The following is a 70,899-nucleotide window of genomic DNA, read 5'->3' as shown; positions in this document are numbered from 1 at the left end:
TGAGTCTGCAGTCTGAAGCTAACAGCTCAGCTAGCTTAGCTTCTGCTGATTAAACAGGCCTCTGCATCAGTCTGACAGCTGATGTCAGTTCGCATGTAGCATTAGCTCCTCTTCAGTCTGTGGGTATTAACAGAACAGAATAGGAGCTGAAAATCTAACGGAGCTAATTAAAACCTAGCAGCACAAACTTTACTAGCCTCAGCACTCACTAGCATGCTGCTAACAACCGTCGTCTGAAACCAGCATACACCTGGCTAACCTGGCCAGCAATTGCAGCTATCAAACACACATGTGTTGACCATCTTTGAAATGTCAAGTGTCTCGTATTAAAGGTAGTGTGTGTCGATGTGACTGCTCACAGACTCTGAGACTTTTAGCATTAGAAGCTAACAGACAGGCCGAGGCTCAGACTCACCTGAAGGAGGAGATCTCTCCGTCTCTGCTCGCAGGACCAAAATAAACTCCTGAAAGCGGCTCAATTATTTCCCCCCGTTTGTTCCTTTAAGGAGAACCGCTCCTGCTGTCGGTTCTTACGGCAAATGTTCATTAAAAAACATGTTTTTAAGACGTTAAATCGCTCCGTAGCTCCAAGAGCTGCCCGCTGCTCCGAGCTAACCACAACTACTGACCGAGCACACCGACGTCCAGCTGGAGCAGCTGCGTCATGACGTAGGTAAGACAGCCAAAGATCGTCTACATTCACGACCAACATCCACCATGAAATATTTTATGATTTTTTTATGTTTCTGAATACAAATTATCTGTATTCTGTCATGTTTAATGTCCTCTCACAACATTTGATATGTTTTATATTTCTGCGGTTTAACTTTGTTTTTAAAGCTTATTCAATATATCATATTTAGTGTATTTCAATTTAACATTTATTTCATTATCGTTTTGCTTCATGTCACACTCTCAGACCAAAGACTTCAATACTCCTAAAACACTGCATGCTAGACTTCAACCTTCAGTTCCTTCAGAACAGCGGTTTCAACTTGTGGGTCGGGACCCAAAAATTGGTCAGGAAATTCCTCTCTTGGGTTTGGGAATTATTGCCTGGGGAAAAAAACGTGTCAAGAAGTCCGTGAAGAGCTTTGTTCTGTCAAGTTTTTCTACTGTCTGACGTCCAAACAGCAACATTAAACATAAAATTAATCTGATTGGTTGAAAAATATCAGTCGGCGTTTGGTCCTGAAAATCAACCAGTCGAGAACCACTGCCTTAAAATTAGCAAAAAAAATGTTTATGAATAATTCATGTGGATTTCCACGTTGAGGTGAGGTGAGGTATTTTTCATGTCTGTTTAAGACATGAAATTTAATGTTTGTTTTCGTTTTATTTGTATTAGAATATAAAAACCCGAAAGATGCCGATTGAAGTCTGTTTGACCTGTTCGTCAGGTTTGAGACTTTAAAAAAAGTTGGACGGAGTTTTTGATCCACAACAACAGAGACATAGTGAGACCTCCTGTCTGTCGGCCTCAAAAACATCAACAACCCAAATAACAACAACACAAACAGTAAGAGCCATATTCGTGTTTTTGGGTCAAGCTGTAAAACATATTCATTATTGTGCCACTGGGTGTCGCTGTCCTATTGCTTAGGGCACAGGTATATAGGTACGTCACTTGTCAAGGTGCGGGATGTGTTTGACCCCGGAAGGGCATGTGGTTTTTGACCGCTGTGGCGGCAGGCAGCATGGAGAAACCACAGCTGTATTGTTTGTTTGTTTGTTTGTTTGTTTTGTTCAATGGATGGAAACTGATGGACGCTGTATTCACTTCGCATGGTGCTGCAATAAAACGGATTGTATTATGCTGCAAAACAAAGACACGCCTGCAGAAATGTTTTTGAAACAACATACAGCAAACAGTATCATATTGACCTACATAGCCTATGACAGACACATCACCTAGGCTACACATCGGCAGCTTTAGTATTGGACTAAGCGTCTAAAAAAGTCATGTGTCTACGGAAGCGTATTGCATTCATGTGGGGAATTTTTTTTGGCCTGGTTTCTTGAACTAGAAAAGATCTCGTTATTACGAGATAAAGATCTCGTTATCATCTCGTTATAACGAGAAAAGATCTCGTTATTACGAGGTAAAGATCTCGTTATAACGAGGTAACGATCTCGTTATTACTAGGTAAAGATCTCGTTATTACGAGGTAAAGATATCGTTATTACGAGATAAAGATCTCGTTATCATCTCGTTATAACGAAAAAAGATCTCGTTATTACGAGGTAAAGATCTCGTTATTACAAGATAAAGATCTCGTTATCATCTCATTATAACGAGAAAAGATCTCGTTATTACGAGGTAAAGATCTCGTTATTACGAGGTAAAGATCTCGTTATAACGAGGTAAAGATCTCGTTATTACTAGGTAAAGATCTCGTTATAACGAGAAAAGATCTCGTTATTAACGAGATAAAGATCTCGTTATAACAAGTAGGTCAGAGTGTGCTTTGCTTTCCGTCTGAACAACGCCTTCAGATGCCTGCGCTAAGTCGACAAGCTCATGAGAATACCATCTGTATTACTCAAAGATGATAATATTACCCAATGCCTTAAACCAAGATGAAAATAAAACACAATCAAATCAATAACCATCATCAACCGTCATCGTTGCCTTTTGATCTTCCTCCCTTCTCTGCCTGCCACAATGCAAACTTCATTAACTTCGCGAGTATCTTTTTAGTCTTTGTAATGTTTTTGTTTTTTTCGTTATAACAAGATCTTTATATCGTAATAACAAGATCTTTATATCGTAATAACGAGATCTTTATCTCGTAATAACAAGAAACCTGGAGAAATCCCCACATGAATGCAATACGCTTCCGTACGTGTCTGACAAAGACCAATTGTCAAAAACCTTGCCAGTTGGAACTTAGTTTGAAAAGCCTTCGGCGCGTTTGGCACGCTAAGGAGGAGGCACATGAGGACTGGGAGAGCTACCGGTAGCAAAGCGCAGTTTCGGCTATCGTTACCTGGTGGTGGATGTTTTCAGGCTTCGGAAGGATCGGGGAGCTGTGAGGATTTCGCCTGCAGTCATCGTTGGACCCGAAGCATTTTCTTATTTTGAAAGGGAAAAGGAGAAGGCAGAACCAGCCATTGCCTTAATCCCCATGGCAAAGTACAAGCCTGCATTGAAACCTTCACAACAAACTCACTCACTGGACAGAAATGAACAGCAACAGGGAAATAACATACCGGCAACATCACTGCATGTGCAATGCCAGCCTATGGTTGCTCAATCAAATGATGGACCAAGGCAATCTACAGGAAGACAACAGACAATGAGTCAAAACTCTCCTACTGGTGACATACTTAACATCGTGCACAGGCAAAACGACATAACAGCGGCTCTGGTGCAGCGACAGCTTTCCTTATCTCTACCGCCACGAGATATTCCCACGTTTGAAGGAGACCCTCTCAAATACAGAACATTTGTAAAGGCCTTTGAGCAAGGAGTGGAAGTAAAGGCAAGTAAGGCTGATTGTCTTTATTATTTGGAGCAGTTTACCAGAGGACAGCCACGAGAGTTGGTGCATAGCTGCCTTTATATGGACCCTGAACGTGGCTATACAGTGGTAAAAGGTCTCTTACAGGAACATTTTGGCAATCACTACAAAATTGCAACTGCTTACATGGAGAGGGCTTTGGCCTGGCAATCAATTAAATCTGAAGAGGTGAGTGCACTCTGAGGGTACATCCCAGTTCCCTTAATTGCATGCAGGTGTCCTCCACTTGCCTCCTCCACTTGCGTCTTAGTCCCTCCCACCAGAGATGCATGGAGAGATACAAGGAAACGAAGCAGAGGAGAGAGGAAATGAGGAGATATGTTATAAGAGACATGAGACGTCCTTTCTTCTGTAGCGTCACATGAAGCGAGGTCAGTTTGGGATGACATCAGCTGATCACGTTCAGCTGTCAGTCGACTTAAACAGCTGTTTATGTCTGCACAAATATGAACTGTATTATTTCTAATAAAATACACACAGTAGTAGTGTTTAATCTCTTTATTTTACCTGATAACAAACACCTGCACAAGAAGAATACCCTGAAGTCTGCTTCAAACCAAAAGGACAATTTCTACTGACAAAAATATTTAATATTGAATTGTTTATTTTTTGACTAATAATTTGATAATGAACTCTGTATTTCATAAAAAACAATGTATTTTATTTTGTCATAGGAATACTGGAAATTATTTATTAAGTTCTAAATTGAGAAAAAAAAACTAGACTTTTTCAAACACGAAGATCATTAATGATCAGTCTGATATGAAACTTCTTTACCATAATGATGAATGTAAAACATGTTTCTGACTGACAGACGACTCCCACGCTGTCAGGCATTCATTCTCAATATAGTAAATTAAAACGAACAGTCTGACTGATCATGAAAAGAAATATTGGCCTACCTGTAATAGTTATGAAGGAATCGTTAATGATCTTTTTATTTTAACACTTCAACAGACTTTTTGTTTGACAGTGAATCAAAAACAAATCAAATATAAAGTCGGGAGAGATCGGTCTACACTCCATTATATTGATTTTATAGAACTTGTGCTTCATATTTCGTTGTTACTCCTCATGTCAGACACTTTTTTAAAGATGAGCTGGAATTAACTTACTCTTTACAAACTGACAGATGTTTACAGTCTATTTAAATGTCCGACGGTCCGTTTAGCGTCTTTTTAATGTCCGTCTTTTCTCCGTTGTTGAACTCCGCTGATGTTGATAAGTTTCATTGAAGTCTGATCCGCTGCAGCGTCCAATCAATGAGTGATATTCGTTAAGGGGGCGTGCCTGTCAGTTAAAATACTTCCGCAAAGTCAGTTCTCGTGTATCCTCGGTCATAGCTCCTCGGATCTCCCTCCTCTCTCCTCGATCCTCTCTCCTCCGTTCAGTTACAAGAGCTTTGGGACGTTCCTTAACATGGCGGGTCTAAAACTACTTCTGGTTCGAGCGAGGAGCGAGGAGACAGCATTTAAGAGAACTGAGACGCAGGGCCAGTCTATGCCTTATTTCTGCGTGACTGCTGCAACGCGATGGAGGACCTCCAGTAGGATAGGATAGGATAATACTTACAGGGGGTTATATACAGTACAAAATGAATGATGAAGTTAACTGGGGGGAATTGAGAATTGAGACAGTATTTGCAGAGAATGACAAGATAAAGTGACAAGTGATGATTAAAGTGACTTGGTATGATAAATAGCAGCAAGTAATGTAAAAAAGCAGAGAAGAGAGGCAGTGTTGTACCACAGTAATGCAGAGTGCAGTTATATAATATAATGTAGTATAATATATGATATAAGCTCTTGTAATTGCAAGAGCTTGACATGCCAGTCAACACGAGAGCTGTTGTTTCCAAATTACCATTCAAGATGAGAGATCAATGGAGAGCCAAAGCTCATGACATAATGGGAAGAACAAACGACAGAGCTCACATCAAGGACTTAGTGGTATTTATTGAACGCCATGTCAGAATTCTTTCAGATCCTCTGTTTGGTAACATACAGGACCCCGGATTTGGTGCTGCTGGGACAAAGACTCTCACCAGGTTTAAAGCACAGCCCAGGGACAGAGTTAAGGAAAGTATTGTTGCTACCACAGTAACATCTACACACCTACCTGAAAGAAGTGAACATCAAAGGAAGCTGGAGAAAGCTGGATGCCTCTGCTGTGGGCACTTACTGGACAAGTGTAAGGAGCTCAATGGAAAGAAGCACAAAGAGTTTGTTTTGCATGTTTATCTGTGGGTCACATGAGCCGTGACTGTGAGAAACAATTGACAAAATCTGTGGTCAAACTCACCCAACCTTGCTTCATATAAAAAGGCGAGAAGCGTCCAATGAACAGCCTACTGTAGTCACAACATGTGGACATACAGGGGCTGGTAAGGACCAGTGTGCTCTATCTATTCTTCCTGTAAAGGTGAAGGCTTCAAAAGGAAATCACATAATCACAACATATGCCTTCTTGGATCCTGGCAGCTCTGGCACATTCTGCTCTGAACATCTCATGAAGAAGTTGAATGCTGCAGGTAAAAGAACCAGCTTTCTGCTACGTACAATGAGGCAAGAAACAGTGAAGACTGCCTACTCCTTGACTGGTTTAGAGGTTACTGGTCTTGAAAGCAGTCATTTTCATGTGCTTTTAGATGTTCTCACACAGGAGAAAATGCCCGTGAATGCTGATGACATAGTGACACAGGAAGATCTGGATAAATAGCCACACCTAGAAAAAGTAAGCATCCCATTGAGAAAAATGTCGACCTGTTAATTGGCAACAATGCTCCCAGGTTATTGGAACCATGGGAGGTCGTCAACAGCTGCGGGAATGGCCCGTATGCCATCAGGACAGTGCTGGGATGGGCCGTAAATGGTCCACTGGATGGAAACGGTGGCGCCATGGAGGCAGAATTTCCCTCTGCAATGGTAAACAGGAGCACTGTGTGTGAACTGGAGGAGATGTTGGCTGCCCAGTATAACCATGACTTCAATGACAACAATGTGGAGGATGAACAAATGTCAAGAGAAGACATGACTTTTTTGGAAATTGTCAGTCATTCAGTAAAGCAGGTGGAAGGGCATTACAGCCTGAAAATGCCTTTTAGGAAAGAGCAGCCCATGCTCCCAAATAATCTATCAGTGACCAAGCAAAGGATTCTTGGGCTCAAGAAAAGGTTTGAGAAAGATGAACAGTTTCATCAGGAGTACGCAAACTTCTTTAATGACATCATTGGTAAAGGATATGCAGAGAAAATCCCTCAACATCAATTGGACTGTGATTAAGGAAAAGTCTGGTATATCCCCCATCATGGTGTTTACCATCCCAGGAACAATCATTTGTGGGTTGTGTTTGACTGCAGGGCAATGTTTAAAGGAAGATCAACAACAAACTCTGGGAGGTCACGTGATGCACTCAGAGTGAGAGGATCGTTTTTGCCTACCTACTACCTCTAAGGCCAATTATTGCTTATTTTTAACTGATTAAACCCCAGCTACTTCAATCATTTTTACTGGGAAACAAGTCTGGAGCTGAAGGAAACATCAATACACGAGAATCCTCGCGAAGAACTGGCTCCAAAGCAAAGAAATTACACACGGCTAACACTGAAGCTAGCATGGAAAATAGTGACGGCACGCTTTGTGAAGACAACGTGGCTAACGCTATTGCCCAGAATGGTACGGAGAAGATAAGCGCCTTAATGGAGTTGAAATTTGCTGAACTGAAGTCCTCTCTGGACAAATTGACTACTTGCATTGGAGACAACACTAAACGTATAACGGAGACAGAGTGCCGCATTTCTGATGGCGAAGACCGCACTGCCTCTCTGGAGAACAAGCTGGCCGAACTTGAGCGGAGAGTTAAAGCTTTAACCGACCAAGCCGAAGACAGCGAAAGTAAGAGCCACAGAGACAACATACGAGTCATCGGGGCTAGAGACCAAACGTGGAATCATTAAGATTGACAGGGCGCACAGAGCCCTTGGCCTGCCGAAGAAGGATTATAACAGGCCTGTTATAATTAAACTGCACAATTTCGGCAACAAACAAAAGATTCTCGCAGCGGTCAGAGAGAAGGGTGAGCTGATCTTCCAGGGCACCAGGATTCAAATCCGTCAGAATCTGTCTACCCAGGTGAGGGAAGCCAGACGCCAATTTAACGGTACATGGGAGCGCCTTATTCGGAGAGGAATACATTTCCAAATGTGATATCCGGCCAGCTTATGCTTCACCTTCAATGGCGAGGAACACACATTTAAAAGTCCGCGGGAGGTTGATGACTTTCTGAGCAGGAATGGTGCCACCTCGGGACACCTGATGTCTATGTTCTGCACACGCAGCGGAGATGAACATTTTTTCCAGGCTGATGGTCATTACGCATGGAGCAGCAATATATAGATGAGGAGGAGACCCCGGCGACTTATGTCGGACTTTAACTGATAGATTTATACTTCTCCTGACTTACCTCTACTATGATCAACGGACATTCCCGTTTGGGAAAAGCAAAATGCGCAAGTGTTGGTATTTCATTTCCAAAACTGTTATTATTTCCCTTCTACGGTTCTATTCTGTGTAGAAGTTACGTGGAGGGAATTTACTCCCGAGCAGGTAAAAAATATATAGATATTCATATTATGGTAAGCATGTAGATACTCATATATCATGCATACATATTTATCCAAATATTACGTTACTGGGGTTTGGTCATATCGATGTTTATGATAGGCTGGGGGGGAGGGATGTGGAGAAAGAGGTTCAGGTGTGGGATGGATATGCCTACGGCTGGTGCGTCATTCTCTCTTAGTGGTGGAGGGATACCTTTCTGCTTCAATCGTCCCAGGACACGTATTGCCAGTGAATGGCTGTTGTTTGATTCTGTTCTTGTTCTTGAGGGGTTCCTTTTTATTTTGGGGTTTAGTCTATCGTTTGGAGGTGGTTTTTCACAGGCAGTCTTTTCTTTTCTGTTATTTTGTGTTTTACTGTATTTCTACACTCTAGCCTTTCTGTGTATGATCAATTTATGGCCCTTTGGTAATCTGTATTCTATTACCATGTCTAAGCTCCCACTTGACACAGAGAAAGTAATAATTGTATGAGTGATTTGAAAATTATTTCACTTAATGTGAAGGGCATTAACCATGTCATCAAACGCCAGAAAATCTTATCTTTCCTTAAGAAAGAGAAATGCCAAATAGCACTTCTTCAAGAAACCCACCTTTCAGATGCAGAACATATAAAATTAAGGAGGGGCTGGGTGGGCCAAGTATTTTACTTGTCGCATAACTCTAAAAGCAGGGGGGTTGCAATTATTCTACATCGTAGCTTGCCCTTTACCCTTGATAGAACTAAAACAGATAAGGAGGGTCCTTATGTACTTCTGTCTGGCTATTTATATGCTGAACATATTGTCATTGGATGCTTATACGCTCCTAATGCATTTGAAGCCTCCTTTATCCCACAGCTTCTCTCAGATATGGCAACTTTCTCCTCTTCATACATACTTTTGGGAGGTGATTTTAATTGTGTGCCTAATCCTAATACTGATATTTCTCCCCCCGTTCTACTCTCTCCAAAAACAGTGCAAAATTAGGTGACTTTATTGGTGACCTTGATTTGTATGATGTCTGAAGGGTGTTACATCCCTTAGATAAAGATTATACGTTTTTTTCATTCCCTCATCAGGTTTTTTCCAGAATAGATTCTTTTCTTTCTTCTAACTCTGTCTTGGATAGATTAGTGGACTGTAAAATTGGATCACGAACCCTTTCTGATCATTCCCCTGTAAGTGTTATTATCTCCCCCCTACAGAGATCCTGCCTGCAGACACTGGCGTCTAAACCCTTATTTATTAAGTAATAATCAGTTTGTAGAGCATATTACTACAGAGTGGCAGCAATTTATGGCTGTAAATAAGACTCCAGATATAAGCCCCTCTATCCTGTGGGAATCTGCAAAGGCGTGGGGCGATTATATCTTTTACATCAGCGCAGAGAAAGGATGCCATAAAAAGACAGCTTGACCTAGAGGGAAAAATACACAGTCTAGAGACTCAGTTCAAATTATCTCGCAATAGCTCTCTGGCAAAACAGCTGGATGTTGCACGTTCTGCTTTTAATCAGCTATTAACCAGAAAGGCAGAGACACAAATATTTTTTGCTAAACACAGGTTATTTGAATCAGGCAACAAACCTCGCAGATTACTCGCACGTCTTGCTCGAGACAAAACCGAACCTAATGTAATTCCCTCTCTAATAGACAGAAATGGGTCCAGGCGCCTCAAATCAGCTGATATAAGTCATACAATGATGCTGTTTTATAAAGATCTCTATAGCTCAGATTGTACATCTTCTGATGTGGCTAGGGCAAATTTTCTTAACAAAATCAAGCTACCATCCTTATCTGATGCGCAGAAAGCAGATCTGTGCAATCCAATTAATAAGGAAGAAGTGTCCGAAGCCATATGTACTTTCAAGGGAGGTAAAGCCCCGGGACCAGATGGCTTTGGTCCTGAGTTCTATAAAAAGTTTAGTAAAATAATAGTTAGCCCCCTCACAGATATGTACTCGGATTCTTTTGACAGGGGCTGTCTCCCCCCCCACTTTAAACCTCGCCAATAGCTCTGTCATTTTGAAGAAAGATAAACCCCCTGATATGTGTGGTTCCTACAGGCCGATTAGTTTGATCTCAGTTGACAGCAAATTACTTTCAAAACTCCTTGCCAGGCGGCTGGAAAAACTACTCCCAACACTCATAAACTCAGACCAGACAGGCTTCGTTCATGGACGCTACTCAAGCAGCAATGTGAGAAGACTTTTGAATATTGTACAGTTCACTTCTCAGCATAAACAGAAGGCGCTGGCCGTCTCACTTAACGCCGAAAAGGCCTTCGACAGGGTTGAGTGGAGCTACTTGTTTGACGTGCTGGGGAGATTTGGGCTGGGGGGGACTTCCTTAAGTGGATCAGAACTATATTTCATTCACCAACAGCTATTATTATAACTAATGGTCGGCGCTCTGAACCGTTCCCTGTGGCAAGAGGTGTACGCCAGGGGTGCCCACTCAGTCCGCTCCTCTTCGCCTTAGCATTAGAGCCATTAGCTGAAAACATTCGGATGCATGGAAGTGTAAGAGGAATAACGATGGGGAATATGGAACACAAAATTGCCTTATACGCAGACAATATTCTTTTTTTTTTTATCATCTCCTAGAATATCAATTGATGTCATCTTTACAATCTTCAATGAGTTTAGTGTCATATCTGGCTGATCCAAGGGGACCAACTGACAACCCAGACCTCTATAATTACCACCACCGCCACACGAGGGAGCTGTTGTCAAATAAATAAAAAGAGCCTTGCATAGATAGAGATGAAAGATACAACTGTCTATTAAATCTATATCTCAAAGGAATAAGATCAGAAGATAACTTTACAGAAAATTAAAGGAACACTGAGTGAACACAGCAGTACATTTTGACGAACTACAATTATCTACAATAACCCCATTGCACATTATCAGCTTTCTCCATAGAGCCTGTTAGCATAGCTACCAAGCAATATGGCGGACATTGAGTTTCGATTCTGGGAGTGAGGTCCCACCCACTGATCTGTGATAGGTCTGTAGCTTCAGTGGGTCCAGTGCAGAGGTCGGGGTGTGACAATGCCCTGCTACACACAGAAACACACACAGAAACATGATGTTTAAGATGAATCCTTTATTTAAATGAGTCAAACAGATTAGAACAAGAGGAAGAACAAGAGGATCTACTGAAGATCTACTGAGAATCTACTGAGGATCTACTGAAGATCTACTGAAGATCTACTGAGGATCTACTGAAGAGCTACTGAGCATCTACTGAAGATCTACTGAAGATCTACTGAAAATCTACTGAAGATCTACTAAACATCTACTGAAGATCTACTGAGGATCTACTAAAGATCTATCTGATGGATCCTCTGTAGATCCAATCTAGATCTTGTGATCTTCTTCAGGGCAGCTCAGGGCAGCGTCTCCACATGGACCTTGGAGAGCGTGACATCGTTGTAGATGTTGAATGATCTGATGGTGCTCAGGTCTCTGACCCGGTGGCTGAACGTCAGCAAGTGTGATTTGTTCACAGCGACCTTGAACTCGGCGTTGGTGCAGAGGATCTTCATCTGCAACAACAAAAACAAAAACCTGTCATCAGAGGCTCATATGTTTGTGTACTGGCCCTTTAAATACACGTTACGGTGCATTCAGGGACCCTTCTGAATGTCATTGTAAGAAGACTGTAAAAGGCTTTAGAAGTTATTTATCAAGGTTGTTTGAGTCAAATGTTTGACCTCGAAAGGTTGTCCCTGAGTGAAGGGGAAGCTGGGACAGTCTCTCTCTTCTTTCCCCCACTTATCGTAGATCCTGCTGTTCCTGACGATCACCTTCTTTCCCCCTTCATTAAAGCGTGGGTTGAAGTGGAAGGCCAGGTCTTTCCCTGCGTGCATATCCAATGTGATCCTGAGAAAACATCAGAGGCCATCAGTTCCTGTTGTTACAGACACGAGTGTAAAGGCAGGTAATCACAGATCAGTGAATCAACACTGGACCGGACGCTCAACTAAATGAACTTTAAATACATATGACAGATGTTCAATATTCAGGTTTTCAACAAAGCATTTTTCATCTTTATGAATTATTGAGATTACTGGGTTCACACTGACTTTTTGGCGTTGGGGTTGACGGTTCCCATGATGGTGATCAGCAGTTTGTCAAAAACTCCATGATTAAGAGACTGAGAGTACGGAACTTTCTGTGGACAAGAAAACACATGTCAACTACATCCATCCTTCAATCATCCGTTCATCCCTCTATCCATCATACATTTATCATCCATCCATCAATCATCCATCATACATTTATCATCCATTATCCATCAATCATCTGTCCTTCAATCATCCATCCATGCATCCATCATCCATTATCCACCCACCCTTTCATCATCCATCCATCCTTCATACATCCATCTATCAACCATTCATCTATCATCCATCAATCATCCATCAATCCATCATCAATCAATCATCATCCATCCATAATCCATAATTCGCAATCCATAATCAATAATCCATAATCCATAATCCATCCATCCATCCATCATTATTTATCTCTTCCTCACCAGAACCTGTTGGGCGGGTCCAGGTGCGGGTCCAGGTGCGGGTCCAGATGCGGGCCCAGGTGTGGGTCCATTCCAGCCACCCTGTTGTGTGTTGGGCTGAGTGGGTGGACCAGGCCAGCTACCTCCACCTCCACCTCCACCTCCAGGCCAGGAGGGGTTGTTGGGTTGTCCAGCTGCGGGTCCAGGTGCAAAGGGTTGTGTGTTGGGCTGAGTGGGTGGACCAGGCCAGCTACCTCCACCTCCACCTCCACCTCCAGGCCAGGAGGGGTTGTTGGGTTGTCCAGCTGCGGGTGGACCAGGCCAGCTACCTCCACCTCCACCTCCAGGCCAGGAGGGGTTGTTGGGTTGTCCAGCTGCTGGTGGACCAGGCCAGCTACCTCCACCTCCACCTCCACCTCCAGGCCAGGAGGGGTTGTTGGGTTGTCCAGGTGCAGAGGGCCAGCTGCCGCCTCCTATAGCGTCAGAGAGCTGCAGATACACACACACACACACAATTTCAATTCAATTCTTTTAACAGCATGATTAAACCTCAGCACTGACAGGAAGCAGCTGACTCAGTACAGGTGAGGGTACTTTACCTGTAGCTACAGGTGTAGTAGAGGGGGAAAGCACCCCTCCACCTTCTAACTGAGAGACCAGAAGCTATACCACTGATCCACAGCTGCCCCACCCTGTGTGTTTGTGTGTGATGGGGGTGTGTTGGTGACAGATTCATCAGGAATGTTCAGTATGAAGGTGTTGGTTTGGAGATGAATGCCACCTTATTTTAACACACACACACAGACAGAGACACACACACACACACACACACACACACACACAGACAGACACACATATAGACACACACACACACACACACACATACACACACAGCGACAGACACATACACACACACTCAGAGACAGACAGACACACACACACAGACAGACACACACACACACACACACACACACACACACACACACACACACACACACAGACAGACAGACAGACACACACACACAGACACACACACACACACACATACACACACAGCGACAGACACATACACACACACACACAGAGACAGACAGACACACACAGACAGACACACACACATACACACACACACAGAGACAGACAGACACACACAGACACACACATACAGACAATGCCCTACAGGTGGAGGGGGTTAGGAGTCTGCTGTAAAAGCACCATAGAAGAAGACAAAGCCATTAAAATAACATGAAAATGTTTGTTACATGTGTAAAGAGGTTAGAGATCATTATAGATGTTTAAAGAACGAGCAGGAGCTGTGAGAGGATGACATCAAATACATGAACCTTCATCACTGATGAAACTGTTGGTCATGTGATCAAACTTGTCTTCTGCTCTCACTTACTAAATCAAAACGTGCCCACACGTCTTTCTTTACTTTGTGTTGGCTCAGAAACACCGAAAGGAGAGAATAAACATCGACATTTGAACAACTGAATCATGAAAGATCATAAAGAGACTCACGTCCATCCTGCTGCTTCGTTTCCTCAAACACAGACAAGTCTGAAAAGAGCAGAAGAAGAAAACATGAGAGGGCGTGGTGGGCGAGTCCCAACTGGAACAAACAACACATTCATCACTTGCTCTCAGGTGACAGCAGGTCACATGACAGTGTCTCATTTTGACCACAGGATCATCCAGATGCCTTTATTCTGAGCCTCATCATGAAAATAATGAACAGAACAGGAATTCATTTCTCTGCATGTATTTTTATGGAGACGCCACATGTTCAGGAAAAGCACATCGGCACCCCCTGTAGGATGATAAAGTACCCACTGGGAGCCTCGGTAGAGAAAATGTGATGAAGTAACCACATGAAGAGAAAACATGATAAAGAGTTGCAACACAAACCTGAATCAAAACACAGCACTGAAAGTCAGAGAGAATAACAGCTGTTGAGGAAATGTCTCTTTAAGTCTGTGTGTGCGTGTGTCTGTGTGTGTGTCTGTGTGTAGAAAAGACTCAAAACAATAAAAGTGTATATGTGAATAAAAACAAGAGACTTTTTAGGTTCAGATTCACTTCCTGTTTGTCTTCCTGGCTAACACACACACGGAGTGTGAGTGAAACTAAGACAACACAGACACACACACACACGGAGTGTGAGTGAAACTAAAGACAACACAGACACACACACACACACACAGAAACTGAATTAGCGTAGAGTAAAGGGAACTTACCTGGGAGCTGAAACACACACAAACACTTCGAGTGTGAGAGAAACATGAGAGTTTCAATCCTGAGCCTCGCCCTGCTCACATCTAGACCACACCCACCCACACACACACACACACTCACTCACACACACACACACACACACACACACACACACACACACACACACACACACACACACACACACACAGTGAGTCAGGGGGTATTTTGGAGGGTTGCCATGTAAACTTTATTTATAAAGCCTTGTTTGTTTTTGAAAACACACGCACAGATCAAAGAGGAACTGTGATGGATTATGTTTGTTATGATGTGTTACCATGGTTACCATGGAAACGTATAAAGGGATTCCAGTAAGACCTTCCCTCCTTCTTTGAGACTTTTGTGGTCATCTCAGTGAATGGCACTGCGTCGCTCATGGGCAGTTAGGACACTCCAATAGGAAACAATTGACTCAGGCTGAGTAACTCACTGACGCTCGCTCGCTGTAGTGTGATTCCTCTGCAGTAGGGGGCGATATGCTCTTTTCAGAGAGTTACATTTGGATTCTTTAAGTTGACCTCTTTCTGAACAGAATCACGGCCAATGTTTTTGTGCAGTCTAATCTAATTTAGACTGAAGTCACTGGATTAGTCATTCATCTGTGTACGCTCCAGGCAGTGAGATCAGACTGTGTGTTGAGGGTCAGGGGTCTTTGTGAGATCAGACTGTGTGTTGAGGTAAGGGGTCTTTGTGAGATCAGACTGTGTGTTGAGGGTCAGGGGTCTTTGTGAGATCAGACTGTGTGTTGAGGGTCAGGGGTCTTTGTGAGATCAGACTGTGTGTTGAGGGTCTGGGGTCTTTGTGAGATCAGACTGTGTGTTGAGGGTCAGGGGTCTTTGTGAGATCAGACTGTGTGTTGAGGGTCTGGGGTCTTTGTGAGATCAGACTGTGTGTTGAGGGTCTGGGGTCTTTGTGAGATCAGACTGTGTGTTGAGAGTCTGGGGTCTTTGTGAGATCAGACTGTGTGTTGAGGGTCAGGGGTCTTTGTGAGATCAGACTGTGTGTTGAGGGTCTGGGGTCTTTGTGAGATCAGACTGTGTGTTGAGGTAAGGGGTCTTTGTGAGATCAGACTGTGTGTTGAGGGTCAGGGGTCTTTGTGAGATCAGACTGTGTGTTGAGGGTCTGGGGTCTTTGTGAGATCAGACTGTGTGTTGAGGTAAGGGGTCTTTGTGATGGACTCATTGGTCTCCTTAACACCAGTCTGATGAAACACATGTCGTCTAATTAAAGCTTTTGATGCTCGATCATTCAAATCACAGACATCGTTTCATTAGGAGTCAGAGCTAACAAAAAACAAGCAGGAGTTCATAGTAACATTAAGTGTGGCTCTCTCTCTCTCTCTCTCTCTCTCTCTCTCTCTCTCTCTATCTATCTATCTATCTATCTATCTCTCTGGAAATTCAAAAATACTCTGAGCTTCTTCAGCCTGAGTCAAATACGTGATCAATAATGGCCACCAAAAGGATCTCTCTACATCAACACGTGATGGTTAATTAGCATATTAGCAGCTGATGAACTAGCAGCTCCGCCCTCTTCTCCAAATATGTTCTTTAAAGAGTGGAGTAACAACTGACACACACGCAGGAATCAGGTGTGTGTGTGTGTGTGTGTGTGTGTGTGTGTGTGTGTGTGTGTGTGTGTGTGTGTGTGTGTGTGTGTGTGTGTGTGTGTGTGTGTGTGTCTGTCTGTCTCTGTCTGTGTGTGTGTGTGTGTGTGTGTGTGTGTGTGTGTGTGTGTGTTAAAATAAGGTGGCATTCATCTCTAAACCAACACCTCCATACTGAACATTCCTGATGAATCTGTCACCAACACACCCCGTCACACACACACACAGGGTGGGGCAGCTGTGGATCAGTGTTAAAGTAGGTAAAGGTAAAGTACCCTCACCAGTATGAAGGTGTTGGTTTGGAGATGAATGCCACCTTATTTTAACACACACACACACACACACACACACACACACACACACACACACACACACACACAGACAGAGAGAGCTGAAAGCCGAGTCTGTCTTTCTGTACTGGTGTTTTTCTGCCCCCTGCTGGACAACAGTGAAGACTGCAACTCTGAGTACAGTAATACAAATCAACTAGAACAAACGATAGAGGAGTCCAGCTGGGGGAGACTCCCCCTGGTGGTGAAATCAGTCTGAATGTATCCAAGATAAAATGTGGATTTATTCCCTCAGTAAACATGCTCTTAATATTTATACATGAACCGTGCAATATATCTACGCTGTTAATGCATCAGTGTATATTCATATTTGTAAATATTGTTTATATTCTCAGTTACCTGCACTTGAACATAGCTTATTATTATTACTACTTTTATTATTGCTTTCACTTGGTACTTATGCTTATTATATTTTATTGCGATTGCTATTTTATTTTATATTGTGAACTTATCTGTACTTCCTACTGATTTTGGTGTTATGAGCAACTGTAGTAAACACATTTCCCCCTGGGATTAATAAAGTATTTCTGATTCTGATTCTCTTTAAAGAGTTTATGGTCTCAATCTCTAGTTTTAAGTCATCTTCAACACAGCATGATGTTCATTTAGTCAATCATTGTCCAATTAGAGTCAAAGAGACCAGGAAGAGGACAGGGGTTGGGGGCGGGGCTACAACCTGGAACCAAAGTGGAGACTCAAGGATGAGGCTGTAAACTTGTGTGATGTCACCGAATCACAGTGTGTTCACTGTATTGTATATGATGACATCACAGTGTGATATATTTGATGACATCACAGTGTGTTGTATTTATTAGTGTATTTCGTTCCTTTAATGATAATGTGACTGTTGTCTGTTTAACATGTTGAAGTGTCTCTGTTTGAGCAGCAGGGGGCAGCAGAGTGACATTAACCCAATCAGGGTGTGATACAATCTGTCTGTCAGCAGGTGTCGCTGCTGAGCTGCAAACGTCATCATGCAGTAACACTTCCTGTTCTGTTTTTCTCATTAAGAGATCAAACTGTGGTCAGACTGCTGACTCTACAAACAGGAAGTGATGTAATCATCTGATCTGAGGTCAGAATGAACCTTAAATACAGACCTGCAGCGAGACAGACAAAGCGAAGACCATTCTGTGTGTGTGTGTGTGTGTGTGTGTGTGCGCACATGTTGGTGTGTGTGTATGTGTGTGTGTGTGTGTGTGTGTGTGTGTGTGTGTGTGTGTGTGTGTGTGTCTCTGTGTGTGTGTGTGTGAGTGTGTGTGTGTGTTGTTAGTGTGTGTGTGTGTGTGTGTTTCAGTAAACCCAGTATGTGGGCCTCCTTTAAACTGGGATAATCCTCGCTGAGCTGCTGACCTCGAAATAAACAAAAAACAGAAACCCAATCACACACATACACACACACACACACACACACACACACACACACACACACACACACACACACACACACACACACACACACATACACACACAGGCTTTATAGGTTAAAGGAGTGTTGCTTTGCTTCATGTTGACAGAATGAATATATCAGATCTATAAGATATATTTCTAGTAATAAACTTTAAGTAAAAGAAGAGTATCAGAATAATGTTCTCAATCTTGTAATCATTTATACATCAGGGTGATCATTAAAGTTAGTTTTGCCCTCACTCTGCCTCTGCCCTCTGAGTTCAGTTTTTATGTGGCGCAATTGTGATTTGTGACTCAGATCTCTGATTGTTGATACACAGTTTGCCACTGTCTGAAATCTCTGAAGTCTGAAATCTCCGGGGGTCGTTTAGGATGTGTTTCAGGACAGAGTCCGTCCAAAAGACAGAGTCTGTGAGATTTAACTCAAATTCTCTTTTCAGCATTCTGTCGATCCTAGTAGCAAGGTCAGCGGCAGCAAGCTCCAGCCTTGGGATCGTTATCACCTTCAAGGGTGCAATTCTTGCCTTTCCCATCACAAATGCTATGTGAATTAGTCCATTGCTGCTGGTCATTTTCAGGTTGGCGGCTGTTCCTTAACCTCGCTCACTTGCATCACAGAAGTGGTGCAGCTGGGAGCTAGAGATGTCAAAGTTTGGCGGTCTTAAGCATCTCTTGACCTTCAGGTTGGAGCTCTGCCGTCCCTCGGCCCTTACTTTGACCTCATTCAGCCCTCACTCTGCCTTTACTCTGCCCTCACTCTCCCTTCGATCTGCCCTCACTCTGCCCTCACTTTGACCTCACTCTGCCCTCACTCCAAATCATAACCATTATATTGATTATGATCTCAAATTATTTTAATACATGATACTTAAACTGAAAACCTGACCAGCTGAATCATCTGAGCTTCTTTTATTAAAACCAAACTCTGAAGAAGACATTTTATAGCTTATCATGGTAGTGACCTGACAATCCAAGGTAGCTCCGTCCCTAACTCAGTCCCTCTTCCTAGTCTCTGTGACTCTAAATGGACCATAATTGTCAAAAAGAACATCATGCTGTGTTGAAGAAGACTTGAAACTACAAATTAAGATCATAAACGCAGAAAAGTTTTTTTTTTTTTTTAAATGGAGTCACCCCCTGCAGGACTTTAAAGAGAATACATTTGACATGTTTTCTTACTTTGAGACCACAGTCAGTAGGGTTACATGGTACTAGATATTTGAATTTCTGATCGTATCAGACACTGTTTGGACTTTTAAAATGCATGTAAACATCTTAGTCCGACCTACATCGGACTAAAATCGGACCATAACGGACATCTCATAATCGGAAAAGAACACCTAGATAAGTCGTTCATAGTTGGCGACGAAGTCACGTTCTGCGCATGTTCAAGAATTTTTGCCAGGGCTTTCACCCGGAAGTGGAAGGAGACGACATAAAGCCAGATAGTTTGTTGTTGCTGTGACGTATAGGTCAACTGGAAGTGGCTCTATAACCACTTTTGAAAGGGGTACAGCGCCACATAGTGTAGCTGAGTGAGCCATGCTCCGGCCATTTATACGATTCTCTGATTGGCATATATATACTCAGACAAGTGACAGCTGTCCGTTTGAGTAGCAAATCGGCATATGGCTTAATCCTATCAAGCTATCCCATGTAAGCGCACTGACTGTCGTCTTATGACCATCCTGAGGGTCTAACGGGTCTGACCCCATCCCTAACTGCTGAGAGACTGAAGACAACAGTTTTTCAAGAATTTACAGAGAAGTTACAGGTCATGTGTGGTGTGCGTGTGTGTGTGTGTGTGTGTGTGTGTGTGTGTGTGTGTGTGTGTGTGTGTGTGTGTGTGTGTGTGTGTGTGTGTGTGTGTGTGTGTGTGTGTGTGTGTGTACTTCATGTCCTCCGTCACGTTTTATCACATTAGCACATATTTTCAGCTTTCATCTCATGTTGCAGTGGATTGTGGGTAATCAGAGAGCAGGATCTTCCCACCGTAAATCAGCCTCTCACGAAGGTTTTTATTAAACCACTTTATCAAATCACTGCTGCTCAGTGTGTGTGTGTGTGTGTGTGTGTGTGTGTGTGTGTGTGTGTGTGTGTGTGTGTGTGTGTGTGTGTGTGTGTGTGTGTGTGTGTGTGTGTGTGTGTGTGTGTGTGTGTGTGTGTGTGTGTGTGTGTGTGTGTGTGTGTGTGTGTGTGTGTGTGTGTGTGTGGTGTGTGGATGTTTCTGAATGCGTGTGTTTGTGAGTGTTCTATTAAAGAAACTACAGTAACAACACAAGTGTCTTTATAACATCTCGTCCTCCATGTTTGTTTCTCTTCTGAGGTCACGTTTGATCATGTTTTAGTGAAATCGTTTAAACAAACAGCATGTGTGTGGTCTCGTGGTCCGAATCGTCTCGTGTTGCATTCAGAGGATTATTAAGAAACTGTCCTCATGTCTGTGGTTGCCATGCTTTTAAAACAGTTGAGGTTTGAAATGGTCCTGTGTGGAGCCGGACTAGGTGACATGACGGAGCTGCAGGAAAAAGAACCACAGAGACACTGAAATGAGGATTTGTACTGATGCTAGTATCAGATAAATAAGATCATGAAGAGCTGCTCGACACACTGACAACCTGAGAGGAGGACACACAGTGATTCTCCTGTTCCTCTGTACGTGTGTGTGTGTGTGTTCTTTGATGAGCCCTGCAGCCTGTAATGACCTCAGCTAATGAACATACTTTTAAGATGCTAATGAAGGACACACACACACACACACACACAGACACACACACAGTCTGTCAGTAGGTTAATGATGTCATCAATCAGACAGGTCGAATAGGGGACACTAAAACACACAAACTAAGATGCGTGTGTGTGTCGTCCCCTGGTGATACTCAGCTGTGAATCAACTGTTTAACTTTCATTCTCGTTGACAATTCAAACATGTCTGACATCCTGATCAAAGATTTAAAAACAACAACAACTTAACAACAACTATAATGACACAAAGATACTAACGAGTAAATCAGCTGATCTTCAGTCTGTCTATCTCCTTGGGTCAAAGGTCAGGATAACAGGACCCCCCCCCCCCCCGCAGTTTAAGACATCTCTAAGGCGGCGTCTGAAAACATCAAAGACTCATTATGAAGAGAACAAAGTCAACAACATGTTTCATTGTTTCTGATTTCAGTTAATTTTATGATTGACAGGATCGAAGGAATGAGGCGATAATATAACAATGTTTGACTTTTATCAAAATATATATATAGACTCTGGTGTCAACAGGAGGGAGGGGCTTATTCGACCTTTGCGTGTGGTGGGAGGGGCTTGCTTAACCTCTGCGTGTGGTGGGAGGGGCTTGCTTAAGCTCTGCGTGTGGTGGGAGGGGCTTGCTTAACCTATGAGTGTGGAATGGGAAGAGCTTATTAATCCCTCCAACATTGAGTCTGCACTGATGCTGACTTACTGAACAGGTGTTGTGTTGTTGTCATGGAGACGCTTTGTTCATTACATTTTTGTGTCACCACAGACTGTAAATATGAATATGCTGTCTTAGTCTAACTTTCAGTCAGCCTAACGACAGGCTGAGAGCTGGTGCTGAGGCAGGTTTTAAGCCTCCTGACAAACCGTTACACCGTGCCCACCTGTCAGTCAGGTCAGCTACACGCCTAACTACGGATAACACGTATTGTTTTCAAAATCAATACGCAGCCATTTAAAAAAAGAATTCACCCCCGTACAGTGTGTGCCAGTGATGCCAATAAGTAATCAGACCTATTTGTTTTTTTGTTGCAGGCTGTAAACATGTTTATTTCTGCTGTAAAAACTGCTTTTTTCCAGTCATGTGTATGTGACTTCCTGTGTTCCAGGAGCCAGCCTCAAGCAGACACTTGACAGATTTTGCACTTCAGCATTGGCTTCATTTTTCAAGACCGGAAGTTGCCGCTTGGTTATCACCCGCACATACGCAAACGCCTTTAAATGAAATCAGAACAACATTAGCAGCTCGACATGTCAGTGGCCGTCACATGGTCACATGGTCACATGGGTTTATGGTCACACAGTCACATGGTCACAGGAGGATTCTGACTTCACTTCAGGACAGGTGAAACCAACGTCCATATGAACAAACAGCCTGAATAATAAACACCTTCTGAGGGGGAGCTGCTTCTCCTTCACCTCCTCCTTTAGCCCCTGCTTCTCCTTTAGCCTCTCCCCCTCTAAGCAGTACTCTTTTTAAACCAGTCATCTTAGCTGGTTTTAAAGAATCTGATCTACGTGGTCTCAGAGGCTCTGAACTGGATCTGAGCACAGGGGGGTTTATCTTCCCCCCGCCTCTCTCCTCTCCTCTCCCTCCTTCTCCCTGTCTCCCTCCTCTTTCTTCCTCTCACCTCACCCTCCTCCTGGTTGCTGCAGGTTTCTGTGGTCTGAGTGGAAACCAGGTCTGTGGTTTGTGTTCAAGTCTGACTCGTCCAGATCAGTGTCAGGTCATCAACGTTAACCACCTTGTTTTAGCATGTTAGCATGACTTACTATCGGCTCATGTTGATACCACCCAGTGTTGAGTATCAGTCAAAAAAGAACCTTTTTTACTGCCGTCGTCATGGAGACACGTGTGTGTGTATGTGTTTTATTTTCTCTGTGTACCTTCAGCTGTGTTATGTTCACATCCAGAAGGAATAAGAAGAGTTGCACGTGGGCGGCAGCGTGGGCGAGTGTGTGTAGCCTGCAGTCAGTCTGTGTGTGTGTGTGGCATATCTGTCTGCATTGATTCCTCTGAGACATACAGATAATGAACTGTGTTTTTTTACATTATAGATACAACTACATTAGAACGGATTTAGTTTCACTAACTGACTTTAATAAACCAAACATTAAAGCAGTGTTTCTCAACTTGTCGAGCTTCAGGACCCACCAACTACTCCTTCATGAAAAATTGTGACCGAAATTCCTTATATTTTTCAATCAATTTGATTTATGTAAAGGAAAATTTTGTAGTTTGGACTTCAGACGGTACAAAGTATGACAGAACAAAGAAACTGAATGAAACAAATGTGTTAAAGAAAGAGTTTTTACAGCATCTTTCTTCCAGACACACATTCGCGACCCACTGAAACCGACCTGCGACCCACTTTTTGGGTGCTGACCCGCCTGTTGAGAACCACTGCATTAAACAATCCTCAATTATAATGTCACACATAATAATTGACTTTCCTCTGAAGGACTACAGGGACTAACACACTTGAGCTTTATTTTCCACTGACCCTGACACACACACACACACACACACACACACACAGCTGCAGCTGAGTGTGAAAGGCAGCAGGGAGGTACTGAATCTGAGGGTGATGAAGGAGAGAGCAAATGGCTGCAGAAAGTGTATGTTTATAAGTGTGTGTGTGTGTGTGTGTGTGTGTGTGTTCTAAGGGCACTCTCAAGGTTTCGCTCTTTCCTGTGTGTAACACTGCAGTGATTTATTTCTCTGCTCCCCCTGAGCTGACAGCCTGATCCAGTGTGTGTGTGTGTGTGTGTGTGTGTGTGTGTGTGTGTGTGTGTGTGTGTGTGTGTGTGTGTGTGTGTGTGTGTGTGTGTGTGTGTGTGTGTGTGTGTGTGTGTGTGTGTGTGTGTGTGTGTGTGCGTGCGTGCGTGTGTGTGTGTCCCAGCAGAGCCAGTCTGTCGTCCTCCTGCAGCCAAACCTGCAGCTCGGATGGAAAAACTGAAAAAGGAGGAATAATACTTGAGCTGCGTTCAGGCTCTTCAGGAAAACAGAGCACTGACTGTAGCCTTCACTGTCCTGAAAGAAGCAGCTAAAGATAAATAAAAACATGTGTGGACTGAAGACAGAGCACACTGTGTGAATACATGCCCTGTTCTCTACCACCAGACTCCTGCGGCCTCTGCTGTGTTCACTGCTCACTGTGTGTTTGTGTGTGTGCGTGCGTGTGTGTTATCTCAGTTGTTATCAGGAGATCTTTGAGTTGTCAACTCTCATAACATTAAAGATCAGAGACGTACTGAATGGCATAGGACTTGCAAATGTTGTTCGTCTAGTTCACTGCACAAATCCTATGACACAAACACACACACAAAGTCAGCAGCTCCTGCAGACAGCTCATCCATCAGCGTGCTGTAGTCACTTTATTTTCATTAAACATAAACAGGAGGACAGCGTGCTGAGTCTGCAGACAGGACACGATGCAGGCAAAGCATTCTGGACAGGACAGGTTCTGTTCAAAACCGGGACATGTGAGGGTTTATAGATATTTGTGGGGACACGGACAGTTCTGCTCTAATCGCGACGTATGGTCATCCTACATTAAGCCCTTACATGTGGTTGGAGGGAGGGGGGGAGGGGGGTAACTGTAGTCAAACTGGGACAAAAAACCTGGTAAAATTAGGATTTGAGGTCAGAGGAAACAGAAGAAGGCAGAACAATGAAGTGTTCAAGTCCACGTTTAATGAAGCGTAAAAAGGTTAAGCACCAGCATAAAGTTGTATTCACACACACACACTCTCTCTCTCTCAGTAACAGTCGAGTACAGATCAGATCATTTACAGGGAGAAGAACAAACCTCAGAGCACGTTTGACGGTTTCAGGAGAGAAAGTGAAAATAACTGAACAGAGAAATGAAATGACGGCTGAACACTCTGTTTAAAGATGAACTAGAGTTATTTATGTCGGATTTATTTCTGACTTATCTCTAAATTTATATTTGACTCTGATTTATATCTGGATCATTTCAAAACAGACTGCAGAATTTCTCATGTTCAGCCTCTCAGAGAAAAACACGTCTGCAGCCTGAAACAGTTAAAGGGATACTTCACCCGTTGAAACATGAATCTGTATTGACATTGGGTCATACATGTAGTAGAAATGTGAAATTAATTTTGAGGTAAAGCTGATTCAGAGATTTCTTCCAGGAGGAATTGGTATCTTGGAAATTCCTGGCAGAACACAGACTCTATGTCTGTGTCCATAGGCAAACAGTGAGAGCACCGACACTACAAGTCCGCCCCAGCTCGAGCCGGCCCGGGCTCCTCGTCCTCACCGCCGCCGCGGCCAGCAATATAGCAATATAGCCACGAGACGGTTGGTGCAGACAGGCCGGTCTTGTGTCCCGGTGAGTGGCGTTAGCGGCGGACAGTGGCGGCCCCGGCAGGCAGCGGACGCAGCAGCCAAAACACAAGACCGGCCTTTCGGCAGCAGCCGTCTCGCCGCTACATTCATATTTTGCCATTATCAGCTTTCTCCAAAGAGCCTGTTAGCATAGCTTCCAAGCAATATGGTGGACGTTAAGTTTCGATTCTGGGAGTGAGTTCCCACCCACTGATCTGTGATTGGTCTGTAGCTTCAGTGGTCGAAAATATGAGGAACTAGCATTGTACATTCACCCCGCTAACCGCACTCATTTTGCGTCACTGGAAGCTCCTTTTCAGACTTAGAAATACAAAGATTTCCCATCTGAGGGGAAAATGAGGGAGGGATGCACGACCATTCAAAAATACTACCAGGTTTCTAATGATACAAAGCTTAATGCCAATTGATGAAGTATCCCTTTAAAATGTTCAACTGCTGTTTAATTAGGTCTTTGTGTTCATTGCTCTGAAAATCATATCATCTCTATCAGGAGGAGATTAGCTTAGCTTAGCAAAGAGACAGGAAGCAGCGCTTAAAACCTGAAAGTTTAAGTAATTTGATTACTAACAGGAAGAGAAGCTAGGCTTGGCTAGGATAACATTTAATACACTTATTATAGAGATATTTTAACATATTGCAGTGATTTAGCATAGTGGCAACAGAGCTAACATGCTAGCCTGCTAATTCAACACACACTCTTACTCTTCCTTTATAAACATCTTTAATAAACACACATGTTGAAAACATTAAGTGTTAGCTAAGTCCTAGTTGAAGAACACTGGGCTAACACTTTCCATGCACTTCAGTAACATTCCTACATTCTAGCTGTACCAACCTTACCATACTTACTTATGCTATATGCTAACTGCTTTAGCAACCATAACACAGTCCATGTAGCCTGCATGCAAACACCCAACACAACCCTCATGTTACACTGAATGGGCTAGCCGTTCTGTAGCTATAGGGGCTAACTGTTTCCTGCTTCCAGTCTTTGTGCTAAGCTAAGCTAGTCACATGTTTGTAACAGATGGACAAACATTTGAGTTTCATTTAAAAAAATTGATCCTCTGAAGTGTGAAGATTCTTTTTAGACTCTGGTAGAGATTTTTAAAGTACGATAGTACGGTTTGTTGGTTTGTTACCATGGCAACAGAAAATATGTCCTAGACACCCATTATTTGGTCATTCATTCATTTTAATGATCTCCTGATAAACTCCTGGACACGTGTGATGGATTGGTTCCTCTCCGACACTCTGATGAAACACATGGTTATTTCAAACTTCAGTACTTTTTATTTCAACAAACCATGGAGTTCTCCTAAAATAAACAGGGTAAATATAAACCTGGTTTCCACTCATATCTAAAAGCTGTATTAACATGTTGTTATGGCAACAGTGGTGACAGTCATAATAAAGACACATCAGGCTGAGAGTATAAACATTATAAAAAGTGCAGCCTTGACCGGCTGTCAGTCAGTACCTTGTGTAGCATCCTATATGTACCAAGCAAATATATATTAGGTTTAAATAGCTTTCATCAAACCGAGCCAACTCATTCAGCCCGACGTAACGAAGAGAAGCGTGTACAGACATGTGGCGTGCGCTACAACCAAACATCATGTAATCATAAATACTAAAGAAGACTACGTACATAAACAGACTTAAAGGCTTCAACTGCCCGTCCTGTCTGCTGAGCGTGCGTCTCAAAGTGCAGGAAATAAAGAGACGGCCTGAACCCTCCACCCCAACAGCAACACCTGAAGAACCATCCAGAAGACCTGAACCCCGACAGCAACACCTGAAGAACCATCCAGGAGACCTGAACCCTCAACCCCGACAGCAACACCAGCAGAACCATCCAGAAGGCCTGAACCCTCAACCCCAACACTGAAGAACCATCCAGAAGACCTGAACCCTCGACACCTGAAGAACCATCCAGAAGACCTGAACCCTCGACCCCAACACCTGAAGAACCATCCAGAAGACCTGAACCCTCGACCCCAACACCTGAAGAACCATCCAGAAGACCTGAACCCTCGACCCCAACAGCAACACCTGAAGAACCATCCAGAAGACCTGAACCCTCGACCCCAACAGCAACACCTGAAGAACCATCCATTAGACCTGAACCCTCGACCCCAACAGCAACACCTGAAGAACCATCCATTAGACCTGAACCCTCAACCCCAACACCTGAAGAACCATCCAGAAGACATGCTCAAGAACCTTCTGAAGATGACGTCTTTAACATGTGAGGAACCATCTGAAGAACTTTGTGAAGGACCCAACCAAAGACCAGAGGACTCAGTTCAACAGAGACCAGAAGACTAAGTTCAACAGGGACCAGTTGACTCAGTTCAACAGAGACCAGAAGACTCAGAAGCAGACAGAGTCCTGATCTCTGATCTCAGTTAAAACTTTCTGATGCACTGGTTGGCCAATTAAAGACAGAGTGAGGTGAAGGAGGCCAATCTGATGGGCTGAACAAACTCTGTACAAACCTTCATCTTTACAAAATTTACCTGCTGCATTCATGGATGCATCCATCCTGGCTGCTTGTTAGAAACTTTCATTTACATTAATATTACTTTTTAAAGTCACACTTGTTCAGTGTTTTGTCAGCTGTGAGTGTTTGTTTGATATCAGGAGCTGAGTTCAGTAAGAATATGACAGGGTCTATAAGAGTCCAGTGCTGAGGTACCTGATCTTCAGGTTCAAGTGAGGAGGACAGGGTGTGAGGGGGACAGGGTGTGAGGGGGACAGGATGTGAGGAGGACAGGGTGTGAGGAGGAGGGCTCTAGCAGGGCTCTAATCCTGTGCCAGTTAGGAGGCGGGGCTCTGATTATTTTTGACAAGTGGGGGGAAGAGCTCTGGTTCTGCGGGACAGGTAGGGGGCAGGGCTCTGATTATACATGACGAGTAGGGGGCAGGGCTCTGGCCCTGTGACAGGTAGAGCAGGGCTATGATCCTGTGCGGTAGGTAAGGGGCCTGGTGCTCTGGTCCTGTGTGGCATGAAGGGGGCAGGGCTTTTATTCTGTGTGGTAGGTAGGGGACAGGGCTTCCTGCTGACTCACACCGTGGTCATGAGTTTGAGAGAACCTGACCTGAACCGGAGGATCTTCTTCTTCAGGGTTTGGGATGCCTTTATTTTGACAAAGGCCTTTGTATGAGCTGACCTCATGTCCTTTCCTGTCGCCCTGGCTTCTGTTTCCTCTAACTGGCTCCACCCCCTCCCCAGACCACCTGTGCCACCCCCTGCCCCACCTCCCCCACTCTCCTCTGTATCACTGGCGGTGGTGCTCTCCTCCACATACTCGTCGTCGCTGGACTCGCTGTCTCCGAAGCGGTTGGCAGTGTAGTTGGACCTCTCATCCTCACTGGTGTCCACGATGGTGGAGTGAAAGAGCGATGCACACTCGGCTGAGTACTCAGAGTCACTTCCTGCTGTATAGGCATACGGGCTGCTCAAAGCCCCATCAGAGGGGAGGAATCGGCATGCGGCACAACGACTCAGCAGCTCCTTTCTCTTACGTCGCTGAGCGCGTCTGAATGCTTCATCGTAAGGCAACGTACGTTTGTACTTTGGTTTGGCAACTATTGCAACCTGGTCACGTCCGTGGTGGTGACCATGATGGTGGTGACCATGATGGTGACGGTTACTTCCATGGTGATGGTTTCCGTGGTGATAGTGCCTGGATGAACCTGAACGCACACTGCTCAGTGTGGATGTGGTTTGTTGGTCAAGGACTCGGCCCTCTGGGATGGACGCAGGGAGGCGTTTGACTCTAGAGGAGGATGTCCTATTGGTGCACCCTGTTGCTCTCCTGGAGGTTCTGATGTGGGTTGGGCCTCCGTCCTCCAGCAGACGGGACTTTTTAGAGCTAGACCTGTAGTGGTACCTGTCCCCTCGTCTTTCGCTGTGTTCAGTGGTCTGACTCGTCTTCAGGGTGGCACTCTTCACTCTGACTGTCCTTATATCGCTGTCTCCTCCCTGACACAGTTTGATGTCCTGCTGCTGGGTTGGGGGGGACCTGCTCTCAACCACACGACTCCGTCCTCCTGCTTCATCCAGACTGTGAGACGAAACACCTACACCTGTTTTATTAGTCACTGACATCTCAGTGCTCTCAGTGTGACCTGTTGGCACAAGTGTAGGACTGTTCTTGGGCGTAGCTGACTTTTTTCTGATGGTTGAAGGTGATTTGAAGAGCAGCTCCTGGTCAGGAGGGAAATATGGTGGCTTCTTGGGGGAGGAGTTAGCTTTGGGACAGCCCAAATCTCTGACATCTTTGGGCAGAGTAGCTGTGGACGCTGCTGATGGAGGAGGATATTTCCTGTTCTCTCTCAGTCTGAGTAGACTGTTGGTGCTTGAGTTAACATCGGGCTCTGGGACAGAACAGACTGGGTGGATGTTGTTACTCAGAGGAGAAAAGTCACTATGGGGAAACTTGAAGACATTGTGCATCATGTTTCCGTCTGGGTAAAAAGTCTCCTGCTCACCTTTACTTTCAGTGAACCACTGCCTCTGAGAAGACGAGGAGAAGGCTCCGTCTGCTCCTCCTGCAGACCATGGGGGTCTGTGTTCAGAACCCCTCAGAGTCCCAGTACCACCCCCTGAGCAGGGAGCAGAGAGCTGCCTCCCACAGAGACCAACCGGCCTCAACACGCTCTTTGATGGCTCTGTGCTGATACTGGTCCTGGGTCTGTTGGTCCTGACTGGCAGGGCCCTCCTCTGCAGCAGACTGAAGATGTAGCCGTCCAGTCGCTTCTGTGACAGCGTTAGAGAAGAAGAAGAGGGGGCGGGCCAGGAGGAGCTCTGAGGGACAGACGAAGCGGAAACAGGATCAGACTGAAGGACACAGTCTGCTTTAAGTCCTTCTACAGAACTCTTCAGAGCTCCTTCTTCTATGCCGAGACCGCCATGGCACAACTTCTGCAGGAAGACCGGGCTCTGCACCGCCACAGCGTGCAGCGGGCTCGGGTAGCGGTACACTTCACAGCCGTTCCTGGCCACCAGGTCACAGTGGTACTTAGACTGAGAGTCACAGGAAGAGACAGAAGAGATGGAGTCCACAGTGGGGGGGTGAGGAGCAGAGAGTGAACGGCGGACTGTACCACAGATAGACGAGTCATCACAAAGTCCTCCAACCAGACCATCACAGTCCAAACAGCTGACCAGCTCGTCTGAAGGATAAAGAGAGAGAGAGATTTATTTATTTGCACAGTAACATATTAAACAAATAACAAAATCGACAAGATTCAGTGCAGAAAACTCAAAGAGCTCATTTGAAGCCTCCACCTACACAATGCTAAAATATCATCAAATTAAAAAACAACTAAACAATTAAGATGCAGAAAAGAACGTGTTCACAGATATGTAGAGAAAATGTATTAACTGCATACAATGACAAACACAAGCAGAAAACCAAAACCAAAACGTATGAGTCATTCTGATGAACCATGTATACATGGATAATGAGTCGTTAAGGACGAGCAGTTCAATGTTTGTTTTTTGTCACATTTCACTGAGCAGCAGGTTTTTGAAAGATGGAATACATATTCTATAATCTGCTGCTTCTGAAAGGAATGGAGAGTCGACTTCTGCTTGTCAAACATTACAACATGAAGATCTGAAGCTGGACGGTTGAGCACCAATGGAGTAAGAATAAAGTAACTCTTGAAGTGCTCAGAGATATTCCCTTCACTCCATGTTTTATCAGTAAAAACACATATTTATGAAAGATCGATGTTATACATATTCAGAATCTGGAGCTTCTCAAACAAAGGAGCAGAAGAAGAACCAGACTCTGATCGCCATCCTGACAAATCCTTTCTGGACGATAAGATCAGGATAAATATAACTATAACTATATATAAAGAGTAAGGAGACGAGATGACTGACACTTCCAATAATACCAAATATTTGTTTATTTTCTGCTAACAGTCGATCTGTTCTCTCCAACTCTAATTCTCATCAAAGTCCCAGAAATCTCCTAGTTGATACCTGGGGCATCTCAACATAATCGATTGTCATTTTGGACAAATCCTTAATATAATATACTTTTTTTTATATTCAAGGATAATTTATTTAATTGAAACCATTTCAAAAATAATCAGTTTAACCAATATTAGCATCCCTCATCAAAGAATCCAAATTAGAATGAGAAAACGAGGGTTGTGTCATCTGCAAACATTATTGGAGAACGAACATGTGAAACATGATACAAATATAGTATAATATATAATATTAAATATAATATGGGCGGCTGTGGCTAAGTTGGTAGAGTCGTCACCTCTCAACCGGGAGGTCAAGGGTTCAATCCCCAGCTGGCCAACGTGTCCGATGTGTCCTTGGGCAAGACACTTAACCCTGCATTGCTCCCACTGCTTCGGTGCATTGGTGTTGTACTGACTCTCTGATTTACGTCGCTTTGGATAAAAGCGTCTGCTAAGTGAATTGTAACATTGTAACAAATATATGTAGATAAGAAATAATAACGACCCCTGTGGAACCCTGCAGTGCCGCCTGGCTTTGTCGGAGTAGCGATCCTTGACAGAAACAATTGAAAAGATCATGGTTTACCCAATGATTTCTCCTGAAACCATATCAATGTTTATAACGAATAGAGTTTGAATTACGGTGAAAGAGAATCCTTTTCTAGTATTTTTGAAAACAGGGCAAGATAGAGATAGGTCTCTAACTATTAAAAGAGCTGGGATCACCTGCTTTAAACATTGGAATCACTTTAGTAACTCGGAAGTCCTCTGGAACAATCCCTGTCGTCAGAGACAAAAAAAGAATGTTTGACAAGAAGGCAGAAATATGTCATGAGCAGATGAAGATGTTTTTATCTCATCCATCGGGTGGCTTAAAGAAAGTTATACTAGGAAAGGTTCTGCTGCCAACAGATCCAGCTGCAGACTCTCACAGATGGTATTTGAATGATTCAGTGTGACCGTGCTGGTTCACAGAAAGTCAGTGATGGGAGTGGATTCAGTCCTGATGAGGCTCAGCTGAGTGCTGCCATGATTCTGTGTGGATCGGCTGATGGAGAGCACGAGCATTACTAAGTGGAAAATTCTTTGGTGTGGAGACAGAGGGCTGAGAAAAGTTAACTCTTTGTGCTCTGCTCCAGGCCTGATGTGAAGGGAACATGATGAATATGTCAGAGAGCTGACGGACTACAGACACTACTTACTCCTAGGAGACAGAAGTTAGCATCCCTGTTAGCCTCTAAGGACCTGAAGCTGTGTCAGCAGGGCACAGCGGTGACCCCTCCCACACAGATACTCAGACGTGTTTGTGGGAAAGTCTGATGTGTGACTGATAAGATTAATGCTCTTATTCGTTCCACCTGAGTTTGTTTTACACGTCAGAGGAGACGCTTCATTTACGGATCTCATGATTTGATCTGCTGAATAAACTGAGACACAGAACCATGTTTGTTCAGTCTGCTCCATCAGGAGAGACACACCTCAGTTTTCACAACCACCAAGAGCCGAAGCACACAAGAACCCGCCCCACAGTCAACAGCTTGATTACTGATTCAACACAAGATGAAATACTTTAAAGAACAGGTCGGCTCTCCAGTCACACCTCGCTGCTGAGATATATACTGATGTTTATAAAGGGACGAGAGAGCCATCAGAAGAAATGTCAAATTTAACATCCCAATTCAAATCTGGCTCAAAATGTTCCAATTTGAGTTAGAACCAATTATTCTGTATGGCAGCAAAATCTGGGGACCAAAATTCAATCAGGACTTTGACAAATGGGACAAAATAATAATGGAAACATTTCATACCGAGTTCTGTAAGAACCTCTTACCTGTTCAAAGACCCCAAACAACGCATGAAGAGCAGAACTCAATAGCCCCTCCTCCTCAAAATAAGATTAAGATTTACTTTATTGATCCCCGCAAGGGGAAATTTCTGTTTTTACTGGTTCTGTGTCTCAGTTTATTGGAGGGGATTTGGTGCCTTGCTCAGGGGCACCTCAGCAGTGCTCAGAAGCTACCAGACAAACTTTCATATTTGGTCCGCACCAGGACTTGAACCGGCGACCCACTGGTTCCCAACCCAAGTCCCTACAGACTGAGCTACTGCCGCTGAGATGGTGAGTATTAGTTGTGTAGTAGTTGTGTGTGTTTGTTGTGTATTAGTTGTGTGTATTAGTTGTGTGTGTTTGTTGTGTGTTTGTTGTGTATTAGTTGTGTGTGTTTGGTGTGTGTTTGTTGTGTATTAGTTGTGTGAGTTTGATGTGTGTTTGTTGTGTATTAGTTGTGTATTAGTTGAGTGTGTTTGATGTGTGTTTGTTGTGTATTAGTTGTGTGTGTTTGTTGTGTATTAGTTGTGAGTGTTTGTTGTGTATTAGTTGTGTGTGTTTGTTGTGTATTAGTTGTGTGTGTTTGTTGTGTATTAGTATGGACTTTGTTTACCTGTAGATGGGAGTCGTCCGTCAGCGTCGGCTGTCGAACAGAAACACTCACTGAAGACCGAGTTAGACGAGTTGGAGAGCGAGCCAGACGCCGCATCACTGAGCTCATAGAAACCTGGGGTGGGGGCAGAGATGAAATGGTTAAAAAAAACAGCTGAGTCATGTTTAGCTTGTGTTCATGGATGGTTCCTCAGAAATATTCGTCAACGATTCAGTTTTTTCCCGACACATTTTCATATAACAGACATACTAGCTCAGTTAGAGCCGCACATGGTCCAAGTAAGCCCCTCCCTCCTCTTAAGCTCCTCCCTCTTCTACACATTTTGCCAATGTTTTAGTGCAGTTAAGACAATGCTCTGAGTCTGTTTGGTTCACCAGTAAACCCAGTGTGTTTCCTCCTCATACCTGAACTGGGTCTGCTGTCGGTCTCCGGCGGGTCATGTGGCGGCTCGGTGTCTAGGCGCAGGTCACTGATCTGTCGGTCGAGCTCCTGAAGCTGACTGATGAGTCCGGTGTCTCTCCTCCGCAGGCAGTTCTAAACACACACACACACACACATTAGTCCATTGTAGTTTTCTATTGTCATGTCTCAGTATGCGCGCTCTGAGGGAGGATCCAGAAGCGTATGATCATACTCCTCAACAGTAGGTGGCTAGGTGGCCTATCTAATAGTTACTATTCAGTGTTTCCCCTACCTAAAAACACTGAATAGTACCTACCTACTACCTACCTCTAAACCTAGGGGAAACACTGCTATTGGACCTTCTTCCTGTCGACCTGTCAATGACAAACGAGTCAGCACGCAGAAAAGCGTGTTCAATGATGAAAACATGGACGACTATCATGCTCTGAACATTTCAGCTGACTCAGCATGCCCTGAGTCAGAACTGTAGAGCATGCTCAGTCCTAGTCCAGTCTGGGTTCCATTAAGGTGTAAACATGTGAAAGCACATCAACCCCTGATGACATTATCTACGACAAGTGAGCTGGTCAGACTCTGAGAAACTCAGGTCTATGTGATCCAGGTCTATGTGATTCGGGTCTATGTGATTCGGGTCTATATGATCCAGGTCTATGTGATTCAGGTCTATGTGATCCATGTTTATGTGATTCAGGTCTATGTGATTCGGGTCTATGTGATTCAGGTCTATATGATCCAGGTCTATGTGATTCAGGTCTATGTGATCCATGTTTATGTGATTCAGGTCTATGTGATTCAGGTCTATATGATTCAGGTCTATGTGATCCATGTTTATGTGATCCATGTTTATGTGATTCAGGTCTATGTGATTCAGGTCTATGTGATTCAGGTCTAAGTGATCCAGGTCTATGTGATTCGGGTCTATGTGATCCAGGTCTATGTGATTCAGGTCTATGTGATCCATGTTTATGTGATTCAGGTCTATGTGATCCAGGTCTATGTGATCCATGTTTATGTGATTCAGGTCTATGTGATTCAGGTCTATATGATTCAGGTCTATGTGATCCATGTTTATGTGATCCATGTTTATGTGATTCAGGTCTATGTGATCCAGTGCTGGTCAGGTCATGTGACCTGTCAGAGTCTGATAGGGATCTGCAGCTTCAGGCTCACAGACAGATAAGATCAGCTGTTTACATACCTGCTGATTATCACCTGGTTCTACACACACACACACACACACACACACACACACACACACACACACACACACACACACACACACACACACACACACACACACACACACACACACACACACACACACACACACACACACACACACACACACACACACACACACACACACACACACACACACACACACACACACACACACACACACACACACACACACACACAGAGCAGAGATAGAAACATGCGGGTTATGCAGCTCTCAGGTCATGTGCTGCATTCCTCTGACTGAGCTGCAGAAACAAGCTTCTGATACTGAACCAGACCATAGCTCCCACTGCACACCAGTCATACAAACCAGTTATATGAACCAGTTGTGTGTGTTTGTGCACGTGTGTGTGTGTGTGTATGTGTGTGTGTGTGTGTGTGTGTGTGTGTGTGTGTGTACGTGCATGTGTGTATGTGTGTTTGTGCGTGTGTGTGTGTGTGTGTGTATGTGTGTGTGTGCGCGCGTGCGTACAGCTGCTCTCTGGTATGAGCGGCGTGTTCAAACACACACTGACGCTCCTCCAGCTGTTCGTCCTGTCAATCAACCTGCTGACAGCTGAGACTCAACCGGAAGTGATGTCACTCTCACACTTCCTTCATTACTTTATCCCAAACCATGAACGAGGTCTGGAGTCAGTGGTCATCAGAACTACGAGCGTGACACTTCCTGTCATGCAGCGTGGCCCACGCCATCATCAGAAGAGATCTTTTGTGATTGGTTAAACAGAATTCTGGTCATGGTGAGAAAGTAACCGTAACGCTCAGATTCAACATCAACATGTTAGAGACCCTGACCCTGGTCCTGGTCCTGGTAAAACTCTAAACTCCAGATTTATCATCATCATGTATGAGATCCTGGAAATGGTCTAAGTAAAGCTCTTGACTCCAGATTCTTAATTATCATTAAGATGATTTTGGTCCTGGTCTAAGTAAAGGTCCAGACTGGGACTGATTCTAGTCTAATCTAAAGGAGATGTCTGGACATGAAGGAGGAGCACACAGCTCTCTGTTTGTCTCTCAGCTGCTCGTCTCAGAGCTGAAAGTCGATCTGCAGAGTTTCAGCAGCTCAAAGGAATCTCCATTTGTTCCTCCTCACAGGGGGGAGGAAGAGCAGGAGGGGAGGGGGGGCTAATCTGCTCCAGATTCAAGTTTAGAGCTGCAGCTGCACCAACACAGAAACAACCAGGAAAGATAGCTGACCTGAAAACATATCCTGAACCACAGGAGGAGGAACAGGAGCAGAGGAGGAGGAGGAGGAGGAGAAGGAGAAGGAGGAGGAGGAAGACAAGGAGGAGGAAGAGGAAGAGGAGGAGTAAGAGTAAGAGGAAGAGGAGGAGCAGGAGGAGGAGGAGGTGAAGTCTGTATGGAGTCAGACAGATCTGAGATCAGATTTCTGTCAAATATGAAGCAGCTGCTGAAACATAAAGAAACATGGCCGACGCCTTCTCACACTGACTTTAAATAATGTTTTATACAAATTTTAAAAATAATGAGGATCAGCTGACTCATCTGACTCTGAACATTTCAAGGCATTGAAAAGTGAATGTGAAAAGTTTCCAGGACCTCCAGACTTCACACTAACTTGTCTTCAAAGCTTCTCACCGCCACGCTGCATGACCCGTTAAAAGTTACACCTGAACGCAGCACAGAGACGACAGCTGAAAGTTAGTGTTTGTGTCCCACACAGAAATACACACCATCACACACACACACACACATGCTGCAGACGTTACAGTCTGTTTACCTGCTGCAGACGTTACAGTCTGTTTACCTGCTGCGGACGTTACAGTCTGTTTACCTGCTGCGGACGTTACAGTCTGTTTACCTGCTGCAGACGTTACAGTCTGTTTACCTGCTGCAGACGTTACAGTCTGTTTACCTGCTGCAGATGTTACAGTCTGTTTACCTGCTGCGGACGTTATAGCTTGATATATTTTTAATGAATAAACTCTGTACACAGACAAAAATAAGCCAACAGCAAACCTCCTGTCTGTCTGTCTGTCTGCCTATCTGTCTGTCTGCCTGTCTGTCTGCGTGTCTGTCTGTCCTCCTGTCTGTCTGTCTGCGTATCTGTCTGTCTGTCCTCCTGTCTGTCCTCCTGCCTGCCTGTCTGCCTACCTGTCTGTCTGTCTCTGTCTGCCTGCCTGTCTGTCCTCCTGTCTGTCTGCCTGCCTGCCTGCCTGCCTGCCTGTCTGTCCTCCTGTCTGTCTGCCTGCCTGCCTGTCCTCCTGTCTGTCTCTGCCTGTCTGCCTGCCTGTCTGCCTGCGTCTCTCTCTCTCTGATTGCCTGCTGACTCTCTGAACAAACCGACCGGAGAGAGTTCATTAACTGAGAGCTGCTTCAGGCCACAACACGCCTCTTTAATTAGACACACACACACTCAGACGCACACACAGGCACACACACACCTGGTATCATTGAATCTCCCAGCATCCTCTCTGAGCCGCGGGGGGCTAGGGATAAGACTCGAAGAGTCAATTCTGGTCAAACATAAAACCTCCCCCACACACACACACACACACACACACACACACACACACACACGACATCATTGCTTTATGACATCAGGATGTTTATTCTCTCACCTTAAAGAGACAAATAAACTGTAATTGGTTTAAATTCCGCTTAAGAGACGAGCAAATGGTGAACTCACGAGTTTAGAAATAACATATAGAAAGAACATAGAAACACAGTCAGCTGACCTGCTCTGCGGAGCCAGGCTTCTGCCTGTTCATCATGAGCCTGGTTCTGTTCCGGGTTTCTGCCTGTTCAACATGAGTCTGGTTCTGTTCCGGGTTTCTGCCTGTTCAACATGAGTCTGGTTCTGTTCCGGGTTTCTGCCTGTTCAACATGAGTCTGGTTCTGATCTAGGTTTCTGTCTGTTCATCATGAGTCTGGTTCTGTTCCAGGTTTCTGCCTGTTCAACATGAGTCTGGTTCTGTTCCAGGTTTCTGTCTCTTAAAAAAAGTTTCTCTCCACTGTGACTTTGCTAAATGCTGTGCTCACGGTGGATTAATGTTGGGTCTTTGTAAAGAGTCGCTTTAGACTTGCTCCGTTTGTAAAGTGTATGCAGATCCATTGATTTCAGACTACACACACACACACACACACACACACACACACACACACACACACACACACACACACACACACACACACACACACACACACACACACACACACACACACACACACACACACACACACACACACACACACACACTCTCTCTCTCTGTCTCCCTCTCTCTGTATCATGTTTCTATTAACACAGGCTGACCCCGCCTTCAACCCCGACCTCTGACCTCACCTGAGTCTTTCAGGCCCAGACTGAGGTTGGAGGTCACAGGTCATGAGGCAGACAGATCATGACGTACCAGCTGTTTCCGGAGCAGAAGGATGTTCTCCTCCAGGAGCTTCTCCTCAGAGCTCAGCTGAGCCTCCCTCCGCCGCTCCTCCTCCTCCTCCTCCTCCTCCTCCTCCTGCTCCAGTTCCTCCCGGAGCTCCAGCGCCGCTCGGACCAGCTCCTCCTGCCGTTGCCTCAGCAGCTCCAGCTCCCCCAGCCCGGACACGGTGGCCTCCAGCCGCTCCCGCACCGCGCGCAGCCGCTCTGACGCGTCGGCGTCCCGCCGCGCGGTTCCAGACTGTAGCATCTCGGGGTCTGACAGAATCAGGGTCCGGGTCTGCGGGGTCCAGACAGCATGGTGCGGGGCCGGATCAGCTGCCACGGTGAACTTAACCCGGGACAAACTCACCGGGTTAAACAAAGCGGGTTAAAGGTCCTCAGTCCGCTCCCTGCAGCTCCGAGCAGCAACCGGTGGTCCCACGGTCCTCCTTTACACAGGACAATCCGGTAAACAATCCGTTAAACGGTTCCTGGGTCCGCTCAGGCACGTCTCCAGGTGACTCCCAGCATGCCCCGGGGCCGCGGCAATGAGCGGGGCCGTCAGAGAGACACGCAGACTCGGCCTGAGCTCCGTCCTGCTGCCGCTGCTCCCCAAGCTCTGCAGGGACTGACCATCAGCATAAGCACATGCCCCGCCCCCTCCACGCTGCAAGAACAACGAGCTGAGTTACGTCACCAACAATGATCATATGCCTTTCCTGTAAGCACCTTCGAAATAAAATAGACACATTTAAAAATCAAAGCATTCATTTTTTAAGAGACAAAAATAAAAAATAAAAACTTCACTGGTTCATATTTTTGATTTGTTTGTTTTTACAGGTACATTGAACAGCCAATCAGCAGGTAATATTGCATAACACACCTGTTACCTGCTGACAACGTCTCTGTTAAGTACTGTTAAATACTTCTACTACAAAAGAGATCTGCTCAGAGATCCGCTCAGTGATCCTCTCAGAGGTCCTCTCAGTGATCCTCTCAGAGGTCCTCTCAGTGATCCTCTCAGAGGTCCTCTCAGTGATCCTCTCAGAGGTCCTCTCAGAGGTCCTCTCCGTGATCCTCTCAGTGATCTGCTCAGAGATCCTCTCCTCTTATATCCTGATGTATCATTCACGTCATTATCATCATCATCATTATCATCATCGTCGATTGATTCTACAGATAAGTCAATTCATGTTTCTTATGAATTAGAAACTCTATGACGTCATTAAGTGTGATTTAATGTTAGCGACAACATCAAAGAACAAAAGGTTATAAACAGGTAACAGGTGTTATACAGTGTTACCTACAGCAGATAACAGGTCTGCTATACAGTGTTACCTACAGCAGGTAACAAGTCTGTTATACAGTGTTACCTACAGCAGGTAACAAGTCTGTTATACAGTGTTACCTACAGCAGGTAACAGGTGTTACACAGTGTTACCTACAGCAGGTATCAGACATCCTGATTTCTTCTTCTGTACTTTGTTCTAGACCTTTGTTGTTTTAGGTTTCTTTCACATTCATCTGTACTTTTGTTGTCTTTATTTTGAAGGGCAGATTCAAAGTGTTTCCTGTGTGGCGGTGTTTAATGATGTGATATTGACCCCCCCGCCCCTCCGTCGCTCAGCCCCGCCCTCTCCTCCGGTCAGGCTGCCCTCAGGTCCTAAAGTCCTAAACGATCTGATGTAATGAGACAAATAGCTGAGATTATTAAAAAAAACACGTTAGAGTTTATATGAAAATATTTATAAGAATCTTTATGTTCTATTATTAATCTTTATATTCTGATACTTATGATTATATTAATCATGATATTCGGATGTAAAGTGATGAGTGGTCTGTAGCAGCATCTCTCATGTCAGAGTCAGATCACATGACTGAGATCTGACTCTGTTAAGGAACTCCTTAAAGGAAGAATGACCGACATGTTCCACATAAATATATCATGAATAAAGTCTATTCTGTGTAAAAGTGTCTCTGAGTCATGACTGTCTACAATGAGTCAGAACCTCGAGTCCTGCTGGCTGTGTTGTTGTCAGAGACGTGTTTACATGGACGGGACGGCCGGCTCCTCCCCTTGTGTATAAAAGCTGTTTTAGTGAAGGACTAGAGAAAAGAAGAACATACACACTGATTATTTTGATGCTAGTAAGTGTCTTTAGATCACGCTCATTCTGTGTCAGTTTACATGCAATGTGAAGCTACGAGCTAACTAAAGAGCGCTAACATTAGCATGCTAACACAACAATGCAGGACATTGCATTGTATCTGGAGGAGGGTGGAGGCTTCAGTATGGAAGAGGTGTGGCCAAACAGCAGTTTGTTTTGGTTTCATGCTGGAGCTTAAGGGCGCCATCTACTGGATCAAAAAGTTGCACTTCCTGAAAACTTCATGTTTGATTGTTTTTCTCTTTTTTATAAGTGAATGTTGAAACTGTCCTTCAGGATGAATCAATAAAGTTTGATGTAAAAACACTCTTTGTGGGGCGCTGGTGGCGCAGTGGTTAGTGTGCACGCCCCATGTATGGAGACTGTGGTCTTCCAGGCAGGCGGCCCAAGTTCGAAACCGGCCTGTGGCTCCTTTCCCGCGTGTCATTCCCCTCTCTCTCTGTCCCTGGTTTCCAACTCTGTCCACTGTCCTATCTCTCAATTAACGGCCCAAAAAGCCCAAAAATAAATCCTTAAAAAAAACACTCTTTGTTCATGAAGTGATTTTAAAGAAATCAAAAAAGTTCCCTTTTGACAACATTAGAATAAACAATGTATTTCATAAATAAAGTTTGATCAACATGTCTTCATTAACGATTCAAAGTATGAATGAATGTCTGAGCGTTTGTTTACAATAGAAATAAAAACATGTGAGTGTTTTTTTAATCCCTCTAATCTTTATTGTTCTGAGCTCATTAACATCGTGTTCAGTTTGAGGGTCACAAACTGTCAGAGTCATGACTCTGTTAGCGAGGTCATGCTGAGGCCCAGGAGTATGTTAATGAGGGGGAGGGGCTTAACATGACATCAATTGATATGTTAATGAAGGCGCTGAGCGTGGGGGGCAGGGCCTAACCCAAGACTCATTATTAGGTTAATGGATGGCGGGGTTTAGGGTTAGGCTCATCCTCTATCTCAGTCTCTTTTCATTCACAGCCTTTATTTCAGTCAACAGTTTACTATCAAGTTTAATAAGAAGACATTTAGAGGGTTTTATAAAGCGCTTTATAGACACTCAAAGACGCTTATATATAATATCATATATATGCTATATAGTGTGTGTGTGTTAGTGTAGATGTGTGTGTGTGTGTGTGTGTGTGTGTGTGTGTGTTAGTGTAGATGTGTGTGTGTTAGTGTGGATGTGTGTGTGTGTTAGTGTAGATGTGTGTGTGTGTGTGTGTGTGTGTGTTAGTGTGGCTGTGTGTGTGTGTTAGTGTAGATGTGTGTGTGTGTTAGTGTAGATGTGTGTGTGTGTGTTAGTGTGGATGTGTGTGTGTGTTAGTGTAGATGTGTGTGTGTGTTAGTGTAGATGTGTGTGTGTGTGTAGATGTGTGTGTGTGTGTTAGTGTGGATGTGTGTGTAGATGTGTGTGTTAGTGTAGATGTGTGTGTGTGTTAGTGTAGATGTGTGTGTGTGTGTGTTAGTGTAGATGTGTGTGTGTTAGTGTAGATGTGTGTGTGTGTGTTAGTGTAGATGTGTGTGTGTTAGTGTAGATGTCTGTGTGTTAGTGTAGATGTGTGTGTGTTAGTGTAGATGTCTGTGTGTTAGTGTAGATGTGTGTGTGTTAGTGTAGATGTGTTAGTGTAGATGTGTGTGTGTTAGTGTAGATGTGTGTTTGTTAGTGTGGATGTGTTTGTTAGTGTGGATGTGTGTGTGTTAGTGTAGATGTGTGTGTGTTAGTGTAGATGTGTGTGTTAGTGTAGATGTGTGTGTTTGCTGACAGACTCTCTCTAATCCCACTTCCTGCTTATCTAAACAGTGTGTTTTTCTGCTTCACAGACTTCAGTGTGCACTAATATCAGCTGTCTGCTCTAATCTCCCTGTGTGTGTGTGTGTGTTAGTGTGGCTGTGTGTTTGTTAGTGTAAATGTGTGTGTTAGTGTGGCTGTGTGTGTTAGTGTAGATGTGTGTGTGTAACGTTGTTGTTCCCAAAGTAGAGTCTTGCAGGCTCTGACTTCCTGACTTTGTTTTGTGTTAAAGAGTCGATGAATGAAGTGATGAAGAAACAGCTTCTCTCTGAACACGTTGGAGCTTTAATCCTCCTCTCTCTCTCAGACTATCACTTCACAAACCTCCTTTCTATTTAACACTCAATAATACCATCTGTTTCATTTCATAACACGCTCAGTTTATTAAGAACAGGTCAATAACCCACATGCACGCAGTCATGGAAAAATAGATGTGAATTTGATATCCAAACAAAAGATAAATGTCCTTGTGATTATCAGACCCCGTGTGACATCATCAGACAACTGTGACATCATAAGACTCCATGTGACATCATCAGCCACCGTGTGACATCATCAATCAGCTGAAAACAAAGATGGTGGTCGATGTTTTGTGTCTTTTTTCTTTCTAGAAAATGTCGCTGACAGAGGAGTCCGTGTCTCCGGCTGCACTCAGAGACTCCTTCTCCACCACCGTCTCCTCCTCCTGATGCTCCTCCTGCACTGCGATGGAGGGCAGGTGAACATCCCTCTTCCTGGCTCCTCCTACAAACAAACAGAAGGCTCTCAGTGACACACTGACTGCACAGAGAACCATCTGAAGAACACATCCTCCTCCTCTTTTTCACACAACAAGCAGACGACATGATGATCCCCTGTGAGGCTCATGGAGAGGGGGATTATGGGTAAGTGTAGTTCAAAGAGGCACTAACCTTCCCACCTGCTCAGTACATACAGGTGTGAAGTATCACAGTAATGTAACCCACAACTTCCACCAGATCTACATAGCATCTCCGCAATCAATCTTTTACTCCCTCTAGGGGTCAGTGTGTGTGTCTGTCTGTGTGAGTCTGTGTTTCTAAGTGTGTGTGTGTGTGTCTGTGTGTGTGTTACTGAGTGTGTGTGTTACTGAGTGTGTGTGTGTGTGTGTGTGTGTTTCTGAGTGTGTGTGTGTGTGTGTGTGTGTGTGTGTGTGTGTGTGTTACTGAGTGTGTGTGTTTCTGAGTGTGTGTGTGTGTGTAAAGTTGAAGGTCTGTCAGTCTCTGTCTCTTTAATCAGAATGAGCTCAGTAACCGTGACAACGTGCTTGCGGGTGGATGTGCTATCAGTGTTTCCATGGAGACACAGAGAGAGCAGCAGTTATTAGATGTGATGAAATGATGTTCTCTAATAACATGTCATCAAACCGGAGAAATCTTTGACGTGTGTAAACGATTCTTTATCGATCCGAGGACAGAGATTACGTCAGGATTTAAACACAGACAGATGTTCCCAAATAAACACGCCTCTGACTCTTTAAATGAATCTTTATAATGACTCCAAATGACTCTTTAGAATGACTCTAAATACTCTTTATAATGACTCTAAATTACTCTTGACTCTTTATAATAACTCTTAATTACTCTTAATGACTCTTTATAAAAACTCTTAATGGCTCTTTAAATTGACTCTTCATAAAAACTCTTAATGGCTCTTTGAATTGACTCTTTATAAAAACTCTTAATGGCTCTTTGAATTGACTCTTTATAAAAACTCTTAATGGCTCTTTGAATTGACTCTTTATAAAAACTCTTAATGGCTCTTTGAATAGACTCTTCATAAAAACTCTTAATGGCTCTTTGAATTGACTCTTCATAAAAACTCTTAATGGCTCTTTGAATAGACTCTTCATAAAAACTCTTAATGGCTCTTTGAATAGACTCTTCATAAAAACTCTTAATGGCTCTTTGAATTGACTCTTCATAAAAACTCTTAATGGCTCTTTGAATAGACTCTTCATAAAAACTCTTAATGGCTCTTTGAATAGACTCTTCATAAAAACTCTTAATGGCTCTTTGAATTGACTCTTTATAAAAACTCTTAATGGCTCTTTGAATTGACTCTTCATAAAAACTCTTAATGGCTCTTTGAATTGACTCTTTATAAAAACTCTTAATGGCTCTTTATAATTTTAGCTTTGATGATCTTGAAGTGAAAATATTTTTAGTTTAGCTCCAACAGGCCCGATGATGACGGACATGTCTACTGAGTACACACTGAGAGGCTGTGAGTGTGTGTGTGTTAGTGTGGAGGTAAAGTAAACACAGACACACACCACTGCTTGTGTGAGCTCTCTGTATGAGCATGTGTTGTTTTAGAAAATGTTCTGTGCAGTGTGTGTGTGTGTGTGTGTGTGTGTGTTGGGAGCCCACTTCCTGACTCAGTGATCCTGCTGATGCTACTACTTCCTGTTTACATTCAAAATTCTCTTTAACGGCTCCACCACACCACAGAGACAAACTGATTATTTCACACACACACACACACACACACACACACACACACACACACACACACACACACACACACACACACACACACACACACACACACACACACACACACACACACACACACACACACACACACACACACACACACACACACACAGTTTATTAATAATCCAGGTTAGCTCAGTCAAAACAATTCCATGTATGGAACTGTGGGGACACAGTGGCTGGATGTGTGTGTGTGTGTTGAACAGAATCAGTTCTACTGTTAATAACACTATTACCATGGAGACATGACATCCCCTGCTGGGCATTAAGAGTATAACAAACACAACATGGACAATAACAGAACTTCTTACCTGTGTATGTCCCCGCCTGAAACACAAATACACACACACATACACGTACACGTACACGCACACGCACACACACACGCACACACACACGCACACGCCCACACATACACACACAGTTAGTTTATGTCTGTTATCTTGGCAGCAGGTGAAGCTGTGTTGGAGCTCCCCTGTAATAATATATATGCGTGTGCGTGTGTGTCCCACCTGTTCTGCAGCGCGTGTGTCCTCCAGGTGAGGAGGAGACGTTGACAGGTCAGATAGGAGGTCAGAGGTCAGAGTACTGATTGGCTCCACCATCAGGTCACCCATGGCAAACAAGTCCTGATTGGTTTCTTCAAAACAGACCTCTGATACATCTACAAGAAACAGACATGAGTGATATCAGAGTGATGTCAGGGTGATGACATCACGCGTCAGAGTGATGTCATCACGGCTCAGTGTGATGTGTGTGATCCTGTGATTATTGTCTTTGCTGTGGAGTTCATCATAATGTTCTACTGTGACTATGAATGAAGGCTCTGGGCGTTCACTCTCAGTGAAGTGCTGAGTCATCATTAAAGACAGCTCCATATAAACATCAAGGTGTGTGAGAGGTGGGTGTGTTTGTCCTCAGCTGTGCCTGAAGGCACTCGTACCTGCACTGATCTGTCCAGGGGAGGAAGTCTGACCCTGCAGGGCTTCTGTGATCCTGCCGAGGCTCTCTGGATTTGTAGTCCTGTGCGGTTTTGTAGTTGGATCCTCCCTCACCTCCCCCATGCTCACCTCCTCCTCCCTCCCCCAGGAGCCCTGAGGACACAGGAGGCCAGAGATCAGGAGGTACAGTGTGGCTGTTTGTGTGTTTATGACGAGGGATGTAGCCTGTTGTTCAAATCCCTCACCATAGAATGTGTATGTGTGTTTACCTCTGGCTGGGGTCTCTCTCCTCTGTGTGTGTGTTTGACTCCTTGCTCCATCTTGGTCAGCAGGGTCAGCAGGAGGTCATGACCTCTGACCTGACCCTCACTGGGGGGGTCAAAGTCCTGGAGGAGGGACAGGAAGTGACATAAAACTCAGATGGCTGCTAATGCTACAGTTAGCAGTGTTAGCAGCTCCAGCCTTCATTCCTCCTGCAGGTAAATGTTACTCATCGCTCAGGTTTAACCCGACTCAGCATATTAAAGATCTAAACACTGACAAACTACAACATGCTCTCTGTTTACATCACAGTGGTAGAGGGAGGAGAGCAGGCCCACTAACCAGAGCTACAGCCCCGACTACACAACATTTAACTTTCACTGTGGGCTGACATTAATAAAAACATGAATTATTCATTTCACACACTACAAACATCATCAAACATCTCATGAAACAGGAAGCTTTTTTATTCTGCTGTGGAAATTTAATAACTGAGGAGCAGAGAAGAAATAAAAACATGTTCCTCACCATGTCCTGACACTCCTGTAGGGAGCTGGAGAAACTACAGACAGCATCGGCATCTGGGGGGGGAAGAGAGGCAGAGAGAGAGAGGGGGGGACAGAGAGAGGGAGGGGGGGACAGAGAGAGACAGAGAGAGAGAGGGGGGGGGACATAAGAGAGACAGAGAGAGAGAGAGAGAGAGAGAGAGAGGGGGACATAAGAGAGGCAGAGAGAGAGAGGGGGGGACAGAGAGAGACAGAGAGAGAGAGAGAGGGGGGGACATAAGAGAGACAGAGAGAGAGAGAGAGAGAGAGAGAGAGAGGGGGACATAAGAGAGGCAGAGAGAGAGAGGGGGGGACAGAGAGAGGGAGGGGGGACAGAGAGAGGGAGGGGGGGACAGAGAGAGGCAGAGAGAGAGGGAGGGACAGAGAGAGGCAGAGAGAGAGGGGGGACAGAGAGAGGCAGAGAGAGAGGGGGGACAGAGAGAGGGAGAGGGGGGGCAGACAGAGGGAGGGGGGGGATAGAGAGAGGCAGAGAGAGAGGGAGAGAGAGAGGCAGAGAGAGAGGGAGGGACAGAGAGAGGCAGAGAGGGAGGGGGGACAGAGAGAGACAGAGAGAGAGAGAGAGGGGGGGGACATAAGAGAGACAGAGAGAGAGAGAGGGGGGGGGGACATAAGAGAGACAGAGAGAGAGAGAGAGAGAGAGAGAGAGAGGGGGGGGACATAAGAGAGACAGAGAGAGAGAGAGAGAGAGAGAGGGGGGGGGGGACATAAGAGAGACAGAGAGAGAGAGAGAGAGAGAGAGAGAGAGAGAGAGAGAGAGAGAGACACCTTAACATGTAGTGTTTTTAATTAAATTAAATGTAACATGCATACAAACTCCTGCACACTGGCCAACGTTGTGGAAGTCAATCAGAGATTGTCTCATTTTTTTTTTTTTTTTTTAAATGTGGTACTAAAAATCCCAGTTTCCAAAACTTCTGGGGTTAGAGCGTTTTCATGTCAGACACCATTGTTCTTCTCCCGCTGCTCTGCATTCACATTGCTCATGTTATTGGGCACACAGGCGTATGTACAAAGTCTGAAACAGCAGGTGGCAGTGTGCACACAGTTGGTTTACTAATCCGCCAAAAAGCAGAAGCAACCACTCAGGTCATCAACTGGGCAACATCTGTTAATGCCTGGAGCCCATCCTGCTAACTGTGGATGACTAACGACCCTCTTCCTTTCCCACATCTACTGGGCAGCTCAGAGGATGAAACGGGCCCTTACAGCGTTGATATGGCGGGTTTTAAAGAGACATTTAGAATCACCTTCACAACTCTACTCGCTGACAGCAAGAAGAAGAAGAAGAAGTCACCTGTGACGGCTGCCAGCTGGTTGATGCTGACGAGCAGCTCTCCCTCTGAGATGTGTTTGAGAACTGCTTCAGTCTCTGCGCTCTCTGAGGAGCAGGAGGAGGAGCTGCTGCTGGAGCTGGACTCCTCTGAGGAGCTGCAGGACGACTCTGGTCTTGGACCAGGAGGAATGGAGGGAGGAGGCTGAGGGGGCTCCTCCTCTGCTACTGTCATCAGCCTGCAGGGGGAGACAGAGAGACTACAGTTATTAAAGAAGAAGGAGGAGCAGGACGAGAAGAAGAAAAAGAAGGAAGAGGAGAAGAAGGAGGAGGTGGAAAAGAAGAAGGAAAGCAAAAGGAGAAGAAGAAGGAGGTGGAGGAGAAGAAGACCTCCTGCAGGAAGTATTGATGTGTGTCCTCACAGTGGTTGTGGGTGTGTATCCAGGTGTTCCTCTGGACTCTCCTCATCCAATGGGAGTTCAGCGTCATCCAAGGCAGGTGGGGGCAGAGCCTGATTAACATCATGAGAACTCTCTGCAGGGTGGGCGGGCTCTGGGCTTGATGTGGGCGTGGCTATGGGCTCTGAGGTCATAAAAGGGTTAAACCTGGAAATGAAGGGGTTCATATAATGATTAAGATGAACAGCTGTAACTGACCGGCTGCTGTGATTGGCTGAGGAGACTCCTCCAGAAGGCTGGTTGTTTCTGAGGGAGGGGGTGTGGTCAGGGGCAAGGTCTCTCTGATGGGCATGGTCGGGCTGGGTGGAGGGGTCGGTACTGGTGTAGGAACCAGTGCAACCAGTTTGTCCTGGAGCAGAACCAGCAGCAAGATTTAGTTCAGGACATGCACAAACATAAACAAATAAACAAACACAAATAGACAAACAGGATTTGTTCCAGGGATAACATGAGTCAAACACACACACACACAGATTCACACTGCAGACTATATGAAGGTGTGTTACCTCCTGATTGACTTCTGGACCTAGTTCTGTTGGTTCTATTGGTCCAGGTTCTGGTACTGGTTCCTGTGTGTCTCTGGTCCCGAGCATCAGGGCAACCTGCTCGCTCAGAACCTCGTTAACCAGATGACGAATCAGAGAAGAGTCCACAAGCACGTTAGAGTCCACAAACAGCTGCAGACCTGTTCCTCCTGCTGCCTCCACTGAACACACACACACACACACACACACACACACACACACACACACACACACACACACACACACACACACACACACACACACACACACACACACACACACACACACACACACACACACACACACACACACACACACACACAGTAGGTTAGTGGTTAGAGTACAAATACAGATGTATGATTGTTTTTATTTGTGTTTTTTTTTATTGAATGTTGTTTGACAGCTGGAGCTCCTCACTGATACCTTCACAGTTTAGCAGGAACATGCTGACACCTGCTGGCCAACATTTGATACTACACCTGAAGACTTGAAAATCTCACCAAAGTCAGAGGTCATACTCTGCTCCTCAGCCTTTGATTGGTCATAGGAGTCATTCTGGACGGGGTCAGAGGGAGATGGATGGTACATCTCTGAGATCATCCTGGACATCAGCTGCTGCTCCACCCTGATACACACACACACACAAACACAGACAAATAAACACACACACACATACACACACACACACACACACACACACACACACACACACACACACACACACACACACACACACACACACACACACACACACACACACACACACACACACACACACACACACACACACACACACACACACACACGACATCATTGCTTTATGACATCAGGATGTTTATTCTCTCACCTTAAAGAGACAAATAAACTGTAATTGGTTTAAATTCCGCTTAAGAGACGAGCAAATGGTGAACTCACGAGTTTAGAAATAACATATAGAAAGAACATAGAGTCGGCCCTCACCACTCCACTAACTGGTTCTCCATCAGCTCTCTCTGCAGGTGGAGGCCCAGGACAGAGGTCTGATCCTGGGAGGGAGGAACAGAAGGGCATGTGGGGGGGAAGACTGGACCCTGATACAGGACGGGAGGAGGAGACGGACCTCCTGCTAACTGCACCTCCTCCTCACCCCCCACAGTCACCTCCTCCTGCTGAGGACAGGGGAGAAGAGTAAAGGAAACTTTATGATGCTACACTTGAATAAGAAACAAGAGTAAATATGAATTATAAATAAATAATGACACAACATGATGAAGGTTTATAGACTGACTCTCAGTCAGAGTGAGGGAGTGTTTCCTGTTTGTGTCCAGCAGAGGGGGCTGTGGGACTGCAGCTGAGGAGCACAAGAGGAGGAGAAAAGAGATGGAGGAGACAAAGAAGAGGAAAAAAAGGAGGAGAATCTATAGAAAGAGGTGAAGGTTACCCCAGGAAGAGGAGAAGAAAAAGATAAGGACAGGAGGTGAGGAGGAGACAGGAGGTGAGGAGGAGGAGAAGATAGGAGGTGAGGAGGAGGAGGAGACAATAAAGACAGGAGGTGAGGAGGAGGAGGAGGAGAAGACAGGAGGTGAGAAAGAGGAGGAGATAAATACTGGAGGTGAGGAGGAGGAGAAGATAAAGACAGGAGATGAGGAGGAGGAGGAGAACATAAAGACAGGAGGTGAGGAGGAGGAGGAGATAAAGACAGGAGGTGAGGAGGAGGAGGAGAACATAAAGACAGGAGGTGAGGAGGAGGAGGAGATAAAGACAGGAGGTGAGGAGGAGGAGGAGAAGGAGATAAAGACAGGAGGTGAGGAGGAGGAGGAGAAGACAGGAGGTAACAGGTAACAGGTGACAGGAGGTGAGGAGGAGGAGGAGGAATGAGGGAAGAGGTAAAGGTTACCTGTATGACATCAGCAACAGACAGGAAGTCAGTTCCAGGGAAGATGCTCTCCTCCTCTTCCTCACTCCTCCTCTCAATGACATCAACATGAGGGGGAGGAGCTTCACCTGCACCTGGCTGCTCCGCTCCCTGTCAACACAGAAACACCTGTCAGGGACCCCTGACTGTTCAACTATCTAAGTAAGGACCTCCCTGCACCGTGAGGACACTTTGAACTGTTTACAGGTTTACACCTGGTGAAAGGTGTACTGAGGGTCCTCACAGGTATAGGAAGACATACCTGTGTGAGATGCATCAAAGATCCATTGAGTCAGACTCTCACTCCCTCACTCTTCATGAAACACAGTTAATCTATGATGTCATCACTTTTATTTAATATTTAATTCAGGGAAATATTTGGATTCATCACAGTCACACTGACAGGTACAATACTGGTTACTATGGAAACTCCCACATATCTGAGAGCAGTCATACTCACTTGTGACTGAAGCTCAGGTGTTTTGTTGTTCACGGTAAGTGGGAGGAGTTGTCCACAATGAGTGGGAGGAGCCATGGCTGGTGATGTCACATCCTGTTGACGCCCAGAGGGACACCTGGAGGAAGAGTCCATCCTGGGGCGACCTGAAGGGGGGGTGGGGGGTACTTTAGTCTGACACAGGTGTTCTTTACTGTTCACTTTTAAAAAACTTTTGATTGTTGTTTGTTCTGATGTTGGTTTGTTTACTGACCCAGTGGGATCGCCATGGGAACAGGGTAACGGTCTGCAGGGTTCACTATAAAGTCAGCCGGGTCACCAGTGGTCAGGGGGGAGCTGATGATGTAATGATTCTGAGGAGGTCCAGGTGACAGAGTGCGGGTAGGAGCCAAACAGGTCTGAGTCTTACAGGACTTCACCTTCACACCTGAGACGGAGACAGGTAACAGGTAAGAGCTAGCATGTGACAGGTAACAGGTAACAGCTAACGTGACAGGTGACGGGTAACAGGAGGTTACAGGTGACAGGAGGTAGCAGGAGGTAACAGGTGACAGAAGGTAGCAGGAGGTAACAGGTAACAGGTGACAGGAGGTAGCAGGAGGTAACAGGTGACAGGTGACAGGAGGTAGCAGGAGGTAACAGGTGACAGGTGACAGGAGGTAGCAGGAGGTAACAGGTGACAGGAGGTAGCAGGAGGTAGCAGGAGGTAACAGGTAAGAAGTAACAGGTAACAGGAGGTTAGAGGTGACAGGAGGTTAGAGGTAACAGGAGGTAACAGGTAACAGGAGGTGACAGGTAACAGGAGGTAGAAGAAGGTAACAGGTGACAGGAGGTGGCAGGAGGTAACAGGTAACAGGTGACGGGTGACGGGTAACAGGAGGTTACAGGTGACAGGAGGTAGCAGGAGGTAACAGGTGACAGAAGGTAGCAGGAGGTAACAGGTAACAGGTGACAGGAGGTAGCAGGAGGTAACAGGTGACAGGTGACAGGAGGTAGCAGGAGGTAACAGGTGACAGGTGACAGGAGGTAGCAGGAGGTAACAGGTGACAGGAGGTAGCAGGAGGTAGCAGGAGGTAACAGGTAAGAAGTAACAGGTAACAGGAGGTTAGAGGTGACAGGAGGTTAGAGGTAACAGGAGGTAACAGGTAACAGGAGGTGACAGGTAACAGATTACAGGTAACAGGAGGGAACTGATGAGCTGCATGGACTGGGGTTAATTTAGAATAAAAATAGGTTTCTGACCTTTGACGCTCTCCACCAGGCGAGGGCGGGGCTTCTTGTTGAGCGGGGATACAGGTGAGCTGAAGCGCAGGTATGGACTCTTCTTCAGGGTTCGTCTCACGCCCTCATACCGAGCTCTGCCGTACATGTGAGACAGGAACATCTCTCCATCCTCCTCCACCTGCTGCCTGTCTGTCAGACTACCTTTGGCTCTGACAGGCTCCGCCCCCAACACCTGGAGGCACAGACAGTCAGTGACATCATAATCAGTAAGTCATCACCTGAGTCTTATGATTGAATCAGAGTCGAGCTCAGTCTGACCTCTCCAGCTGTCTGTTCTCCTCTTCCTGACGCAGTCTTACTTCCTGTTCCTCTGAGCGTACTCAAAACCCTGCCTCTGTGGGCGGAGCTACCAGCAGCTTTCTGTGAAGTCGCTGCGGTGACTCTGCTGGCCGAGGGTTTGGTCACTGCTTCTGCAGCCCTGCAGGGGGTGACATCCTCCGAGGCCATCTCAGCCTGAGGAGAGGAGGAGAAGACAAGATGAAGAAAGAGAGATGAACCCTTTTGACACTTGGTCTGGGGATTACCCTTGGTTTCCAGGTGTTCCATGACTTGTGGTAACTTTCTCTCAGCTCACCTTGATGTCTTTGGACAAAGTGCTGATCCAGGCGTCCACCGTCTTCTTTATCCGGACCTCCTCAGTCCAGTCTCTGCAGAGGACACACAAACAGTGAGCCTGATTAGATTACAGGGTGATGATGCTTTAAGTCACCTATAGGTTGTTACAAGCTTTGATCACCTGTTAGCATTAGCTTGGCCTTCATGTTATCGTCACCAGCTTCCTGTGTGAGCAGCTGAGTGTAAGCTGTGTCTTAAGTTCTTACTAAACACTATTGTACCTTCGGTTGTGTCATTGTTTGGTTACCATGGAGATGTAAGGTTATTCTTAACTAGCAGAGCGTAACGTCCAAACACAGAGCTTAAGGCTACATGAGGTATCAACAAATGTTAGCCATCAGTTGGCAGAGAGTATGTTAGCATTAGCTACCTGTTAGCAGCCAGAGCCTCCAGCTGGCAGTGCAGCATCTCACCAGTTTTAGCTCTCAGCAGGACCTCCAGGTTCTCCTCCAGAACCTTCTTCTGACTCCTCACCTGACGGAGAACCTGACCTGCCTCCTCCAACATGGACGACACTGCAGGACTCCTCTGGACCAGAGAGGACTGAGGGGTCTGGATTTGGTGGAAAGGACTTTCACTGGACAGGGACAGGATTTGATGGGACTTAGTGTGGGAGGATTTACACTGGTTTTGTTGGGAATAAGACTGGTTCTGTTGGGATTTAGACTGGTTCTGTTGGGGATTAGACTGTTTCTGTTGTGATTTAGACTGGTTCTGTTTGGGTTGTAACTGGTTTTGTTGTGACTGGGATTGTTGGGGCTTGGTTTGTTGTGATGTGGATGGTTGGGACTGGGGACAGAGTAGTTTGGAGTTGGGTTGGAGCGACTGGGAGTGTTCTGGTCGGAAGTCGTCTGATTTGGTCTCAACAGGTTGTGACTGGGATTGTAAGGGCGTGGATCGAGATTGTTTCGTTTGGGACTGGTTTTGTTGGGACTTTGACTGTGAGGACTGGGATTGGGGTTGTGTCTGGTGTTGGTTTGGTCCAGGTCTGGTGGTGTTCAGAGAGTCTTCTTTCTGTTGAAGGAGAGTAAGAAACTAAGAATTGACATACATACAAACACCTGAAGGTTTCTGTTCTTACTCACCGTCAGCAGTGTCTTCATTTCGCTCCTCAAACGTCCCATTTCACTCAGCATCTCATTTGCTCTCCTCGCTGCAGCCTTACTGTGATTGGCAGATGACTGTGGGCAACTTCCTGCAGCTGGCCTGGTTGCCCTGGAAACCCTAGATACACCTCTGTGATACCTGTCATCTCTGAAAATAAAGAAAACAAATAGAGAGCTGCAGCGTTCAGAGCTGATCAAATATTTAAACTGCAGATTTGTCTTCAGAACATTTTAAAAAGCTTCTTATTGGTTCCTGGTGAGGTCATCCACTTCAATACTTTTCAACACCTTGTGTGTACACTACAATCTCTGTTATTTGAATGGTGGATAGTATCAAAGAGCACTTAAGGCTTAATAAAAACTACATATCTTCACGCATAGTTTAACTTAGAGAGAGAGAGAGCACTGTCTCAACTGTACTACTTCATATTTAAAATGTATTTATGCAACTTAGTCAGTGTGCAGGACTTTACCTGCAGTCATTAAAAACATTACATTCTCATTTTCACGAGTCTAGAGCTTTTATTGATGTTGTCATGTTATCAGACAGGTATCTCCATCGTTTGATTTTCACCAGTATCAACTAACTGCTCGCGAGCGACGCAGCGTGAAGCAACACCCTGTTACTATTCTCCTCTCTGTCAGTTGTATTGATGAACGAAGAAGGAGGAGGCTCTACACGGCACTGACACTCGCTTTTCTCACTCAACAGAGCCTGTTGTACAAAGGGGAGATAACGGTGCATAAATAGTATCCACATCATGATAGAAATGTTGACCTTTGACTTGTGTCAACAACACCAGAGAAAAACTTTATTCCGGCCGTGTATTGACGAGCCTCTGTGTTGTACAAAGCACCTCACTTCAGTTTGTCCACCTTCAAGACAAAACCAGTAGATGTCAAATTGTTAGCAAGAGGAAACTGAAATTCACGGAGCAAAGAATGATGTATTTAACGGATGCAGTGAGGATAGCCAGCGGGCCATTATGTGTGACGTGACGCTAGCGCTGTTAGGAAACGGTGTAACCCTCGTGTGCTGTTAGGAAACGGTTTGACGCTCGCAGGCTGTTAGGACACGGTGTAACACTTGCTATAGAAGCATAGTCCAATACTAAAGCTGCTGATGTGTTTTGACTCCCAGGAGTGACCTGGCTGACGCGCTGTACTGTCGTATGTAGGTTAATATGATACCGTTTGTTGTATGTGGTTTCAATAACATTATTCCAGGCGTGTCTTTGGTTTGCAGCATAACACAATCCATTTTATTGCAGCACCATGCGAAGTGAATACAGCGTCAATCAGCTTCCATTCATTGAACAAAACAAACAAACAAACAATACAGCTGCGGTTTTTCCATGCCGCCACAGCGGTCAAAAACCATATGCCCTTCCGGGGTCAAACACATCCTGTACCTTGACAAGTGACGTACCTATATACCTGTGCCCTAAGCAATAGGACAGCGACACCCAGTGGCACAATAATGAATATGTTTTACAGCTTGACCCAAAAACACGAATATGGCTCTTACACTCGCGCTGTTAGGACACGGTGTAACGCTCGCGCGCTGATAGGACACGGTGTAACGCTCGCGCGGTGATAGGACACGGTGTAACGCTCGCGCGGTGATAGGACACGGTGTAACGCTCGCGCGCTGATAGGACACGGTGTAACGCTCGCGTGCAGTTAGGACACGGTGTAACGCTCGCGTGCTGTTAGGACACGGTGTAACACTCGCGTACTTTTAGGACACGGTGTAACGCTCGCGTACTTTTAGGACACGATGTAACGCTCGCGTGCAGTTAGGACACGGTGTAACGCTCGCGTGCAGTTAGGACACGGTGTAACGCTCGCGTACTTTTAGGACACGGTGTAACACTCGCGTACTTTTAGGACACGGTGTAACACTTGCGTACTTTTAGGACACGGTGTAACGCTCGCGTGCAGTTAGGACACGGTGTAACGCTCGCGTGCAGTTAGGACACGGTGTAACACTCGCGTGCTGTTAGGACACAGTGTAACACTTGCGTACTTTTAGGACATGATGTAACGCTCGCGCCCTGTTAGGACATGATGTAACGCTCGCGCCCTGTTAGGACACGGTGTTAGAATGTAAAAATGTTTCTCATTCTGACTCAGCTGATTGAAAAAGTGAAGACCTTAAATGCAACAATACATTGAGAGACTGAGGGTCTGAGGTGCAGCTCACACAGGTGTGTCTTTATGTACTTGTGAGGACCCTCAGTTACACCTGACACCAGGTCAGGGAGGTCCTCACTAACATGGTTTAACCATTGCTGGAGAAAAAACGAGAAACACAGATGAACTGAATTCTTTATGAGGTTACAGAAACACACACACTCACAAACAAACAATCACACAAAAAACACACACTCACAAACAAACACACAAAAAACATACACAAAAACACACACATACACCTGCTTCTGCAGACTGACTCTGCTGCTGTTGCTTAGTAACAGCTCAATGGTTTCCCATGGCAACGGGGTAGAGGAGCTGTTGGAGCAGAGAAGATTCATTCACAGAGACTAAACAAGAGTCATCACGTTTCCTCCATTCCTTCTTTATCTCCTTCTCACCAATCCTCCTCCCTTTCCTGTATCCTCCTCCCTTTGTTTCTCCTCTCCTCCTCCCTTTGTTTCTCTTCTCCCTTTCCTGTATTCTCCTCCCTTTGTTTCTCCTCTCCTCCTCAGGTCTGTAAAGATTCTTGAGTATTGTCGTTGTGTGGGGATGAATGCTGATATTTCCCATGATCCTCTCTGCCCCTCAGGTAATCACTGATTGAATAAAACATGGAGGGATATTTGCAAACATAAGAGGACTGAATGTGGGTCAAAATGGGCTCCATCATAACCCAGTTATAAAACTGCCTCTTGACCAATCAGAGGCAGACAAAGAGAACATGTCTGAACACTGCAAGAGGTGAAGGAGGGAGGGGGGGGGCGCCTTCTGAATGCACATTTTTCAATCAGAGAGAGAAACAAGGGGGGCAGCGGAGAGGCTCTGCATAGAGAAATATATTGCTGACATTAACATCTATATCACACACACACACGTTCTCACACATGCACACATGCTCTAACACACACACGCTTTCACACACGCTCACATGCTCTAACACACGCACGCACACACACACGCACACAGACACATACAAATACACATGCTCACACACACACACACGAGCGGTCTGTGACCTCATCCCCTCAAGGTCAGCAGCCTCTCGGCTGTCTGATTAAAATAAACTTTATTGACAGAAACAAGATGTAGTGTTTCATTCTGGCAGTCAGTGTGTTTCCTTTGTTACCTCAACCAGGCTGTTACTGTTACCATGGCAACCAGAGCAACCTGCATGGCAACGAGGAGAAGAGTAACCTGACAGACACAGTGTGTTCAGGTGTGATTATGTATTCTTCTTGCTATTAGACAGAAAAGGTGAAGGAGCAGGAGGCCTACCTGTACGGAAAACTCTGTGGACACATGCACACCTGTACCATCTGTTACAGCTCATCAATGATCACATCTGTTACAGCTCATCAATGATCACATCTGTTACAGCTCATCAATGATCACATCTGTAACATCTGATCAATGATCACATCTGTAACAGCTGATCAATGACCATGAACAAAATCACAGACTTTTTTTCAGCTAGACTGTAGAGCACTCTGTGGGGACTCCAGGGTGATTTATAAGGAGTCCTCAAACTTGTCTGTGTGTACATTTGCATGCACACAATGAGCTGCTACACTCAGCCAAGGGCACCTTACCCATGACTACACACACACACACACACACACACACACACACACACACACACACACACACACACACACACACACACACACACACACACACACACACACACACACACACACACACACACACACACACACACACACACACACACACACACACACACACACACACACACACACACACACACACACACACACACACACACACACACACACACACACACACACACACACACACACACACACACACACACACACACACACACACACACACACACACACACACACAGAGAGAGAGAGAGAGAGAGAAAAATCTGCAATGCAGCAGATGCTGTGTTGTCATCTGACAGGTGAGTGAGTGTGTGTGTAACATGAAAACACACTTACAGACACATTGCCGTTAATGTACAGAAACGTGCCGGAACTTACCTGCAATGTACGATCTTTAAAACAAGAAATGACACATCGGTGTCTACAACTTCTATTGCAGTTTCCATGGTAACAAACAGTCAGGGCGTTGTTTGATTTTGACTTTAAAATTCTGACATGACTAACTGAAATACTGCTGTGAACACCATTAGTGTTGTATGGCGTGCTGTAATGTAGAACATGCACACACACACATGCATGCACGCACACACACACACAGAGACACACACACATGCGCGCCTGCATGCATGCACACAGCACGCACAGTGTTGAACAGGTGACTGAATAAAGCTCCAGCTGAACCTCAGAGCACAGAAAGAAGATGTCAGGTCACCGAGAAGCTGCAGAACATTGAATTTATTACAAGTGACGGAGCTCAAAGGCACGTTACAAGATACACGGTGCGTCTGCTAGAGTTTATCTCTCTGCAGAGTCCTACAAAAATCAACAATCAAACTTGAAATACAATCAAAAATGATCAAAAATAAAAAGTCTTTGTCTTAAAGTGACGGTGTGATGAAGTCTGAGAGCTGTGTCTGTGTAAACATCACACCTCCTTCAGCTCTGTCACCTCCTTCAACTCCGTCACCTTCAGCTCCGTCACCTCCTCCTTCACCTCCTGTCACCTCCGTCAGCTCCTTCACCTCCTCCGTCACCTCCTCCTTCACGTCTGTCAGCTGCTTCACCTCCTCCTTCACCTCCCTCAGCTCCTCTGTCACCTCCTTCAGCTGTCACCTCCTCCTTCACCTCCTTCACCTCCGTCAGCTCCTCTGTCACCTCCTCCTTCACCTCCTTCACCTCCGTCAGCTCCTCTGTCACCTCCTCCTTCACCTCCATCAGCTCCTCTGTCACCTCCTTCAGCTCCTCTGTCACCTCCTCCTTCACCTCCTCTGTCTCCTCCGTCAGCTCCTTCAGCTCTGTCACCTCCCTCACCTCCTCTGTCACCTCCTTTACCTCCTGTCACCTCCTCCTTCACCTCCGTCAGCTCCTCTGTCACCTCCTCCTTCAGCTCCTTCAGCTCCTCTATGACCTCCTTCTGCTTCATCACCTCCTTCACACAAACACTCCCACTGTGTGTCTAAACATGAACATCTTCATGTCTCCACCCTCCTTGCCTGCCCTGTCTGCAGCTGATGACCTTTGACCTGTCAGTGCAGAGTTCAGTGACGATGGAGGATTTAATTCTTCGCATTTGGATCCGATCATAAACAGTTTGTTCTCAAAGCAGATTTCATGTCAAAGTTTAACCTTTGTCTGCATCTTTAAACATAACTGATCATCTTCATTATTTTCGGTTTCTCTCTGGAGAATTAAATGCTGACTCATGTAAACTCAAGTGTTAACAAACAGCTGAGCTGACTCAGCGCCTCTGTCAGAGTGAACACGTCTAATCTGAAACAGAGAAATTATACATTCATAAGAGACGATCAGGAAACAGTTACACCTCTGTAGGACTTCAAAATAAAAGCTCTGTAAACATGACTATTACTAATATAACAAGGGGATCAATCAGTCTGGGGCTGTCAGCATCTCCACACATCATCCACATGTGTGGCGACAATCTGGAACAGTTACTATGACGACAACTGCACAGAGCACTTTTAGTGTCTCAATCTCTTCACAGTTACGCTCAGCTCAGTGAATCAGAATCACACCGAGACAAGAATCAATAATCATCAGCTGATTTAACATCATCTCCACTGACAGACTGAGGATTAGCAGCAGACACCAGCAACCCCACCCCCTCCCCCCTCCCCCTCAGGTGTCTCTCTCCCTCTTCACCCTAACCTCCTCCTCCCCCCCCAGGATGGTGTTGATCTCGCCCTGCATGAAAGCCCAAGGCACGTGCGAGCCAAGCAGAGGACACCTGTCACCTGAGGGGCAGTAAACCTCCCCCCCGACCCCGCCCTCGGTCCCCTCCTGGCCCTTGATGTGGTCTCTGGAGCACGGGAAGCAGAACTTGTGACCCGGGACCGAAGGACACTGGACGAAGTGCGTGTCCTCGAGCCGCTCCGTGCACGCGCTGCAGCTTAGAGGCCCGCTACTCGCCACCGGGGACTCCGACACTGTCTGCGCATGCGCCTCATCCGCAGCTTCCGCGGACCGTGACTGACCCAGGTCTCCGATCCGTCTCTGTCCGGAGCCGGAGGGAGGGGAGGAGTCCCGGACTTTGTTAGGGGAGTGCGCGTTCACAAGCGTGTCCGCTGCCGACATGCGCGCGTTCCCAGGAGAGTGTCCGCTGAGCGGGAGCGCGGAGGAGTCTGCGGTGGAGGTTTGACAGTTGGACCAGGTCTGTCTGTGGTCCTCACAGTCCGGCTCCGGAGTCCTCCTCTTCCTCCCCCCGGTTCTGGACCCGGACCCCCCCCGGCCCGGGAGCAGGGAGAGAGGGGGCAGGGGGGGCAGGCTGCGGTCCGCGTGAGGCTGAGGGAGGAGATCCTGATCCACCTCGTCCTTAAAGAACCGCAAAGACTCCGGGAGCAGGTCTCCCAGCAGCCTCCAGTCAGCGCAGCCCCCGGGTCTCCGCTGGTACTCCAGGTACTTGAAACCGGACGAAAGACCCCGGCCGGGGTCCTTCAGACAGTCCTGGTACATCTGGCGGGCCGCCCCAGACGCGCTGGAGAACACGGTCCCGGACCCGCTTGGGTACTCGATGTAGATCTTCAGCTCGTGCTCCGGTCCCGGTTTAGAAACCGCGTCGAAGGCGAGCACGCGTCCAAGCAGCGCGTGCTCCTTCTTAAACCGGACATCGAACGGCGTGCACGCGCACAGGGTCAGCAGAGTGTCCCTGACCGGCTGAGGCCGCTGGGTCCAGTCCTCGTGACGGTTCCGGAGACTCTCAGTGAGCTCGACCAGTACCTCCGAATTTCGCTGCCGGTCTTTCAGGTCCTTTAGGTCCTTGACGTCCCGGTCCTGCGGCGTCTGGCCCGGATTCGGTACCAGCCCCGCGCCGCCTCGGGTCCTGGAGGTCGGGCTCTGGGCGTTCAGGTCCGGCGGTCCGTCCTCCGGTCTGACCCCGGTCGGTCCGTTAGTCCGGATGTGGTCTAAACGGGCCGCAGAGATCCGATCGGTGCTGAACTGAGATTTCCCGGGTGCGTCCGGGTCTTTTACAGTCTTTATCGCGGCTATCTGAGGAGGTCCAGGTGCAGGAGGTCCAGGTGCAGGAGGTCCTCCGTGAGCCCGCTTCAGGTCCCTTGCGGTCTCGATGACGACCTCGACCCGGTCCGCGCCCTCGTAGTTGACGCAGCCCCTGCAGACCGGTTCCGTGAAGTCCCAGATCATGGCCCAAGACATCCGTGGCAGGTCGCACAGGTAACAGGACTGTCTGCGGGACCACGTGACCTGCGGGGACCACATGATCCCTCTCCGGATAAATCCGGACTGGTCCAATCCACGTAACAGACTGACTGAGTCCTCCCCTGCTCCTCCTCTGTGGTCCTCCTGCTCTGCTCCTGTGTGTGTGTGTGTGTGTGTGTGTGTCTCTCTCTCTTTAGGAATGCCACCTGGCAGAGTAAGTGACGTAGTGTGTACGTGATGATGGATTTGTATTTAATCTCGTCCTCTTTGATCTTCTAAAAACACCAATCAGCTGTTTCATGACATTATTCATTCATAAATTCATATAAAAAATCATGTTTATCTGCAGGATCAGAATGTGTGTGTGTGTGTGTTGCTAGGCAGGTTTCATCTCTATTATTCCCTCCTTTCTTTCGCTCTCTCTCTCTCTCTCTCTCTCGCTCTCTCTGTAATGAAGCTCGATTGCCCTCTCAGGGTAAAAGTGTGTGTGTGGTCAGCTGAAAATCGTCCTTTCAGAACACAATACAACAAAATGTGTGTGTTGGTAACATTCAACAGATATCAAAACAACAAACATCTGATATCTCCAGGTGTTTGATCAGTTCTCCAGGTGTTTGATCAGTTCTCCAGGTGTTTGTCTCCAGGTGTTTGATCAGTTCTCCAGGTGTTTGTCTCCAGGTGTTTGATCAGTTCTCCAGGTGTTTGTCTCCAGGTGTTTGATCAGTTCTCCAGGTGTTTGTCTCCAGGTGTTTGATCAGTTCTCCAGGTATTTGTCTCCAGGTGTTTGAACAGTTCTCCAGGTGTTTGTCTCACACAGAGTGAGTCTGCAGCCAGGTGAGAGCCACAGTTGATATCAGACAGTCACTGTAAATATTAATGTTTTTTATTCAGGTAGAGACCTCTAGTGGTCATAGAACGTATGACAGGAGGATCATATCTGCTACACGCCTTATTGTGAATAACTCTTATCCTTCATCAAATCAAAACGGATGAGTCATCAAAACATTCACCCCCCGTACAGTGTGTGTCGATCGAGACATGAGCTAATCAGACCTATATGGTTTTTTGAACCAGGCTGTAAACCTGTTAATCTCTGCTGTAAAAACAGGCTATTTAGAATGGGTGTGTATGTGACTTCCTGTGCTTCTGCGGCCAGCCTCTAGTGGACACATGAGGAACTAAACCCTGGATTTTACATTTCAGCATCGGCTTCATTTTTGAACACCAGAAGTTGCTGCTTGACATCAGACTACTCAGGAGGCGGAGCTCAGAGCTTCCACTGTATCCAGGGCCGTATCCGAATTGCCAAGTACCTACTCAATCTGTCAGTAGGCAGTAGTCAGTACCTACTATCTGTGCTGTACACTGTTTAGTACCTACTATTCAGTAGGCGCACCGCGCACACAGTAGGCAGATATTTGTTCCTACTTCTTCTGATTCATTCAGTATGGAAGTGACGTCATTTACGTTTCCTGAACCGGCCGAATTCACCCGTTTTTTGGGGGAATATACAGTATATACAGTCAGGTAAACAAAAAAACAATATCACAATGTAAATCAAGTAAAAGACAGATTAAATAACTAAATAACATACAGTAGCCTTCATAAAGACAAGTACAAATGAAAGACAGTAATATACAGAATATAAAGTAAAATAAACCAATAAAGACGCATTTAAATAGTGAAATCATTATTTAAATAGAGGGGGGAAGGTTTTATAATAATGCAGATATTTGTTATATTGTCTGTTGTTAATTTAAAGTAGCGATTTCAGTCGGGATTTTAACTCTAGATTAAAAATTGATTCAATTAATCCACGCTCGTTTGTTTTGATTTGGAGGCGCATGTGAAGTGTTGTTTTACATTTAATTTCACAGCATTGTGGGTGGTAAAATACAATTCATTTCCTGAAAGGATGCATTCGATCCATACTGCATGAAACCCAGAAGTTAGTATCCATACTGAAATGTTCAGTATACTGAGGTGGACCCAAAAAATGCATACTGAATGACCACGAAAGTTCAGCACACTGAAACTCTCTACTGAATAGTACATACTGCCTACTGAACTGTGACAATTCGGAAAGGGCCCAGGTGATATCAGATGCGTCACTTCCTACCTGTCCTCAGTGTGACAGTCTGTGAGCTGCTCTCACACACCTGAAACCTTTCTCACCTGCAGACTCATTCATTTATCTGTTTGTAGAGAGGAGAGACTGTCTGACTCCTCATCATCACAGTGACATCCCACAGAGTGAATGGACAGTCTGCAGGATTTCTGTCACTGCCCAACAAAACTTGCACTCACTCTCTCCTCCCCCTCACCTAGTTTCCTTCGGCCTTTGGTCATGGTGGGTTGTTGCCATAGAAACTGGTCCTGTCTCCATGGCAGTTACTGAGAAGTTCTGCTGACTGCTGAGGACGTTTTCTGATAAGAAAGAGAGAGAAGTCAGTTTGACTGACACGCATGCACGCACACGTTCTGCTGTATCAGTGTGAGTTCGAGGTGAAGTGTTACCATGGAAACAGCAAATCTGAACAGACATGAATGTGTGTTTCTGAAAGCGAAGTTGCTGCCACCTGCAGGTCACAACATCTCACTGCCTTTGTCCCCTTCCTGTCTCAACTACAGCTCCCATCATGCTCTGCTTCTTTTTATTTTACATCCTATGAACCGCTCTGTGTGTGCGTGTATATACATACCCGCAGGATCCAGGTGTCTGACCTGCAGACATGGTAGCTGACCAAATGAAGCTGAAGAAGTGAGGTCAGAGGTCATGGCAAGGTCAGAGTTCACAGGGGCATGTCCTGTGACCATCCTGAGGGCGGACTGCAGCAGCTGGCTCTGATAGGAGGAGAAAAGCCAATGAGCAGTCAGGCAGATTGATTTCATCAGCAAGTGAACAGGTGAGAAGTACCTGTAGCTGCATCTGTTGGCTGTGCAGCTTCTCCAGGTGCTGCAGTGTCTGCTGGCTCAGGCTCCGCCCACTGTCCCCGCCCTCTCTGACACCAGAGCAGAGCAATGTCAAGGTGATGTCGCAGCGATGTGATTTTATTTCATCATTGTTTTAATTTTGGATCTTTTTCAGTCAAACTAACTCCGCCCACATCTCTACCTGCTGTATGCCCCTCCAAGTTTACCTGTCAGCCTGCAGCAGGTTCTCCACGGCATCAGCCAGCTGACAGACACGAGCCTCTAGATCTGAATGAGACTGCACACACGCACGCACGCACACACACACGCGCGCACACACACACACACACACACAGTCAGTACTATAGAGTCAGTACTCAGCAGGTGAGCTGTTCTGAGGTCAGGTACCTTGATGAGAGGAGCAGCAGCAGATATGGCAGCTGCAGCTGCAATGGTGGCGTTGTCAAGGCTACCAGAGGGTAGCCCCGCCTCCATCTGGCCCACTGACACACCCACTGCATCCTTAGAGCTGGTTGGAGGAGGGTCTGGGTCCAGCAGCTGCACTTTAACCTCCCTCCTGAGGGGGGCACTGTGAGACCTGAGCAGCAGAGAGTGAAGGTGATTTTTGTCAGAATCAGGAATACTTTATTTATCCAGAGGGAAATTCCGTATAATAAAACAAAGTGTTGAGATTTAACCTCCAACACAGTGCCATCGATGGCGGTCTCCATGCTGGAAATGCTGACTCAGCCTAATTTTCAGTCAAACTAAGGACAGGCTGAGAGCTGGAGCTGAGGCGGGTTTTAAACCTTAATTTTTCCATTCCTTACCGCTGTTTCAGAGCGGCAAGCACAACACCGCGACCTCCAGCAGCAAACCGTGATGTCAGAAGGTTGTGACCTGCAGAGAGATTCCTGTTAGGACTGGAGGACTCCGCTGAAGGAGGACGCTGCAGAGAGAGCAATGAGCAAGGTAGAGAGAGAGGGAGAGCAAGAGAGAGAGGGAGGGAGAGAGAGAGCGAAAGGAAGAGAGAGAGACAGAGAGGGAGAGAGTGAGAGAGCAAGAGATAGAGGGAGGGAGAGAGGGAAAGCGCAAGTGAGAGAGGGAGGGAGGGAGAGAGAGGGAGAGAGGAAGAGAGAGAGCGAGGGAGGAAAAGAGAGCGCAATAGATAGAGGGAGGGAGAGTGCAAGAGAGAGAGAGATAGAGGGAGGGAGAGAGATGGAGAGAGATTAAATCATTTTTTTTAGATATTGGTGAATTATTGATTATTAACTCGTCAGCTTTAAAAAGGTTTATTTAATTGAATGAATAAATGTTAAAACCTCTGAATGGAGCTTGTTATGAATATTATTCTAAAGGTTAGGATATTTGTATTGATATTATTATACTGAAGAGTCTGAACAAACATTGTTCACTCAACATATCTTATACAGACTTGGACCTCTAGGAGGGAAACTGTTGCTATGGCAACATGTGATAGGATCATGAAGGAAACAACAGGAAGTACAGTTTGGAACTGTAGAATCAGCAGAAGAAGAGAGGAGGACTCACTCTGTTCTCTTTAGTCGGCTCAGGATTCATGGGAGTCCGTCTGTCTGCACACACACGTACCCAGACACACACGTACACGTACACAGACACAGACAAAGACACACACACACACACACAGACACACACACGTACACGTACACGTACACAGACACACACACACACACACACACACACACAGTCAGTGAGAGCTGAGATGACATTCTGATATCACGTGTTATAAAACGACAATTTGAAATATCAATAGAATACAAAAATACTAAAACTTTAAAACTATTTCAATCGTGTGTTATATCTATATCTAGGGGTATCTAGGACTTATATTTCTATATTACTAAAATAATATAAAAGTTTTAAACTCTGATGATTCTCCTATTAAAACTCTAGCTCAGGTCACCGGTTCATCTGTTACACCTGCCAGAGCTCTTACCGGGCGGAAGGTGAAATGCTGCCGGCTGAGGAGCAGCTCCGTCCGGCCTCCTGCGAGGCTTCGGCCGCTGCTGCTGCTCGGCAACAGGTTGGTTCTGGACCGGAGGCGGAGGATCTCGGACAGGGGGGTCCCACAGCTTCTGAACGGTTATGTGTACTCCGGATCCAGCTTCAGGTCTCGGGTCAGAGAGGAGGACTCTGGTGGAACGGATCAAAACGTCCCCGGTGTCCGAGCTGCAGGAGGACAGATCAGGAGTGTTGTCCCCGGAGAGCTGAGACCACATGATGCCCAATGATTACATTTATGTGAAGCTAATATCAGCTAACGTTAGCCTGTTAGCCTCCGCAGCTAACAACTTTTAAACTTCCCGCTTCATCTGCGCACGGAACCTCAGGGTTGAACTGTTCATCCCGGTCAATCAACGTAATGACGCAGAACCCCGGATGATTGAACATGTAATCAAACAGATTAAATATAATTAAAAATGAATAAATAAACAAAGAGGCTGAAGAGTGAAGCAGAACTCCTCAAACAGCAACTGTTGCTGACAACAACACTGCACACTTCCACGTCCGCGTCACAGCACAGATAACAACACGAGAGGACCGATGTCTCACTCTTCCCTGAATTAAGAAACCAAGAACTAAAGGCAGAAAAAACATACACCGAGACATGAAATGATAACTTTGAACAGGTTGAATTATTTTAAATACATAAACATCAATTAATTAAAAGCTTTAAACAAAGGAGCCGGTCCGCGTCTATGAAGGGGCAGTAGCGCCACCTGTCTGATGTAAGTGTCTGATTCAGTTCAGACAGACTTTATTTAACGGGGTCGATGTGTGGTAATATTTACAGTCTATGGTGGTTACCTAATATTTACAGTCTATGGTGGTTACTGAGCTTAACATTCGTCACTTTTTATTTATGTATTTTAATCAGGGATGGTAAATTCGAGGCTTTGAATCGTATCGATACATTCGAATCATTGTTTTGAAACGTTTTGAAACCTGCTCGCTCAACGTCGGCATCTACTGGCAGAAGCTGTCATCGCAGCCATTAATTATTGTTTGTGTTGAAGTGTTGAAGGGTCCCTTTTCCCCAACCCCCTCTAAATAGTTTTCATGCAGACACAATCAAATCATCACTTCTTGTTTGATGACCTTTCTCATAGTATGATGGTCCTATGCCACTGTTAGTTTGTTGTACCATTAAATATTTGTATACATTTATTGAGAATCAATATTGTCTAGTCAAATTCCTTGTCTGTATAAACGGACTTGACTATTCTTATTATTCTGATCCTGACTAGTTCTTATTGTATTTCACTGTAATTGTACTCGTCAAAACAAGGTGGTATAAATATTCATGTTCAGAAGCATTTTGTTTATTTCATTTATCTAGCTATAGCAAAATAAATCTGCAAAAATATCTCTCAAACCACAACACCGACAACTCCTCAAACACCTGTATTTTCCGCGGACTTTTAAAACACTCTGTCCGGGTCACGTGACGTTTCGAAACGTGTTTGTAACGTCACGTAACGTCACGTGATGAAAGGTTCGAAACAGTTCGAACGAAGTGTCGGGTTTGCCCAATTGAATATCTTATGTCATAACATTTCCATCCTTGAATTACAGACTTATTAACGGAAATATCGGCGCTCACGCACGGGTCTGTCGGTGGTCGAGTTATTCTTCACTGTCTGTAGTTTAACTCGGTAGTTTAACTCAGTCTGTAGTTTAACTCTGTAGTTTAACTCTGTAGTTTAACTCTCTCTGTAGTTTAACTCTGTAGTTTAACTCTCTCTGTAGTTTAACTCTGTAGTTTAACTCCGTCTGTAGTTTAACTCTCTCTGTAGTTTAACTCTGTAGCTTAACTCTGTCTGTAGTTTAACTCTGTTTGTAGTTTAACTCTGTCGGTAGTTAAACTCTGTATGTAGTTTAACTCTGTAGTTTAACTCTGTCTGTAGTTTAACTCTGTCTGTAGTTAAACTCTGTTTGTAGTTTACCTCTGTCTGTAGTTTAACTCTGTAGTTTAACTCCGTCTGTAGTTTAACTCTCTGTAGTTTAACTCTGTAGCTTAACTCTATCTGTAGTTTAACTCTGTAGTTTAACTCTGTATGTAGTTTAACTCTGTCGGTAGTTAAACTCTGTATGTAGTTTAACTCTGTATGTAGTTTAACCCTGTATGTAGTTTAACTCTGTCGGCAGTTAAGCTCTGTATGTAGTTTAACTCTGTAGTTTAACTCTCTCTGTAGTTTAACTCTGTAGTTTAACTCCGTCTGTAGTTTAACTCTCTCTGTAGTTTAACTCTGTAGCTTAACTCTGTCTGTAGTTTAACTCTGTTTGTAGTTTAACTCTGTCGGTAGTTAAACTCTGTATGTAGTTTAACTCTGTAGTTTAACTCTGTCTGTAGTTTAACTCTGTCTGTAGTTAAACTCTGTTTGTAGTTTACCTCTGTCTGTAGTTTAACTCTGTAGTTTAACTCCGTCTGTAGTTTAACTCTCTGTAGTTTAACTCTGTAGCTTAACTCTATCTGTAGTTTAACTCTGTAGTTTAACTCTGTATGTAGTTTAACTCTGTCGGTAGTTAAACTCTGTATGTAGTTTAACTCTGTATGTAGTTTAACCCTGTATGTAGTTTAACTCTGTTGGCAGTTAAGCTCTGTATGTAGTTTAACTCTGTTTGTAGTTTAACTCTGTCGGGAGTTAAACTCTGTATGTAGTTTAACTCTGTAGTTTAACTCTGTATGTAGTTTAACTCTGTAGTTTAACGCTGTCGGTAGTTAAACTCTGTATGTAGTTTAACTCTGTATGTAGTTAAACTCTGTAGTTTAACTCTGTCGGTAGTTAAACTCTGTAAGTAGTTTAACTCTGTCTGTAGTTTAACTCTGTATGTAGTTAAACTCTGTAAGTAGTTTAACTCTGTCTGTAGTTTAACACTGTCTGTAGTTTAACACTGTATTTTAACTCTGTCTGTAGTTTAATTCTGTCCGTAGTTTAACACTGTCTGTAGTTTAATTCTGTCCGTAGTTTAACTCTGTCTGTAGTTTAACTCTGTATGTAGTTTAACTCTGTATGTAGTTAAACTCTGTCTGTATTTTAACTCTGTCTGTAGTTTAACACTGTCTGTAGTTTAATTCTGTCCGTAGTTTAACACTGTCTGTAGTTTAATTCTGTCCGTAGTTTAACTCTGTCTGTAGTTTAACTCTGTATGTAGTTAAACTCTGTCTGTATTTTAACTCTGTCTGTAGTTTAACTCTGTATGTAGTTAAACTGTCTGCAGTTTAACTGTCTGTAGTTTAAAAAGAAGACATCTGATTGAAAACCATGACGGTTATTCTTCAGTACCTTAGACAAACTACGTTGATTGAGAAGATACAATTATTATTCATGTTATTTTCATTATTATTATCTTCATTTACAGAAGAGTAGTAGAGCCTACATATTAGATATTCTCATCCACAGTCCTTACCAGTAGGTGGCGGAAATGCACCAATTCGTTGTTTGCCAACCGCCATAAAACCTTAAAGAAGAAGAAGAAGAAGAAGAGTGTGTAGTTCGTCCTCGCGTCTCTCACGTGCCCTTCAGCCGTCAGGAGGATCTTCAGCTCGAGCTCGTGCTCAGGTGAGATGATGAACCTGATTATTAATTTAGTTGACATTAAATCAGGTAGTATGTGACGTTAATTTGACGTTAATGATAATAATAAAAAGATGAAACAGTCTGAGCTAAAGCCGGAATTAAGAAGCTAATGTTAGCCGTTAGCTT

General features: G+C 45.2%; 6 protein-coding genes across 8 annotated transcripts in view; 1 reads left to right on the top strand and 5 right to left on the bottom strand.

The window, feature by feature from the left end:
- fbxo34 (F-box protein 34) overlaps positions 1–635 on the bottom strand; it is a 6,436-nt gene extending 5,801 nt beyond the window's left edge. For both annotated transcript variants that reach the window (XM_020654787.3, XM_065966207.1), the window contains exon 1: positions 416–635. The gene's annotated coding sequence lies outside the window, so the exon portion shown is untranslated. The remainder of the gene's footprint in view (positions 1–415) is intronic.
- Positions 636–11,213: 10,578 nt separating this feature from the next.
- lgals3b (lectin, galactoside binding soluble 3b) lies at positions 11,214–15,005 on the bottom strand. The gene is made up of 6 exons (XM_020658784.3): positions 14,887–15,005; positions 14,171–14,209; positions 12,671–13,138; positions 12,216–12,304; positions 11,844–12,012; positions 11,214–11,675 (listed from the first exon to the last, which is right to left on the bottom strand). Exons 2-6 carry the CDS (start codon positions 14,174–14,176, stop codon positions 11,517–11,519), a joined length of 891 nt encoding a protein of 296 aa, XP_020514440.2. The 5' UTR covers positions 14,177–14,209; positions 14,887–15,005; the 3' UTR covers positions 11,214–11,516.
- A 9,365-nt stretch (positions 15,006–24,370) lies between these two features.
- dact1 (dishevelled-binding antagonist of beta-catenin 1) lies at positions 24,371–39,670 on the bottom strand. The gene is made up of 4 exons (XM_020658786.3): positions 38,884–39,670; positions 34,252–34,381; positions 33,848–33,961; positions 24,371–30,593 (listed from the first exon to the last, which is right to left on the bottom strand). The coding sequence occupies exons 1-4, from the start codon at positions 39,157–39,159 to the stop codon at positions 28,480–28,482; spliced, it is 2,634 nt and encodes an 877-aa protein (XP_020514442.2). The 5' UTR covers positions 39,160–39,670; the 3' UTR covers positions 24,371–28,479.
- Positions 39,671–43,203: 3,533 nt separating this feature from the next.
- On the bottom strand, positions 43,204–67,410 carry kiaa0586 (KIAA0586 ortholog). Of its 2 annotated transcripts, none has more exons than XM_065966247.1 (28): positions 67,128–67,410; positions 66,701–66,744; positions 65,980–66,098; positions 65,558–65,747; positions 65,377–65,447; positions 65,154–65,238; positions 64,939–65,080; positions 64,561–64,663; positions 54,717–54,885; positions 54,002–54,645; positions 53,591–53,663; positions 53,275–53,469; positions 52,975–53,188; positions 51,986–52,159; positions 51,736–51,878; positions 51,258–51,386; positions 50,342–50,529; positions 49,882–50,006; positions 49,364–49,563; positions 49,056–49,206; positions 48,822–48,981; positions 48,424–48,638; positions 47,092–47,144; positions 46,572–46,688; positions 46,305–46,455; positions 45,874–46,025; positions 45,673–45,688; positions 43,204–43,589 (listed from the first exon to the last, which is right to left on the bottom strand). In XM_065966247.1, the coding sequence occupies exons 1-28, from the start codon at positions 67,408–67,410 to the stop codon at positions 43,453–43,455; spliced, it is 4,443 nt and encodes a 1,480-aa protein (XP_065822319.1). In that variant the 3' UTR covers positions 43,204–43,452. The 2 variants fall into 2 exon arrangements, with proteins under 2 accessions (XP_065822319.1, XP_065822320.1); XM_065966248.1 differs by having other exon boundaries at positions 50,342–50,526.
- Positions 59,285–62,674, bottom strand: irf2bpl (interferon regulatory factor 2 binding protein-like). Its single transcript, XM_020653718.3, has 2 exons — positions 59,774–62,674; positions 59,285–59,731 (listed from the first exon to the last, which is right to left on the bottom strand). Exon 1 carries the CDS (start codon positions 62,294–62,296, stop codon positions 60,701–60,703), a length of 1,596 nt encoding a protein of 531 aa, XP_020509374.1. The 5' UTR covers positions 62,297–62,674; the 3' UTR covers positions 59,285–59,731; positions 59,774–60,700.
- Positions 67,411–70,650: 3,240 nt separating the features above from the next.
- timm9 (translocase of inner mitochondrial membrane 9 homolog) overlaps positions 70,651–70,899 on the top strand; it is a 2,704-nt gene continuing 2,455 nt past the window's right edge. The window contains exon 1 of the mRNA XM_020653719.3: positions 70,651–70,755. The gene's annotated coding sequence lies outside the window, so the exon portion shown is untranslated. The remainder of the gene's footprint in view (positions 70,756–70,899) is intronic.

Source organism: Labrus bergylta, chromosome 18 (assembly GCF_963930695.1).
Source record: "Labrus bergylta chromosome 18, fLabBer1.1, whole genome shotgun sequence".
Classification (NCBI taxonomy): Eukaryota; Metazoa; Chordata; class Actinopteri; order Labriformes; family Labridae; genus Labrus; species Labrus bergylta.
This window is presented reverse-complemented; position numbering and strand designations above follow the sequence as displayed.

Bases quoted from the DNA above. Each gene is read 5' to 3' on its own strand.
- lgals3b (XM_020658784.3), bottom strand. The intron at 12,013-12,215 runs GTCAGTGTGAAC...ATGTTTTCTCAG, and splicing joins GTCAACCCCAACGCCAAAAA to GATCACATTGGATATGCACG. The intron at 11,676-11,843 runs GTCAAACATTTG...TTGTTGTTGCAG, and splicing joins CTCAGGGACAACCTTTCGAG to ATGAAGATCCTCTGCACCAA.
- irf2bpl (XM_020653718.3), bottom strand. From the start codon at position 62,296: ATGTGGTCCCCGCAGGTCACGTGGTCCCGCAGACAGTCCTGTTACCTG.
- kiaa0586 (XM_065966247.1), bottom strand. From the start codon at position 67,410: ATGTGGTCTCAGCTCTCCGGGGACAACACTCCTGATCTGTCCTCCTGC. The intron at 65,748-65,979 runs GTAAGGAATGGA...TCTGCTGCTCAG, and splicing joins CTTGCCGCTCTGAAACAGCG to GTCTCACAGTGCCCCCCTCA. The intron at 51,387-51,735 runs GTGAGTATGACT...CTGTGTTGACAG, and splicing joins CACCTGAGCTTCAGTCACAA to GGAGCGGAGCAGCCAGGTGC.
- dact1 (XM_020658786.3), bottom strand. From the start codon at position 39,159: ATGCTACAGTCTGGAACCGCGCGGCGGGACGCCGACGCGTCAGAGCGG. The intron at 34,382-38,883 runs GTACGTCATGAT...GTGTGTGTTTAG, and splicing joins TTCTGCTCCGGAAACAGCTG to AACTGCCTGCGGAGGAGAGA. The intron at 33,962-34,251 runs GTATGAGGAGGA...CCCCCACCCCAG, and splicing joins CGACAGCAGACCCAGTTCAG to GTTTCTATGAGCTCAGTGAT.